This window comes from Schistocerca cancellata, chromosome 9 (genome assembly GCF_023864275.1).
Source record: "Schistocerca cancellata isolate TAMUIC-IGC-003103 chromosome 9, iqSchCanc2.1, whole genome shotgun sequence".
NCBI lineage: Eukaryota > Metazoa > Arthropoda > Insecta > Orthoptera > Acrididae > Schistocerca > Schistocerca cancellata.
In genome coordinates, this window is record NC_064634.1 from 366,309,589 (window position 1) to 366,381,677 (window position 72,089).

Below are 72,089 nucleotides of genomic sequence, written 5' to 3' on the forward strand. Positions count from 1 at the left end.
GCGCCAGACACTAGTTGTCTTATGTAGGCGTTGTCGACCGCAGCACCATATTTTGCCTGTTTACATATCTCTGTATTTGAATACGCCTGCCTATACTAGTTTCTTTGACGCCTCAGTGTGAGAAGGAAGGGAACAACTACATATTTCTTTGAAACAACAACTAAGTCATTCTTTAAAAAAAAATAAAACACAGGAGGGCCTCTCATACACTCCCCGTGAAGCCAACTCGTCAAGGGCAGACGCATATATCTCATTGTGGGCCAACTACGCTTGCTACGAGAACTGTTATGCAGTGATTAAGCGCGTTAATGAACCCACCCTACACTAGGGACAGATAAATGTCAGTGACTGCTGACACTTCAAACCCCAGTCCTGCAGTAAAGCATTACGAGATGCTTCCATATGTATTGTCACCATGAAATGATCAGAGAGCCATGCTGGCTCTGGCGAGGATATGTGGTCATGCTCTCCATACAATGAGTGATGTTCTGGCTTAAAATTAATCGTTTCTCAACACATCTAATGAACATTACATATCTAACAATTCTGTATTACAGAACACCATACCAATAAGTAATCAAGAGCTGCAGAGCATTGTACCTGCCACTGATTCTACGGCTTATAAAAGCAGTAATGGTTCAAATGGCTCTGAGCACTATGGGACTTAACATCTGAGGTCATCAGCCCCCTAGAACTTAGAACTACTTAAAACTAACTAATCTAAGGAAATCACACACTTCCATGCCCGAGGCAGGATTCGAACCTGCGACCGTAGCGGTCGCGCTGTTCCAGACTGTAGCGCCTAGAACCGCTCGGCCACACCGGCCGGCCGGAAAGCATAGATGTTGGAAAAGCTCCAGATGTCGATTTTACCATTTTAATCGAACCGGAGAATATATAGCACTGTAAAAATGTTCGGTTCAGTCTAATAGAGTGCACATGCTCTGTGGAAATCTGATATACATCAAAAGCCAACTCATCACCAAATTCAGCCCACAAGTGGCCAGCAACAAAGTTTACTACATCAGGAGTGACACCAACACCAACAGCTGTCATGTTACTGTCTAAACAGTAACAATGTTTTTAGGTACTGCTTGGAAACTATTGGACTGATGACGATGATGATGAGGTCCCATACTCCGAGGAACATAGGGAACGATGCGGGAGACCAGCACCAACAACTAGGCAAGGTGGTTTGCCGACCGTAATGTTGATATGATGAACACAACACATCACCCAGTCATCTCGAGGCAGGGAAAAATCCCTGACCCCGCCAGGAATCGAACCCAGGACCCCGTGCGCGGGAAGCGAGAACGCTACCGCAAAACCACGAGCTGCGGACATTAGACTGAGAGACTATGTATAGCATATAGTTAAAAAACAAAGTGTTACAAACATGCATAGTGTATACAAATCAGTGTATTTTGTCATAGAGAGAATATATCAGTTAACCAGTTGTGTTAAAAATGATTTCAATTACATTGTGGAATGTATAATGGGACATGAAGTTCATGTGGGCATCAAATTGGATGACTGCATAGCTGCATGTGAACATGAACACATACCTGTCGAATTTAACACGTTCAGTGGACAATATTTGGAAAATGTTTCCAATATGGCGAAAAGTTATGATGAATAAAGAAAAACCATATAATAATAAGCTTGTTTATATGATAGTAATAAAATAAATATTGTTTTTAAAAAGTTACACTTGGTTAATTTCCAATTATACATATTACTGCATTTCCCTGTACTAACTTTATATATATGAGATGTAACTCTACGTTATTATTACAGCATCAGAGGTGCATAAAAGTGTTCTGGCTTACAGCAAGACACACTGAGAAAAGCTGTACTCAGTATTATCAGTGATGTGTGGAATAAACTTCAAACTAAACTCACTGACCAGCACCACTTTAACGTGTAACTTATGCCTGTAATGCAAATATATGACCTACTATATAACAATTTAGTTACAGCAGTATACATCTGTATTTTATACTCAAATTGTTACGTATTTTGACAAATAACGAAAAAGTAAAATAACTCCAACGAACTGTCAACGCCGGAAGTTACCCTTACATGGAGGGTCGCTATGATGACACTCTGATTTAGGTTTTAGCAGAACTAAGACGTTTTTTTTTACCGAGATTAGAGGACAGCTCTGCAATGTTACATAGGAAAATCGGTGGTGAATTTAACGATTATCTACGTTATAAGTTCTCCAAGTTCATCTCTGTGAAACATGGTGTCAGGGCGAAACTACCATTTCCCCTGCACAGGAACGTTATTATTAAAGTGTCCCTATTTTTGTAGGTGTAAGATGACAAAAAAATATGATAAACTGTCTCTGAGAGAAGTAAATCTTCAACGGACGTAATATCACAAATCGGAAAAAACAGAGATGACACAGCCATACTCATCAGAAGATACGAGTATTTAATAGACTTTTCATTGGCTTTTTACTGTAGTGGCTGTAGTAATATGTCATTTAACAAAGAGCGAATTATCTCTGAAGTGGTTGACTAAGTCAAGTGCAGGAGGAAAATATTAATCTGGACTGTGGCTCCAAAAAACAGGGTGACAGAGAGAAAAAAGGAAAAAGAACATTGAATCATGTTGTTTTCTGTACATGAATGTCAACAATTTGTTCGCGAGCACTTGCTACCTGTAGGAGCTTGGTCCTTTGAAAAAGATTTTCTTAGCACATTATTCTGGCACCTTAACAGTTTGTCGCTATTAAAATCTGTCGAATATTTTTACAAAAGACAGAGGAGGACATTTTTAGTGTTTTATTTATTATAGTATAGATATGTGGTGTCACCTCTCTCCCACACTGTAGGATAATCTTATTTGACAGCATGTGTTTACATCATTTATTCGATGCGTGCACAATATAGTTCCACGTATAACTTATAATGTTTCGTCTTTTCCCTATTAAAGCACATATTTTTGACATCATCTTCCCCTTACACCTAGCGCTTACATTAAGCCCCAACAGTTTCTGTTGCAAATTACTTATATCGGCAAGTCAGTGCAATATTTCTATAGTTGGAGTCGTAAAAATGTCAGTGATATGAGTGTAGGTAACGAATAATAATTATTATGTTATGGAGGGTTCATGTGACAGCAGATAATTTCCACGGTTTTTATCCTATTGCCGCCTCGAGTCGTAATGAGGTAAGCAGAGTGTAAAAATTGCTTCTTATTGATACGCTTTATTGAATCCTGAATGTATTGAATCCTGAATCTATTGATTCCAGAATGTAGTATTTTCACATCGCAAAGCACTTGTAAAAGTGATGTTATGGAATTGTGTAGTAGTAACCTAAAAGTCTAACGATAGTGCTCTACAGGGAATAAAATGATGTTTTTTAACCTTAGGAAGAATGTCTACACCGACAAACGATGGTTTTGTGGAGGTTATTCTCTGACTAAAATCGTCTTCACTTTTTTCTAAGAAGGTGTTAATATCACGATAGCCACCATATTAAAAGTTGATCTGCCTAGGTATTTTGACTGGCTGGTTTGGGGTAGAGTCCAGCGGTGTTTCTACGAGCATTAGGTCTGGGATGTATTCAGAGGTGAATTAGGTTTGGAATAGTGTTCAGGGGTGGATCCACCACGCTATGTCACACACGTACACACACACAATTGGGCAACTGGGTTAGGGGTTTAGAATTGGATAAGTCAATTCCTGAAACATAATTTACATGTGTTACATAAGTCGTCGATCATTATAGTTTTTTAAGAAATTTTTTATTGCCACAGTTAATTGGTATTCTGTGTTAGTAGTAAGATATGAGAAAATAAAAATTGGTGTCACATTTGTTAGGTGGTCATGGGACGAGATTTTGTAAGAATTAGTACGCATAAAGTGGGAACTACAGGATGTCTGTGTATACTCTAAATACTAATGGAGATTGATTACATGTCGGTATACATAACAGAAAATAGTGGATTAGTGGATGTTTAGTAAATTAAGGGATGTACGAAAGATCTGTTTATAAATCTCCATTCCAGTTAGGATCTGCTTAAATAAAAGAGACACAACAGTACTTCACTTTTCTGCCTTATTTAATGAAATTCGTTTTTATTTTTAGAGCAGATAGAATAATATGACTGTTGAATATGTTATCTATAATAAGAAAAGGAATTATGAAAAAGTAAAAACAAAAAATGGTATTAGTTAAACTTCATGGGAATAAAGTGAGTGAGAGAACGATCCTAGTAAAATTAACATTCATCTTTTGTCTGACAGCCTTCACCTGTTACTTCCGTCTTCACCTTTCCTCCTCCTGGCCCTGTACTGTTAAGATATAGATATTAATGTAAGGTTCTTTAAGTGAGAATAGCCGAGCGGAGTGGCCTCGCGGTCTAGGACGCCATGTCACAGATTGCGCGGCCCCTCCTGCTGGAGGCTCGAGTCCTCCCTCGGGCATGAGTGTGTGTGTTGTTCTTAGCATAAGGTAGTTTAAGTAGTGTGTAAGTCTGGGGACCGATGACCACAGCAGTTTGGTCCCTTAGGAATTCACTCACATTTGAACCTTTTAAGTGAGAATCACCACTCACATTTTTGTCCAAACATTGTGCCGTGGCCCTGCATTTATAGTAGTATCACCCTTTATACGTTATTAACAGGTTTTGTATCGAAATGGGAGAATCTTGCTGTATGAACGGTAATAATCCGTTTGGACGACAGAGCGATAGTTCAGAGTCGTAGTAATTATTCAGAACAAGCTTGTTATTTAATTTACCAAGTCGAATTGGCTAGTCGGAACTGGCGCGCTTGATATCTTCAGAGCTGACACAATCGCGAAAAATAAGATAATAAACCAAGTATTCGCGTAACATATAATATTTCTGAGAGTTTAAGGATTTTCAGTTCATTGTCGATTTAACTCTCAGTAAAGTTCAACTGGCGATTGTTCAGGGGGCTATGAAAATAGATCATTATTATAATGTACATGAAATTTTATTTCTACAAACCTATATTTCACAACCGTTTGTTTCTTTTCCAGGTATTGCAACGAGATGTACATATTAATATTGAAAAGCTCATAAAAAGGAAACGAAGCTTAATGGAAAAGAGAAACTAAATTAATGAAGGAATATTAAATAAGGAAATAATACGTGTGCAATTAATAAATTTTTGCGAAGACGTCACTGTTAGCGGCTACAACACGAGGTAGGACAATATACGATTCATTCAGCTTAGTGCTCCATTCTGTAGCTGTAAAATTTCTTTATTTGAGACGCAGTGATTTTAAAATGTTGCAATAATTATATAATTATTGTACGTTTTGTAAACGAGCCACAAGATAGCGCAAATACGTAGGCGTGCAGCTTGACATAGTGGTCTGCTATTGTTTTAAATAGGAAGAAGGTTTGTTTACATGTGTGTGATGATGCGCTGCTCGCAGATACCATCTGTGAACTGTTTACACACATACTGCAGTACGATAAGTAACAGCGCCGATAAACTGTATCGTACATTAATATGGTGATAACCCGATAGCAATTCTGAATTATAAACACTGAATAAATTTTCAGCTGCCAAGATCACTAAAAACCGCTCATCTACATGAATAAATGACTTTAGCGATCTTAGCAGTTGAGAATGTATTCAGCATTGATAATGCTACTCACGTGACCACCGAGTCGCGACCTTTAGGTGGCTTGCGGAGTATGATGTAGATATAGATTTAGGAACCATAATTAACGAGATTTCTGACTTTGAAAACCACCATCAGAGGCATTCCTGAATCTGAAGAGAAACTAACTGAAAACATTAGCTCTGCAACTTGTGCAAGAAACATTGAAATGCACCCTTCAACAGGTAGTAATCCAAGCAGAGTATTGGATGAACTTTTAAAGGAAACGGACGAAGAAATAGCAGAAATATTAGAATTTCCCATTTCATCTTCATCTACATCCTCTTCCATTTCCATAATATTGTCCTCAAGTACATTGCCCTTGTATAGGCCCTCTATATACTCCCCCCACCTTTCTGCTTTTCCATCTTTGCTTAGAACTGGGTTTCCATCTGAGCTCTTGATATTCATACAAGTGGTTCTCTGTTCTCCAAAGGTCTCTTTAATTTTTCTGTAGGCGGTATCTATCTTACCCCTAGTGAGATAAGCCTCTACATCCTTACATTTGTCCTCTAGCCATCCCTGCTTAGCCATTATGCACTTCCTGTCGATCTCATTTTTGAGACGTTTGTATTCCTTTTTGTCTGCTTCATTTACTGCATTCTTACATTTTCTCCTTTCATCAATTAAATTCAGTATTTCTTCTGTTACCCAAGGATTTCTACTAGCCCTCGTATTTTTACCTACTAGGTCCTCTGCTGACTTCACTACTTCATCTCTCAAAGCTACCCATTCTTCTTCTACTGTATTTCTTTCCCCCATTCCTGTCAATTGTTCCCTTATGCTCTCCCTGAAACTCTGTACAACCTGTGATTTAGTCAGTTTATCCAGGTCCCATCTCCTTAAATTCCCATTTTTTTGCAGTTTCTTCAGTTTTAATCTACAGTTCATAACCAATAGATCGTGATCAGAGTCCACATCTGTCCCTGGAAATGTCTTACAATTTAAAACCTGGTTCCTAAATCTCTGTCTTACCATTATATAATGTATCTGAAACCTGTCAGTACCTCCAGGCTTCTTCCATGTATACAACCTTCTTTTATGATTCTCGAACCAAGTGTTAGCTATGATTAAGTTGTGCTCTGTGCATAATTCTATCAGGCGGCTTTCTCTTACATTTCTTAACCCCAATCCATAATCACCTACTACATTTCCTTCTCTCCCTTTTCCTACTACCAAATTTCAGTCACCCATGACTATTAAATTTTCGTCTCCCTTCACTATCTGAATAATTTCTTTTATTTCATCATACATTTCTTCAATTACTTCGTCATCTGCAGAGCTAGTTGGCATATAAACCTGTACTGCTGTAGTAGGCATGGGCTTCGTGTTTATCTTGGCCACAATAATGCGTTCACAATGCTGTTTGTAGTAACTTACCGGCATTCCTGTTTTCCTATTCATTATTAAACCTACTCCTACATTACTCCTATTTGATTTTGTATTTATAACCCTGTATTCACCTGACGAGAAGCCCTGTTCCTCCTGCCACCGAACTTCACTAATTCCCCCTATGTCTGACTTTAATCTATCCATTTCCCTTTTTAAATTTTCTAACCTACCTGTCCGATTAAGGGATCTGACACTCCACGCTCCGATCCGTAGAACGCTAGTTTTCTTTCTCCTGATAACGACGTTCTCTTGAGTAGTTCCTGGCCGGAGATCCGAAAGGGGGACTATTTACCTTCGGAATATTTTACCCAAGAGGACGCCATCAGCATTTAACAATACAGTAAAGCTGCATGCCCTCGGGAAAAATTACGGCTGTAGTTTCCCCTTGCTTTTAGCCGTTCGCAGTACCAGCACAGCAAGGCCGTTTTGGTTAGTGTTACAAGGCCAGATCAGTCAATCATCCAGACTGTTGCCCCTGCAACTACTGAAAAGGCTGCTGACCCCTTCAGGAATCACACGTTTGTCTGGCCTCTCAACAGATAGCCCTCCTTTGTGGTTGCACCTACGGTACGGCTATCTGTATCGCTGAGGCACGCAAGCTTCCCCACCAACGGCAAGGTCCATGGTTCATGGTGGGAGGGGGGGGGAGGGGGGAAGACTGTTTATAATGGATAAGAAGTGAAACAGTACAAGGTGCGGAACGAAATAACTGCGTCGTACTCTGAATAAACCATATGAATGTGGAAGTACATTACTCTTACCGATGGTGGGACGTTGCGGAAGGGAGCGGCAATTTCAGCCTCAAAAGGAATCTTCATTTCCTCCACTGAATAATACCAGATACTGTGAATTGCTTGTGATACGCACATCTTGAACGTTCACAAAAGCAACGGCATGTGTGTGCGCGCCAGTCAATGTGGTAGCATAGCGCAATTCAAACAGTCCGCTGGACGGTGTGGTGACGTACGACCCACTTGTCGGTATTCTGATACAGACGCCTGCATTCTCAACGTTCAACAGCCATATAAGGTGTGTTTTAAAATGACAAAACGATGACAAAAACAATGGATGCTACGCCTGTGTTTAGTTATCCCTAAGCTGAATATTCAGTAATGAAGATGATTCAAGAATTACCCACAGCTGTGCTAAAGTAACACTGTCATAGCCACGCAAATATACAGTGGGATCAAATTTATACTCACGAGAAGTCCTTAGAAAAATTTATGATTCAAATGATAATCAATAGCGGAAAACAAACTACACACAACGTAATATAATCTTTTCTTGCCCCGTGCACGAGAATGTTGGGCGTGAAACTAACCTAATTCACGCCTACGTGGCTTTTCGTGTAATCCACCGACCGTAGACGTCGTCAAATCTCAATGGTACCCTGCCCTGAACGGCCTGACTCCGAATGACATTCCTGAATGTTCCTTACTTTTATGACGGGTCCTGAGACATCATTCCACCACGTCTACAGTCCTACGCGCCTTGTCCTTCGCCTGCAACACCCACATCGGAAGACCTATCCAGCCGAAATTCCTAATTAAAATTTTAATGGCTAATATAAATCAGATCTTGTCCATACTTTTTAAAGAAAAGACTGTCTACGGAATCGAAACATTTCTGTTTTAGTATTATGCGTTTAATAATCAGAGGAACTAAGTGTAGTGTACAGCCATTTTTTGTGATAACTATCTTACTGCTGTGACTCTGTGAAACTGGAGACAATTAAACCCATTGAAGATTCAATATTTCCATAGTTTTTAGAGCCCAGAAGAAAGACATTCGAGGTTACCGATTTGCTTCGGATAAAGAGGTGTATTCAATACAATATGAATTCTTAGGCAATCTCGAACAATTGTTTTATGAAGTCATTGAATAGCTTGTATGAAAGTGCGATAAATATATTGACAGTTATTGTTGTTACTTTTGAAATAATATGCAGAGGATTTACTGTTTTTCCATTTGTCTCATTTTCATTCTACTCTCCCTTATACATTAGAGGATATACGAAAAAAAATATTTTAATAAACCTCCATTCCAGTTTGTATCTGTTTAAAAATACAACAGCTAAAAAGCAAAATTAAAATATGTGAATACTCTGTTACTGGCAGGCATAGCGTATGCAATCTCTTTCATAAATTTACTAAATCTTCTCACTGTTCCATTAATAAAACATGGTCCTGCTGTGCCATGGAGCAGTTGATACTAGTTCACATGGTACTTCGGACGTGAGTGATGTAAAAGATAGTAGATCGTCTGGATATTCTGCGGTGTGTGCGTTGAATTAGAGATACGTGGTCACAGTTCCCACAGCAGAGTTAGCGAACGCTGTGTAACTACACAGGTTGTTCGGAATTTCTCATTACAGGCTTATAGGACTTCTGGAGCAGAATGAGTACCTGATATTTTCCATCTCCAGAAATGTAAGGTTTCCGTTATACGACAGAGGAATATCTCTGGCACGGGTTCTGGCCACTGCACTGGAAATTTAAGAGACACCCGGTGGGATGGAGAGTCTGTAACACTGTTGGTGGTCATCATATCGAGCCGCTGTTGTAATGCATCAGTACTGATCTGTGTGTACAATTTGCTGCGTTCTTTTTTGTTTTGAAATACTACAAACAAGTAATATTTAAGTGTTAACACAAACAAATATGCTTATGTGATAAATGGATGTTTTGGTACGGTTCCTGTCGAATTCTTACCTAATAACTGTACTGCGTCACGCCTCCTCAAGCAGAAGTGAACGAATTAAACATCTGAACTGAAACCGTCGTAGCACGATAACACTACATTTCCGGACAATGAGTTCCTATTAAAATATTCTATACTCACTCCCCTCTACAAGCCCTAGACGTTTGTAACGAGGATTTTTGGACACCCTGTATACGCCCAATGAATGTAACTGTTTTGTGAAAGTAGGACACCACACATTAACATTCTATATTCAGACAGATAATACCTAGATTGGTCAACTCTTAGTATGATTAATACGATTAAATCATGATCCTAACTCTACCTTTGAAGAACCACGATTTTAGTGCCAAAATGTAGAATAGTCAGGCAAGAATTTCCACAGTACCACTGTTTCTCGATCTATACGATCATCTACAGGTTAAAAACATCGTTTTATTCCCTGCAGCGTACTACTATTAAGACATTTAGGCTATTACTACACAGTTCCACATCATCACTTAATAAATGCTTTACATTGTGAAAATACTATACCAACTGAAGCACATCGGAAAGAACAACTTTTACACTCTTGCTAACCTCCTTACGGCTCAAGGCAGCAGTGGGATGTACACCATAGAAAACATCTTTTATACTCGTTGTCTACACTCACATGACAATACTTTACAGCTCACACTTTAGTAAAATTACACTGATTTAGAGACACATTTATAAAAAACCTTATACAGAGGAAACAGTCGGAGTTCGGAATAGAAACTATTAGGATTTAATGTAAACACTAGATAGGAGCGTGTGCTGAAAACTAATGTCTCTGATTTCTTTTTATTCTGTTCTCAATAATCGGTTGAGGTATTACATGTCATGCACATTAGTCTGTCGATTTGCATGCTTTGCTGATGCTGGTTGCAAGCCTCTGCCACAAAAGGGCGCCGAATTCTAGTGTGTAACAAGGTGGTGTGTAATGTGACTATATCGGAGTGTCATAAACAGCGTGTTGTAAGCGAGCTACGAATTCAGAGAGTTCGTCCACACACAGCGCACGCTCTTCTTCAGTATGACAATGCTCGACCACACGGGAGTGCTGCGACTTCTGCAACACTCCGACTCCTTGTGTTCTCTGTCACTGATTACCCACAATTCAGTCCCGACTTGGCCACATCGGATTTTCATCTGCTACCAAAACTTGAAGAACGCATCTGAGGACTTCGCTTTGAAAGTGGTGAAGCGGTGCCAACAGAGATGACATTGTGGCTCCGTTGAACAATCTGCTGTGACATTATCAACAAGGTGGTCTCTCATTGGACGAAACGTGTTCATTGTCAGGGAGACTATGTTAAAAAATAAATATCTAGACATGAATAATAAAGATGCAGAATGTTAATAACGTATCTTTTATTTAAAAAGCTTTAAGAGTTATCAAATTAATTCGGATGCGTTATTTTTGGGCACACACTCGTATACGGGGGGATGACATCAGAAATGTGTACTTTAACAGGGGAATGACGAAACATCCATATTTTCTGATTTATCATACAATGTACACCAAAGATCTACTTCTCTCAGTGTCAGTTTCTCATCTATTTTGTTATTTTGCAACTACACATAACTAAGGTCGATACTGTAATAATATTGTTTCCATTTAGAAGAAATTGTAGATTCGTCTTGTCATTATGTCTCATTGAGACGAACTTGGAGTATATATCATGTAGATAAATGTTAAATACACCACAAATTTTATTTTTTAACGTTACAGAAAGGTCATTCTCTAATTTTTGTCGAAAAACTCGTTTTATGTTTGCTGTAACCAATATAGAAGTCAGCCATACGTTATGGTTACCCTTCATATGCGGATAATTTCCGATGTTAATAGCTGCTTGGCATTACCCTGAGTTTTACTTCGGTTGTTCTACACAGTTTCTTGGTGGGAGTACAGTTTACTTGGGAGTAAAATCTCACGTTAAAAACATACTAAGGTTGATACTTCAATGAATACATACTACTAAGTTTTCTCCTTAAGTAGGTGTTCTGTTGTATAAAGTAACAATATGTGTATAAAACACAAATGCACATTGCTTGTCGTAATACACAAGTATGATTATAAATCCTTGATTGCAAATGATAAGAATTCAACTCCGCACCAAAAAATAATTGTCTGTATTATTTATCAAAATACATAGGATTTAGATTAAAACACACACATCACTATTGTTGGAGCTTAATTGTTCTATAGTAATCAAAAATACATATGGATCGCATATTGATGTTACCGGTATAAGTTACAGGTTAAGAAGCGTTTCTCGATGAGGGTAGTGTGATGTTTGTGTCGCACAATGCTGGTAATACTGAATAGAGTTGTTGAGAACACATGCTTTAAGTCAGAACACTTTCACGTCTCTTTCATGCTGTAATAATAATGTAGATTTAGTTCTCATATATAAGAGTACTACTGAATGGCATTGAAACAAGCGTTCAGTTCATAGTGCTTTGGAATGTGGGGAAAAACCGCAAATTGGCATTCATAAGAAGAAAAAAAACACCAAAAATGCAACAGGAGCGTAATATGTAAGAAAGTGTCAACGCAACCTGCCACTGATGATGCCTTGCAGAAAATAAAGGCGAAACGCGTATGGCACTAAAATTGTGTTTTATTCAGTTGCTGTCAGACGGTCCATAAGTAAAAATTATCAATATGCCGTGATATTACACGCAACTGAGGGAGACAGGACTACAAAAGTTTAACATGAAAAAATGTTCTGTATTATTATTTTCGAGTACAAAACACATGCGGTACTACTTTCATATCTTATTTGTTCTACAGCAGTAAAATAAAAAAGGCACGTGGATCATATGGGTGTTAGGATTACTTCTGATAAAATCATGTTATGTGATTCATTAGTTGTGGCAGATCTAGCAGAAAGCCACCGGTAGAGCCAGCTTTACTTGCTCGTCAGTTCATCATAATAAACTGTTCAGAAACATCTCACAATACTTGGCTGCACGGCTGGACAATGCAAGAGTTGCAGTCGCTGGTTCAAAAAGATTACTTTATTTCCTCCTACTTTGGCATGGGCCAACTAATATGCTTATTCAGGTGTGCTGCCTGCAGCAAGCCTTGGCGTACCCTGAACAGCACTGAAGTCATGTGGCGGTGCATGTACTGATGTGAGGGTGGGCCGCAAAGAGAAATGGGTGTCTGCCCTCGGTCAGTGGTGTGGCGAGTCTGTCACACTTAAGAAAAGACAAACTGCGTCGGCAGCTGAATGAAGGCTTTGCACAGACTGTGGGAAAGGCTGTGCCGGGATCAGTTTGTCTGAAATAAAGATGTGACTGTCCTCTTTCTTTCTACTACCCCCGGTGGTACAGCACGACCACAAAAAAGAATGCCTGTGGAAATTTTTATACATGCAACCACAGGCCAACATTGCTCCTCCTGAGTGTAATTTAGCAATGTCTTTCGCAGCTTGCAGCGTATTTTGAACATCATAGTGGTGTAGATGCCTGGGCATGTAATATGCATTCTATCTCACTTGGATTTTTCTAATTTCCCACCACTTTTATACTGGACTATGTCCACTACAATGCCATGGTGTCATACTTAACTTGGTAAGACATGTTTGATAGTGGTATCATAGTTTGGTGACAATACTGGGTCATAAATCATACTAATTAAGTAAAGTTATTTTTAAACTCATCCAGCAGCCATATTGGGTCATAAATTGTAGTAATAAAAGACAGGTGACATAAGTATAGGGGCACTCAGTCTGGGTAATAAATTATAGCGATAAGGTAAGTGCAGGAAATGTGATAACCATATAGGCTGGCTTCATATGCCTTGGTCAGTTGGAGAACATCCCATCTCTGATCTTGAATCACCTGCAGTTTATATGTTAGGGAACTAGCCTAGAAGAGAGTGGGCTGGGGGAAATGGAAGGGCGAAGGGTGGAGGAGAGGTGAGATCTGGCAGTAATCCAGTTTGGCTGAAACTCACACACCTTCCCTCCCCGTGTGGCCTATCGGCGTGGTCTTCATGAGGCTGCAGTGTGTGAGAGATTTCATGAATACACATTATGTAACTTACAAGATATTGCTGAGGATGATCCATCCTAGCTCATCTTACGGTACATCTGCCTGCCTGGCACGTGTGGCCATACGGATCTCACTTGTATCTGCATAAAACAAGGTAAATTTTTTAAGTACTCGCTCATGTGGTGGCGAGTGACGGAATGACAGTTGGGTGGAGCTGATCTGCATGGAAAGCGAGTGGTGGGGGGCCACTCGCTCGGCATTGTTATGTGCATGAAGTCCTCTAGGCAGAACGGTACAGACAGAGAAAGTAGCCATGGACTTGTGATGCACCAACGGAGGAAACACTATGTTCTGGTAGGCACAGTTTGATGGGTCCACATTCTGAGCGAACTGACGGAAGTGCTGTTGCGGCCACATGTAGTAAGCGTTGCTTCACGCAGTGGAGAATTGCAAAACAGAGTCACGCCAGCGATCGAGGCGTTGCGAAGTAGGCAGGCACAGATAGCCTTGCTGACAGCAGCAGTCTACCAACTGGCTGACGCAAGGACGCAGGCAGACCGAGCGCCCAGTGAAACCTGGAGAGTGCTGAGTAAGGGGAAGTGAGGCCAGCACGCTAAGTTACGCTGCAATATACTGCGGGAGTAACAACAAAAAGCTGCCACCAAAGATAAAAACCGTCCTCCTGCCAGATACAAATAGTGGAGCGCAGTCAGCAACGGACAGAATCCATTAGGAAGCAGTTCAGATCTGAGGACGGACGTGGTCCGTGTCCGAATGTTCATTCTCCGTAGGTGACGATTCCGGATGTCTGTTCCAGCTCGAACGAGTCATCCGTTCGCCGCCAGATGTCAACTTGAGCTCTGGAGGTCGGCCCGAGGTCGGTCAGCACCATGGCTGACTAACTACAGGGAGAACTTCCAGCAGGACCAATCGCCGCGCGGTCTTGGTCACAGGCGCCGCCGGGGACTGACGCCCGGACCTCACGGCAACCCGGCCCCATGGCGCGTGGTCCGTCATTGGCGGGACCTCGCGCACATCGCGACTGACGACTTCCCAGCCGCAGGTGCAGCAGGCGCCGGCAGCTGACCTCACGGCGACGCGGCTCCGTGGGCGTGCCGTACTGGGCGCCGAGTGGCGACGAGTTCATCTCAACCACAGGGCATCCTGGCTTCAGTGGAGCACTGGTGGCCTGAGGACCCCGGTTGCGATCAGCGGAGGATCTACACAGCAGCAGCCAGGCAGAGGGATCCGCAGGGCTGGGCAGCGACGATGAGGGAGAAATTGTAAAGAAAGTTCAATAAATAATTTTAAAACTCCACGCCGTCTCAGTCTTTGGCGCAGCCACTGTGTCTGCTGCTAACAAGTGGTGCAGAGGCTGTAACAGTCCACTTGAATTGCGAAATCGTATTGAATACCGCTGCTGAACATGTAGAAATGGCAAATATTCAAGTAATAAAGTGTTTCCACACGAGAGTTCCTTTCCCCCCCTCCTCCTTCCCCTCCAAAAAAAGGTACAGGGTACGACAGCGTTCATAATAGGATAATAAAACACACCATCAGGCAGTAACTGTAATTTATTTATTACCTCTTATGTCAATTAATAGTTACAGGTGTGGCATTTACTAATGTGTAAGTCATTGCCCATTGCGTGGATTACTTTTTGAATATGACTCCTGTCAAATGATGCCCCCTCTGCACAACACATCTAGGAGGCGCTGGAAGCTTTCCATAACTCGGCGTAACGTATTCCCTGGGACATTGCAGACGGCAGTTCTGATGCGATCTTTCAACTCAGGAATGGTGGCACAACGTGTTCGGAACTCTTCTTGCTTCAGGTAGCCCCAGAGGAAAAAGTCTGCACAGGGAAGGTCAGGTCAGCGAGGCGGCCAGGAAATGTCACCAAAACGGGAAATTACTCTACCGGGAAATCTCTGTCGCAAGAAATCCATGCAAATTATGGTTGTATGCGGGGTCGCTCCGTCTTGTTGAAACAATAATTGTTCCACATCCACATCGACCATATCTTATTGGGGAAGAACGAAGTCTTGCATCATTTTTAGGTAGCGTTCACTGGTGACAGTTACAGCCACACCGCTGTCATCCTGAAAGAAGAAAGGGCCAATAATCCCAAAGGAAGCAACTCCACACCACTCTGTGATACGAGAACCGCCGTCGGCAGTGTCCCAGGGAATACGTTACGCCGTGTTATGGAAAGCTTCCAACGCCTCCTAGATGAATGTGTTGTGCAGAGGAGTCATATTCAAAAAGTAATCCACGCAATGGACAATGACTTACACATTAGTAAATGGCATACCTGTAACTATTAAATAGCATAAGAGGTAATAAATAAATTACAGTTACGGCCTGATGGTGTATTTTTAATATCCTACTATGAACGCTGCCGCACCCTGTATAAGACATAGACGGTTGTAATTTGTGGCAGCATGTGAAGCAACCCAAAAAAATTTCTGTAGATTTTTTATAAATAATTCTTTTTTATGTATTGCAGGTTCTACATGACTACCAGGCGTATGTGGTGTGTTTTGGGGAAACGATATCACCCATTCATCTCCAAAACGCGAATTTCAAAAGAAGTCGTCAAACATTATGTCGATTAAGGGTTGGTACGACAAGTTCCTCGCCACTGGGAGTGTAAACAGACATTAGAGCATCACAATAGCTAAATTTTCCTCGCTCTACAGTTTGAAAAGTGCTGCATAAACGACTTCGCCTGCACACTTACGACGATCGGTTTGTGCAGACATTGAAGTGAAACGATTTACACCTTAGCCATAAATGTGCTATTGAGATGCTGGACTGGTTAAGGCGAAATTCCGTCTACTGTGTCTAGGAAATGTCGTTTACTCTGATGAAACAGCCCACCACACACGTGGGAAGGTTAACTGGCACAACATTTGCTTCTGGGACTCGGGAAACTCCCACAGTTTTTGGGAATATGTCAGAGACAGCGAAAAGGTGAACTGATAGATGAACTGACTTGGAATGGATTCGTACGCCTATGACAGAAATGGGGCTATTGGGAAAGTAATAACTTTTTTTGGGTCGTATCGTATCTTAAGTCATTTTTCGGACGTCTCGTGTGAAGCCGAGGAATATGACCCTTCATCCAAAAGCCAAAATCACAGAGACGTCGTCCATCTCTTCCCTATGAAGCGCTAGTACAGTCCAAAAGCGCAGATCGACGATAGGACATGCAAGGAAACTGAAGACCCACTCGACGGTCGTGAAAATTCCACGGGAAGGGCTGCGTTCGATGCTCATCATAATGAAGAGAATGTAACAAGACGACCAGAAAAAGAGGATCTGCCAGTGGTATCATACAGAGGGCCATTGATGAACTATCGCACGGGATTAGCCGAGCGGTCTAGGGGCGCTGCAGTCATGGAATGTGCGGCTGGTCCCGGCGGAGGTTCGAGTCCTCCCTCGGGCATGGGTGTGTGTGTTTGTCCTTAGGATAATTTAGGTTAAGTAGTGTGTAAGCTTAGGGACTGATGACCTTAGCAGTTAAGTCCCTTAGATTTCACGCACACACTTTGATGAACTCTAGATCCAGCAAGCTGTAGTCGGCTCAAAAGAGAGCTCTGGAATAGCGGGATGCGATTATTTCAGGACAGGGGGCAATGCCCTGAACTGCAGCGCGTGGAGGGTTGATAGTGGAATGACATAGAGTGATAACAACAGCATACATAGTGTCATCGACGGAAGTGAAATACAAGACACCACAGAGAAAGTGCGTCTAAGGGAAAATAAATTTACTGTACAAAAAGACTAGCTGGACAGAACTGAGAGGGGTACTCCATTGTCCAGGAAGTCCACGACTGAGTAATGATGTAGACTTGAAAGTGCAGGAAGTCACAGTATCTACACATAGACTAGATTAACGACTGGGATGATTTCTGTCACGCGAGGTCCTTCTACAGAACCTACTGCAGAAATTAAGACATGAGACACGGGCACTCAGAAAGCACTAGCAGAACTGCGCATCCGTGAGGAAAAGTTATGGAAAATCAAAATCAGACGATTGAGACAATTCGTGGAAACTAACTTAAAAACTAATCCCTGAGGAATACCCTACCATGCGGCCGGTAAGAAAATACTATCATCAACAGGCTTGTCAACACTCGAAAGAAATTATGGATCGTTAACACATCTGTTATCAGTCTGTGCCTTACTAATGGAAACATTGTTTTCTGACGAAGATGATGAAGAGGACGAGACAGAAGATCAAGGCAGATAATGTTAAGATTAAAAAAGAAAAAGAAAATGAAAAATATCCATGACTGGATGGGAGCTCTGCTGAAGTTAGTTAGTTGCATGTTCCATGGCTAACTTGAAGGATTCTGTCATCGAAATGATATGGAACGAGTTAGTTTAAAGGATAAGTAAACATGATTAGTTTAACATTAAAGAAAGCATAATTTTTTTAGTTCTGGTGAAATAAAATAAACCTAGCTGTGTACACTCCTGTAAATGGAAAAAAGAACACATTGACACCGGTGTGTCAGACCCACCATACTTGCTCCGGACACTGCGAGAGGGCTGTACAAGCAATGATCACACGCACGGCACAGCGGACACACCAGGAACCGCGGTGTTGGCCGTCGAATGGCGCTAGCTGCGCAGCATTTGTGCACCGCCGCCGTCAGTGTCAGCCAGTTTGCCGTGGCATACGGAGCTCCATCGCAGTCTTTAACACTGGTAGCATGCCGCGACAGCGTGGACGTGAACCGTATGTGCAGTTGACGGACTTTGAGCGAGGGCGTATAGTGGGCATGCGGGAGGCCGGGTGGACGTACCGCCGAATTGCTCAACACGTGGGGCGTGAGGTCTTCACAGTACATCGATGTCGTCGCCAGTGGTCGGCGGAAGGTGCACGTGCCCGTCGACCTGGGACCGGACCGCAGCGACGCACGGATGCACGCCAAGACCGTAGGATCCTACGCAGTGCCGTAGGGGACCGCACAACCACTTCCCAGCAAATTAGGGACACTGTTGCTCCTAGGGTATCGGCGAGGACCATTCGCAACCGTCTCCATGAAGCTGGGCTACGGTCCCGCACACCGTTAGGCCGTCTTCCGCTCACGCCCCAACATCGTGCAGCCCGCCTCCAGTGGTGTCGCGACAGGCGTGAATGGAGGGACGAATGGAGACGTGTCGTCTTCAGCGATGAGAGTCGCTTCTGCCTTGGTGCCAATGATGGTCGTATGCGTGTTTGGCGCCGTGCAGGTGAGCGCCACAATCAGGACTGCATACGACCGAGGCACACAGGGCCAACACCCGGCATCATGGTGTGGGGAGCGATCTCCTACACTGGCCGTACACCACTGGTGATCGTCGAGGGGACACTGAATAGTGCACGGTACATCCAAACCGTCATCGAACCCATCGTTCTACCATTCCTAGACCGGCAAGGGAACTTGCTGTTCCAACAGGACAATGCACGTCTGCATGTATCCCGTGCCACCCAACGTGCTCTAGAAGGTGTAAGTCAACTACCCTGGCCAGCAAGATCTCCGGATCTGTCCCCCATTGAGCATGTTTGGGACTGGATGAAGCGTCGTCTCACGCGGTCTGCACGTCCAGCACGAACGCTGGTCCAACTGAGGCGCCAGGTGGAAATGGCATGGCTAGCCGTTCCACAGGACTACATCCAGCATCTCTACGATCGTCTCCATGGGAGAATAGCAGCCTGCATTGCTGCGAAAGGTGGATATACACTGTACTAGTGCCGACATTGTGCATGCTCTGTTGCCTGTGTCTATGTGCCTGTGGTTCTGTCAGTGTGATCATGTGATGTATCTGACCCCAGGAATGTGTCAATAAAGTTTCCTCTTCCTGGGACAATGAATTCACGGTGTTCTTATTTCAATTTCCAGGAGTGTATTATGCCAAAGTATTACAAGATCATAGACTGCTACATGCGATAAGCCTCATCAGTACTGATTCAAAAGAGGCAGATCAACTGATCTCATTCTATGTAAGTTGTAGGGGTGATAATAATAGTGTAGCTTCGGTTAAGCCATTTTGGCCTACTTCTTCTCGTCGCCTTAGGAAACTGCAGTGTTCAGAGGCGCAGTAACACTGCCTGAGAACTACTGATATGGGAAACATGCATCTTTACCCACGAAAGGAAATCACGTAGGCCATATCGAACGACTGTACACAGGGATCAGTGTTTGTTCCAGTGCAGCATTGAATCCCATGCTACAGAAGTTAAATGACAGCGGTAACATAAGCAGAATGGTCGTATTTTCAGATGACGTGCTGTTCGCTGTGATGACTCGAAAAGGTTATAAAAGTCAGATGTAATTCTGCGCTTGATGAACCTGAAGGATGATGTCGAAGTGTCATTAGCACCTCAGAAAACTGCGTGCCTCATCCTGCAAACGAATATAGCAAGAAATGTAAAACAGATTAATTGATGTAACGATCAGAAGAAGCATGGTAACGGGATACCTAGGGCTATTCCTGGATGAAACTTGTAATTTCACATGTCATACAGAAGAGACAAGCAGAAAAGGAACAAACGGACGCACAAAATTGTAACTTCCGCAGATAGGCTGTTTAGACTGTCCTCGAAAACAATCACAGCATACCACCAATCTACGTTTACCATCGGTCGTAGGATCTGGTCACCTGATGAAGCTTCATTAATTAGAAAATTTCAACAAAGCGTGCTACAGGGATAAACGGTCGGCTGCTGTAAAATCTAAAGGCGATTAGATGCTGCGAGATATCGTACCTTGCGGCAACTTTTCAGTGTGACAGTATGTGTAATGACATAACTGTCACGCGCTGCACTAAAGAATTAGATTCGCCGAGGCAACAGCAACACAGTGATCGATGTAACTGAGCTACATGTAACTGAAATGCTCGCGAATTTACGTAACAGGCACAAAATGTTAATACTAATTCACACACAAGGGTGAGTGCAGATATCACTCTTGTAGAGAGCCAGCACATTTTTGCCCCTACTTGACTCACCTCTTGGTTACGGAGAAGCTCCGGGTATGCCAGCAGTTGCATCTGCTGTGTGAGTTTGGAACTCTCCTTGTACAGCACGTCACGCCTCCTCTTCGTCTTGAGCACTTCCTGTCTGGCCTGTTGACAAAGATGCAGATCGTAACTGCTGTATCCAATTGTACATTCATGCCCATAGTTAGGAACTATTGTAGCTGCCGATACCAACCGGCCGCTTCGTCTCGTGACGTTATCATAATGGCGGGCATAAGCCACTATACGAAATTCCATGTGTTTAAAATACATTCACACAGAGAACTATAATTCTTTTCATGACATCACACAACTTTACCTAGATCCCGATTCACGTTAAGGATCAGTATGTCACAACTTACATTTCGCATTCACATTCATTGTCTTTATCAAGTCACAAATGAACTGTATGCTTTCAGCATAATCTCGATGGCGGACTACGCTACATGTCACAGATCAGTTTCGCATCACTACTTGCACTCAAAAGATGCAACATGAAGGAATTATCTGAATGGAACGTAAATTGGTGCCATTTCTTTTCATAGCAAGACCCCTTTAATTTTCATCCGCTGAAGTGTTACAACACAGCGGTACGTTGACGATATTCTATTTCCTGTTTTGTTGCCCTTAATGGCAAGTCATCCTCGGCTTACATTTCAGATAATGCCCCTTCACACTCGGCACGCGTTTCTACTACTTGTCATCATACTTGGTAAAACCTACCTTAGTCGGCAAGGATATCCTCAGGACGTCCGACAACTCTACCAATCAAAGCCAAGTCGAATAACTGCTGCCATAGGGGCCAGAGGTGAACAAACACATTACTGACTTGCTGAATTTGTAAAGCTCTTTCTGCTGAATAAATCATCCATTTTTAAAAAAAAATTGTAATCATTTGTTTGTCTGTACGTGTACATCACATCTACTAATTTTCGTACCATTTGGATAATTCCTACGAGGTGCATCTTTGCTTTTTTTATTTGTTTTAGAGTGTATATTCCGAAAAGTAACACACTCATAGAAGCAAAATAAATGTGATCGGTGTACTGATCTCAGTCCATTGAGTCACAGATCAAAGCTAGCTCCACTATCAGCAGTTTCAACCCACTTGTAAGTTACTGTATCTTTGATACTCAAATTTGGCACACATACAGGAACTTCATGAGTATCAGCACTGTGTGCTTTATAGCCACCTAGCTCCAACAGGAGCCGAGAAACGAAAAACAAACGTGTTGTTTCAGTCCCTGCCATATAAGCTACCCTGCACTCCAGGCGTATTGTTTAAGGAATGTATCAGTCTTCTTTATCGACCTTCTTTACATGGCAGCCTACACGTCAAGGACAAGGAAGTTCTTCCAGCTCTTGCTCTGTGACCTGCCCTGCCCAGCACGCATTTGCTGTTGGAGTAGAATCGGCCTGATTTGTCTACCCGTTTGGTAAGTGTTACATGTATGAATGGGCTCAACTGAGCAGAGTGATGGAGGAGGAGAATGATAGTGAGAGAGGGGGAGAATAAGGTGGACAGAGAAAGGAGAGAGAGAAGTAGACAAAAACAGGGGAGGAGGTGATAGTCAAAAAGAGAGGTGAGAAGGGCATGGCGGTTAGAGAGAGAAAGAGGGTGAGATGGAGAGAGAAATCGAGAAGGAGGAGATGGATAGAGAAAGAGGGAAGGAAGATTGTTATGCAGAAATCATTGACATATCTAGCAGAGGTACATGTGTGGGTGGGAACAGCTGAACAGCTAGAGGAAGGTGGTAAAATATGGATAGTGAGGCAGGAGGAGGTCAGGTGGAAAGAGAGAACCTGGGGGACAGGATGGACATAGCGAGGAGGTAGAGAAGATGGAGAAAGGGAAGAGGAGAAGGAGATGGAGAAAGAAAATGGGAAGAATGAGATTGAAAGGGGAAGTGGAGATGGACAAAGAGAGTTTGGAGAAGGATGAGATAAACGCAGAGAAGAAGCAGAGGAGATGGACGGAGACAAGAGCGAGAAGAGGTGGATATATATGTATATATGTCCATCCCCTACTCGACCTCGACATATGTATATATATATATATATATATATATATGTGTGTGTGTGTGTGTGTGTGTGTGTGTTTTCTCTGTATCTATACTTGCTAACCATATAAGGATTTTTTGTGTAAAAACGACAATTTATTTCTGTTCAAGAATTCATCTGTGGCAGAGGAGGAGCGGTTTACGAGAACTATTTCTAACCTGCATTTCAAAACAATTCTGCTATCTCTCATACATTTTTTTCTCGTGGGTAGACTGCCAGACAGTTTTGTGGCTGCATATTTCACCCCTATCTGTGTCAAAGTTAGATTCATTAAATGATAATTCCTACTAATGTTGTATTTGAGTGTACTGCTGTTATTCCCAGATTCAGACAAATTGTTGATATCAAATTTCACAAGCAACAACTGTAACGCAAGGCACTGGATAATATTCCCATCTAAGAACGAAGTCTTTCGCGAAGGTACTGACTTGTGAAACATTCCGATTTTCCTGTTGTGTCAATCCGGGATAAAATCTAGAGCTTCTGATGATAGCCTTCATCGTCATCGTCAAGATCAACTGACTGTCTTCACTGTTATTGTGGTGGACTTATATAGCCTGTGGACGGCTTCTGACTGGTCGGCGATTACGAACTGCCTTTGCAGACGGTGTCAATGTCTGCGCTGGTGGCTCCTTCGCTTCCAGGGGAACGAAAACACTGAAGAATGTCTCTGCTGCTTCTCTGCATCGAGCACTCGTTTACATGCACCGCTCAGATAATATCCGCTATCACGGATAAAGTTCTTCTCCCTCATTCTTATTTGAACAGTCTCCTTAATAACAGAATCCCAGTGTGTATCGGCATGGGACAAAATTTTTGTTTCATCAAACAGCATTTTATGATTTTTACGAGGCTGTCCTCCGCAATTGCCGATTTCTCTAGCTCTCTATATTTAATATGCCGTTGGTGTTCTGCACAACGGTCGGAAACTGTCCGAATGGTCTGACGTATATAATTGCTTCCACATCCACATCGGATATTATAAGTTCCAGGGATCCTGAGGCATAGACTGTCCTTAACAGGGCACATCATCTCCTTAATTTTCTTAAGAGGACGAAAACTTGGACTTATACCCCGTCTACCCGGGACTCTTCCTACTTTAGAATGAGATTTTCACTCTGTAGCGGAGTGTGCGCTGATATGAAACTTCCAGGCAGATTAAAACTGTGTGCCGGACCGAGACTCGAACTCGGGACCTTTGCCTTTCGCGGACAAGTGCTCTACCAACTGAGCTACCCAAGCACGATTCACGGCCCGTCCTCACAGCTTCACTTCTGCCAGTATCTCGTCTCTTACCTTCCAAACTTTACGGAAGCTCTCCTGCGAACCTATGTCTCCGCAATATCCTTTCTTTCAGGAGTGCTAGTTCTGCAGGGTTCGCAGGAGAGCTTCTGTAAAGTTTGGAAGATAGAAGACGAGGTACTGGCAGAAGTAAAGCTGTGAGGACGGGGCGGAAGTCGTGCTTGGGTAGCTCAGTTGGTAGAGCACTTGCCCGCGAAAGGCAAAAGCCCCGAGTTCGAGTCTCGGTACGGCGCACAGTTTTAATCTGCCAGGAAGTTTCTTCCTGTTTTACCGGATATAGCACCACAGAAAGGAAGAACAGCAATCGAAGGTTCAACCTGTGAGCGTGCAGCATTTGCATGTTTCCTTCTCTTGGAGAACAGTGCCTTTATCATCGCTGCGCCATAGCCATTTTTTCGGAACACGTACTTCAGATGGTTAATTTCGGACTTCAAGTTGTTATCATCAGAAACAGTTTTTGCTCTATACAGCGACGTGTCCAAAACGGCTTTCTTCTGAACAGGATGATGAAAACTCTGTACATCAAGATATAAATCGGTATGAGTCGGCTTGCGGTACACAGAATGGCCGAGACGCCCCTCTGCCTGTCGTTGTATTAAAACGCCTAAGAAAGGCAGCCCTTCTTCCTTCAGCATCTCGACAGTGAATCGGACGTTCGCATGTATCCTATTCATGTGTTCCAGGAATTGTTCGGAAGCTTCTGCGCCGTGTGGTCAGACCATAAATGTATCGTCAACATAACGATAAAATAAGGAGAGACGGAAGGGAAGCCGAATTTAACGCACGTTCCTCAAAAATGGTTCAAACGCTCTGAGCACTATGGGACTTAACTGCTGTGGTCATAAGTCCCCTAGAACTTAGAACTACTTAAACCTAACTAACCTAAGGACATCACACACATCCATGCCCGAGGCAGGATTCGAACCTGCGACCGTAGCGGTCGTTCGGTTCCAGACTGTAGCGCCCTTAACCGCTCGGCCACTCCGGCCGGCTCGTTCCTCAAAATTCTCCATAAAAAAGTTAGCCAATGACGGAGACAAAGTAAAGCCCATCGCCATAACATCCGCCATTTCACAAAATTTACTAGCATACAAGAAGTAGGTGGTCGTCGTCACGTGCCGGAACAACTTTATACACTCCTGGAAATTGAAATAAGAACACCGTGAATTCATTGTCCCAGGAAGAGGAAACTTTATTGACACATTCCTGGGGTCAGATACATCACATGATCACACTGACAGAACCACAGGCACATAGACACAGGCAACAGAGCATGCACAATGTCGGCACTAGTACAGTGTATATCCACCTTTCGCAGCAATGCAGGCTGCTATTCTCCCATGGAGACGATCGTAGAGATGCTGGATGTAGTCCTGTGGAACGGCTTGCCATGCCATTTCCACCTGGCGCCTCAGTTGGACCAGCGTTCGTGCTGGACGTGCAGACCGCGTGAGACGACGCTTCATCCAGTCCCAAACATGCTCAATGGGGGACATATCCGGAGATCTTGCTGGCCAGGGTAGTTGACTTACACCTTCTAGAGCACGTTGGGTGGCACGGGATACATGCGGACGTGCATTGTCCTGTTGGAACAGCAAGTTCCCTTGCCGGTCTAGGAATGGTAGAACGATGGGTTCGATGACGGTTTGGATGTACCGTGCACTATTCAGTGTCCCCTCGACGATCACCAGTGGTGTACGGCCAGTGTAGGAGATCGCTCCCCACACCATGATGCCGGGTGTTGGCCCTGTGTGCCTCGGTCGTATGCAGTCCTGATTGTGGCGCTCACCTGCACGGCGCCAAACACGCATACGACCATCATTGGCACCAAGGCAGAAGCGACTCTCATCGCTGAAGACGACACGTCTCCATTCGTCCCTCCATTCACGCCTGTCGCGACACCACTGGAGGCGGGCTGCACGATGTTGGGGCGTGAGCGGAAGACGGCCTAACGGTGTGCGGGACCGTAGCCCAGCTTCATGGAGACGGTTGCGAATGGTCCTCGCCGATACCCCAGGAGCAACAGTGTCCCTAATTTGCTGGGAAGTGGCGGTGCGGTCCCCTACGGCACTGCGTAGGATTCTACGGTCTTGGCGTGCATCCGTGCGTCGCTGCGGTCCGGTCCCAGGTCGACGGGCACGTGCACCTTCCGCCGACCACTGGCGACAACATCGATGTACTGTGGAGACCTCACGCCCCACGTGTTGAGCAATTCGGCGGTACGTCCACCCGGCCTCCCGCATGCCCACTATACGCCCTCGCTCAAAGTCCGTCAACTGCACATACGGTTCACGTCCACGCTGTCGCGGCATGCTACCAGTGTTAAAGACTGCGATGGAGTTCCGTATGCCACGGCAAACTGGCTGACACTGACGGCGGCGGTGCACAAATGCTGCGCAGCTAGCGCCATTCGACGGCCAACACCGCGGTTCCTGGTGTGTCCGCTGTGCCGTGCGTGTGATCATTGCTTGTACAGCCCTCTCGCAGTGTCCGGAGCAAGTATGGTGGGTCTGACACACCGGTGTCAATGTGTTCTTTTTTCCATTTCCAGGAGTGTAGTTTCTGGAGGAAAAAGATCCGGCAGCATTTTCAAAGTATCCTCCACAGAAACTTTTGTGAACAGCGATACCACATCCAGACTGACTAAAATGTCATTTTGACCAACTCTACTCTGTCTGACTTTCTCAATGAACACCTAGGAATTTTTGATATGATGTTCACAACGGCCGACCAATCAGAAGCCGTCCACGGGCTATATAAGGCCGCCACAACAGCAGTGAAGACAGTCAGTTGCTCCTGACGATGACGGTGGAGGCTATTGTCGAAAGTGCGAGATCTTACCCCGACTTGACGCGGCAGGAAAAACGGAGAATGATTAACATAATATTACCATCTGCTCAAAAAGATGCCAGGAAAGTACGCCAGTTAACTCCACAAACAATTCCAACAACTTTTTTGGGCAATGAACGCTTTTGCCTAAGTGAGCAGTTATCCCAGAATATTATCCTATAAAGCATCGGTGAACGAAAATATGTAACATACGTTACCTGAATGAATTCTGTACCCCAAAGTTTCAAATTATTCCTATGACGATAACAGCCTAACGTAAACATTTCAGCAATTACATAAAGACAGAAAACTCTTAACTATGATTAGGGACATAATCAAATGCCCTTGACAAATCACAAAAGATCGCAAAGGGGGTACTACATTATTTAAAGCTTTTATCACATGTTCAGTAAATGTTTAAATAGGTGATTCAGTGGAATGGCCATTTTCAACTTCAAGCTGTGGTTGGCTGTCTTTAATTTATGCATCGTTTTCGTTCATAGCACCTCGTATGGTTGATTATTTTGAATTTCCTTTAAGAAGGGGAATTGTGCGAACAGTTTCCTGTCGTTTCATAGAACGACAACTAGGCAGGGGCTTTGATTGCCTGGTGGCAGCTTAGACTTGCTCTTTTTCTCTGGTCCATCAGAAGAGAGGAAGATTGGAAATGGCAATTTCCTTTCATCCTCATTTCTAGGATCGTCGCTATAACGTTTTATTTTGCTTAACACCTTCTCCGTGAGTTTCTCATTTACTTACTTCATTTCTTTTCGCGATTCCTTAATTGGTTCTTGCTAAGTTTATTTTGGACTCCCACATTTTGCTCATTACCGTGAAAAGTGCTTATATTAATTCTTTTGCACGTGTGTTTGCCAGTCCCCTTTACGCTATGGACACAGCGATTATTTCTGTCACACTGGTGAAAGCAGATTCGAGCACGGTCCCTGAAGATTGTTTTCATTCTACTTTCCACAATACCTTGCAGCCCACTCATGGATGTATAAAGTGTGACTCAAGTAACTTAATGCTTTCGTATGTGTACTGATAGATTTTGAGTGTAGATTTTTCTATGTACGATTTCCCCATGTGTGTATTTATCATTGTGAAATAAACAGTGCAGTGACAGGACTTCCTTGTGCTGTTATATCTGTAGCTGCGTAATCTCTGGCATTACTGATTTCTGATTTTGTGAGGAGCAACAGTCATTATTCGTATATGGTGGACCACTTTTTCTTTAATTCCGTTGTGCATATCTTTATTTACGTATAAGAACAATGGAGGAAGTCGTGCCTGCCAGAAAGTGCGGCTGACTTCGAACAGTAAACTGTCAAGTCATGTCAAGTCAACAGGACGGGACCATGTATTGAGAACTCCTTGCAACAAACCTTCAGGTTATGTATCAGTAGTAAGCTTGCATTTAGCTCCCTTCCCTATGATCATAAAATTATCAGAGAGCACTGTACGTGCATTTGCCTGCTTCACAGGATCGTATAGTTTTCAAAAACTGTAGGCTCTTAGTTCCTCTTAATCAGAATCAGACAGTAGGCCGTTTATATGTAGCTTACCTTTCCCAGATCAGATAGTTATGTACAGTGCTCTCGGTTGACTCAGCCAAGATACTTTTTCTGCATAAATTACAAACTATTAGACAACTTCCATCACGTGTAAGTTAAAATTTACTCCAAATATGAACTCTTGTGCAACAGATTGAATATTTTTAAAATCGTCCTATACATTGAAAAATTACTTCACTGAAATATCTTAACAACGCTGGTATTGCTCAAAGTTTAATTAACAAATGTGTACGACCTAAAAATTCAGATTAGTATGATTTAAGCGTGGTTCCCACATAGATCAACGGAAATATTAAGGAAAGGAGGACAGGTGTTAAAAATCAGCTGTCTGCTTTCCGATATTTCTTTTCTATAACCATGAATTTTTAAAGGACTTTGTAAACTGCCCTCTAACTTCCCTCAATACCAATCATGACACTACTCACCCGAAATCGATGAAACTGGCGTTACTTCTCGACGTAATCGTCCTGCAGACGTACACATTTTTCACAACGCTGACGCCATTATTCCATGGCAGCGGCGAAGGCTTCTTTAGGAGTCTGTTTTGACCACTGGAAAATCGCTGAGGCAATAGCAGCACGGCTGGTGAATGCGCGGCCACGGAGAGTGTCTTTCATTGTTGGAAAAAGCCAAAAGTCACTAGGAGCTAGGTCAGGTGAGTAGGGAGCATGAGGAATCACTTCAAAGTTGTTATCACGAAGAAACTGTTGCGTAACGTTAGCTCGATGTGCGGGTGCGTTGTCTTGGTGAAACAGCACACGCGCAGCCCTTACCGGACGTTTTTGTTGCAGTGCTGGAAGGAATTTGTTCTTCAAAACATTTTCGTTGGATGCACCTGTTACCGTAGTGCCCTTTGGAACGCAATGGGTAAGGATTATGCCCTCGCTGTCCCAGAACATGGACACCATCATTTTTTCAGCACTGGCGGTTACCCGAAATTTTTTTGTTGGCGGTGAATCTGTGTGCTTCCATTGAGCTGACTGGCGCTTTGTTTCTGGATTGAAAAATGGCATCCACTTCTCATCCATTGTCACAACCGACGAAAAGAAAGTCCCATTCGTGCTGTCGTTGCGCGTCAGTATTGCTCGGCAACATGCCACACGGGCAGCCGTGTGGTCATCCGTCAGCATTCGTGGCACCCACCTGGATGACACTTTTCGCATTTTCAGGTCGTCATGCAGGATTGTGTGCACAGAACCCACAGAAATGCCAACTCTGGAGGCGATCTGTTCAATAGTCATTCGGCGATCCCCCAAAACAATTCTCTCCACTTTCTCGATCATGTCGTCAGACCGGCTTGTGCGAGCCCGAGGTTGTTTCGGTTTGTTGTCACATGATGTTCTGCCTTCATTAAACTGTCGTACCCACGAACGCACTTTCGACACATCCGTAACTCCATCACCACATGTCTCCTTCAACTGTCGATAAATTTCAATTGGTTTCACACCACGCAAATTCAGAAAACGAATGATTGCACGCTGTTCAAGTAAGGAAAACGTCGCCATTTTAAGTATTTAAAACAGTTCTCATTCTCGCCGCTGGTGGTAAAATTCCACCTGCCGTACGGTGCTGCCATCTCTGGGACGTATTGACAATGAACGCGGCCTCATTTTAAAACAATGCGCATGTTTCTATCTCTTTCCAGTCCGGAGGGAAAAAATCGGAGGCCGTAGAACTTGAATGCACCTCGTAATGCTGGGCCTTTATAGAGAGTGTAATCATCATGATCTACGAAAAGGATGTGTATAGTATGATCACAACTGTTCTCGTCTGAGTAAGACTTGGCCACGTTTCCTACTACCCTCGTGTCTAATTCGTTCTGTATTACAAGTTTACCGAGGACCAAACAACATTTAATAGAACAACACAGTGTTATGTGACAAAATTAATAGAGAAAAGTGAGAGCAAAAAGTTTTCTAAGTTCTAACACCTGGCTTTACTCAGTCACACGGATGTGTCGCCAACCACCAGCTGGTAAGCTTAAACACTTGAACTCCGTTACTAGGTCAGGAAGGCACCCATCTCGACACTCCGAAGATACACTGCCGGCAACTTAGTTGGAAATGATTATAATAGTGCAGACCGAACTGCCTTCGTTACTCTCATAACATCACATAAGAGACATTTGCTAAGACACAACAACGGCTGGCATGAGTTTGAGTATGCAGTAAAGACCATATAATAAATTCGCTCACGACTCAGGAATACCGCTGACGACTCAAGAAGACTAGAATCAATTCATCACTATTAATGGCGTCGTAGAGCGGAGCCTATCCTCAGCGACATAAATACTCCTCCACCCCGCCCCCCTCTCTCCCACCAACAAGCTTTTGGTACTCGATTAGTACGATCGATGCTGTTCATGTCATTTGCACTCGATTTTAAGCTTATGGCGTAGTGACATCTCGCGTTTGAGATTGTTCTAGTGTTGGTCTTGCAGTCGCTGTACTACGAGACGATCAGCGATCCGAAGCCATGGCAGATGCAGTCCAGCATCCAGTACTGACGTCAGCACAGCAACCAGCGCTGATGTATAGTCCGAGGGTCTACCAACGAGACTCAGATCCAGGGCACAAGTAAGTTGGCCTAAACTCCAGCGTCACACGGGTCTGAAGGCCTACCGTACCGACGGGTCAGATCAGCTTTCAGCACGACTAACTACATCCGACATCGCGGTCAGCCTAAGAGGAAAACGCGGGCACTGATCTGGCAGGTATTGAGTATTCCCTAAAACCACGTGTGACTCAAAACACACGTGCTGTGATCACCTCTATCTCCAAGCAGAGATGCCATCGGGGTGTGCCTACCTCGTTAGCGGGCAACAAAATAATCACCGCATCAGGGTGTCATCCAACTCTACTCCGAGATGGATACGGCGTCCTCGGAAACCACGAGTCTGCTATTGAATTCGGCCGATACTTCTACGGATTACGTCGCCACCATTTGGCGGAGAAAAAGCAGCAACGACTTGCATTTTCAGTAATAAATGGAACAGTTTTGAATATTGTTTTATTGCGTCTAACGTCGCCGCACGGGTCCCTGGTCTGCATCCTGACAAAGTAGTATGGGTTTCCAGTCCGAAAGAAGGCGGCCTCTAGAAATTGCTGTACGGAAGTGCTCCAGACCAGCGCCTGCAAGAGTTGGTTACCCTACAACGATCCAGCATTCTAACATCAGCAACAGTGACAGAGAGTGAATCAAACAGAAACTTTGATATTGGTTCTCAAAAGAAAAATTGTTTACTTTGCTGTGTTCAGGTTAGTACTTAGTCTTTGAAGTGACCTTGTATAAACTGAGTGAACCTGCAGATTTATCGCAGTTTGAGGGTAGTCGTCGGCAAAGTATACGGTTCTGATACTTAGCGAAATTTAACGAGAGAAGCAGCAGCATGTACTGCTTGTACAAAATACGCTGACATTGTTGTTTAATGGTTAGACGTAGGTATGAAATATAATTGTTTTATTTTTGCAACTGTTTGTTGTCAGAAGTAATACTAGTTGATTTGTATTAAAGAGGAAAGGTAAAATTGCACAAACACTGGCATCTTGTACTAGCTAGGCTACAGGCGCTCTTACGGAGCTGGTTTCTAAATTTTTGGAGGATCAATGAACAGCAGAAAACACTTAACTAAAAGCTAACGCATCAAGTACAATCATTATTGACAGAACAACACCCTCAATCGGGTTTGTGTGAAACTGAAACAGTAATAAGTGCCCCTTCGTCATTCACTGTTCCTTCAACCGCATATCTAGTTACTCCTTTGTCCGGGAAAACAACAGAGGACCTAACTGCATTTATAGACGATGTATTATCAACAGCCGCTTTAAATAGCTGGTCAGACAAAACATGCTTGCGGATGGCCAAGTTACGCATCACAGGCGAGGCAAAGAGCTACCTCCCGTGTTACGAAGTGCTGAATAAAGTACCCACACATGTAAGTTAGCAGAAGGTTTGCATCAGAGGTACATAAAACAGAACACTACAAGGTTTTTTATGCAGGAACTCAACAGATTAACACAGAAGGTGAATGAAACACAGAAATCGTTTTCTGACGTAATAGTCAAAATTAATACACAGACTTACGAGTTGACGCGCAAGCCAGATGGGGACGGCGTCTCGCTCAAAGAAGCGGTAAAAAGAGCGTTTCATGTATTATTCAGCGAGCTCCAACCAGATTTTTCACGAAGGATGCGAATGGAACATTCTGAGGATTTAGTATGATATTCCACATTGCTACACATTTACAAGAAGTGGATAGTGCAACTATGCGTACTGGACGGGAAATATTCAGATATAGTAGAGGATGTTGCCGTCGTGGTCAGCAGGGGCACTGAAAGAAACAACGTCACGAATGACAATGTTACACACATCAAAAAAGGTTTTGCATCACCTCTGTTCCGAGAGTTCCGGAACCTGTGCAGAAAATTGGAATAGAGATCAACTTAACACTTCCGCCCTTTTTATTGCTCATGAAAACCACACATTTCAATGTTGTACCACCGTACAGCGAGGCCTTCAGAGGTGGTGGTCCAGTTTACTGTACACACCGGTACCTCTAATACCCAGTAGCACGTCCCCTTGCATTGCTGCATGCCTGTATTCATCGTGGCATACTATCCAAAAGTTCATCAAGGCACTGTTGGTCCAGATTGTCCCACTCTTTAACGGCGATTCGGCGTAGATCCCTCAGAGTGGTTGGTGGGTCACGTCGTCCATAAACAACCCTTTTCAATCTATCCCAGGCATGTTAGATAGGGTTCATGTCTAGAGAACATGCTGGCCACTCTAGTCAAGCGATGTCGTTATCCTGAAGGAAGTCATTCACAAGATGAGCACGATGGGGGCGCGAATTGTCGTCCATGAACACGAATGCCTCGCCAATATGCTGCCGATATGGTTGCACTATCGGTCGGAGGATGGCATTCACGTATCGTACAGCCGTTACGGCGCCTTCCATTACCACCAGCAGCGTTGGTCGGCCGCACATAATGCCACCCCAAAACAGCAGGGAACCTCCACCTTGCTACACTCGCTGGACAGTGCGTCTAATGCGTTCAGCCTGACCGGGTTGCCTCCAAACACGTCTCCGACGATTGTCTGATTGAAGGCATATGCGGCACTCATCGGTGGAGAGAACGTGATGCCAGTCCTGAGCGGTCCATTCGGCATGCTGTTGGCACCGTCTTTACCGTGCTGCATGGTGTCGTGGACTTCGCCATGGACTTCTTCTTCTTCATGTGCCGTCTCCTCTAAGAAGGTTGGCTGTCATCATGGGAATTTCTGATCTTGATTTGGCTGATCTAAGGAGTTCTGACGTTGAGCAGTTGTACCAATTTTTTAAATTGTCAATCCAGGATGTCCGTCTTCTACCCCTCGTTCTCTTCCCACAAATTTTCCCTTCTAGTATTATTTGCAATATTTTGTAATTTACTCCCCTAATAACATGGCCTAAATATTGTAGCTTCCTTACTTTAATAGTTTTAATTAATTCTTTTTCCTTTCCCATTCTTCTTAGGACATCTTGATTAGTAATCCTCGACACCCAACTAATTCTAAGTATTCTTCTATATGCCCACATTTCAAAAGCTTCTAAACTGTTCATGTCCTTTTTCAATGTCCACGCTTCCATTCCGTATAGTAATTTTGAGAATACATAGCATCTTAGCAACCTCATTTTTGTGTTTAAACAAATGTCTCTCGAACAGAATGCATTTTTCATCTTATTAAAGATACTTCTGGCCTGTCCTATTCTCGATTTAATTTCTTCTGAGCTTTCAATCTCCTCATTTACAATTGTTCCGAGATATTTAAATTTACGTACTTGATCGACTCTTTCCCTATTGATTGTAAGATTTTCTTGTTGGTGTGTTTTAGATATCACCATGAACTTAGTCTTGCTTACGTTAAGAGTCAAGCCAAATTCTTCACTTTTTTCTGCGACTTTGTCAAGAAGTAATTGTAGATCTTTGAGGTTTCCAGCTAGTAGTGCAGTGTCATCAGCAAACCTAACATTGTTAATGTTTAGCCCATTCACTTTAATGCCAGCTATGGACGGCGGGAGTGAAGTTGCATATCATGCAGCCTGTAACGCACAGTTCGAGTCGTAACATGACGTCCTGTTGATGCCCTAAAAAACATTGCTGAACATGGTGGCGTTTTTGTCATGGTTCCTCCGAGCCATAATCTGCCTGAGCGAGACATGTCATCGACAGTTCCTGTCGCTCTGTATATCCTCCATGTCCGAACAACATCGCTCTGGTCCATTCCCAGACGCTTAGACACTTCCCTTGTTGAGAGCCCTTCTTGGCACAAAGCAACAATTCGTACGCGAACAGATCGCGGTACTGACCGTCTACGCATGGTTGAACTACAGACAGCACTAACTGTGTACCCCCTCCCTGGTGGAATGGCTGGAACTGATGGGCTGTCTGACCCCCTCCATCTAATAGGCGCTGCTTATGCGTGGTTGTTTACATCTTTGGGCGGGTTTAGTAATATGTCTGAACAGTCAAAGGGACTGTGTCTGTGATGCAATATCCACAGTCAACGTCTATCTTCAAACGGTCTGGTGACCAGGGTGATGCAAAACATTTTTAATGTGTGTATAATGTCAACAGTACAGACCCGGGATTGTATATCTAGGAAATAAGACAGGTACTGTGCGAAAAGGAAACAGTTCAACGCCAACGGCAATTTCCCTCCCGTCGGGATGCGTCCCCAATAAATCGCAGTAGTGTAAAAACGTACGCACAGACGGGTTGTTGCTTGACAGCTTGGACAAATAAGAAGAAGTATAAGTCTTTAGTAGATATTGGGGCACACGTGTCGATTGTGAGTCTGGACCTCGTGGACAATAGTAGAATTAAAACGCCAAGATACAGACTACGCGTAATAGGACATAACAGAATAGTTTCGGAGGGGAAAAACAGCTCAAGTTCAGAGCAGGAGACACATGGTTTCAGGAGAAAATGGAGGTGTTGCCGACTATGGGACAGGGATTTTCTGCAATACTCGGATTAGTCTTTCTGGTTAGGCATCATGCTAAAATCGACGTTTGGCAACAAACAGTTGAACTCAACGGGGATTCGTTCGCGATGACTGTAACAGTTGCAAATGCTTCTGCTTCACCAGGTACACCAGTTGCTAAGTGCCACCAAATAAACTGTCTACAAGTACACTAAATGTCGTTTCGCAGGACAAAGGTACCAGCAGGTACAGGAAAGCTAATTTGGGTTACGATAGATATCGATGTTTTACAACAAGTGTTTAATAGAATCTCTTTCCACATGTTGGATGAACAGAGGAAGTACAAAATTTATAAAATGTTAAATAAAAAGGACAAGCTCCCAAAACCCATAAACCATGGTACTACATTTGTTAATCGTATACGCTACTATCGCAGTAGATGACTTACTATTAGACCCTAATCTTGCCCACTGGGACAAATCAGAGTTAAGGAAGATATATTCTTCAGGGAAGTCCCTGCTGAGAAATTCTACGTTCATGACCTACGCCACTACCCCAATGCGAGTGAATCCCTAGTTACTGTGGACAGTTAACTAAATTGCTAGAACTGGCGTTCGAAGAAAGCCATGCCACCACTAATCAACCCCAAATGAGGAACAGGACCCTTGGGATACGAGGAGATATAATAATAATAATAATAATAATAATAAACCCCGTGGAGGCCCGGGAAAAGAATAGGCCTTCGGTATGTTCTGCCAGTTGTAAAAGGCGACGAAAAGAACAAATCACTAATATGGCTAACCCCCCTTTTAGTGTGATTAGTTGGTTCAGGACAGAACTAATGAAGCCTCGGACAAGTGCTGTCATGGTCACATTCAATACAAACCAAAAGAAATTTTATCAGACAATAGATAACACACACATTAAAATAGACAACCCACCAAACATAACAGACATGGAACACTTCTGGAGCAACATATGGTCAAACCCAGTACAGGTAACAGGCATGCACAGTGGATACAAGCAGAAACAGACGCATACAAGATGATTCCACAAATGCCTGAAGTGATAATTTTGCAACATGAAGTCACCCGAGCACTTAATTCTACTCACAATTGGAAAGCCCCTGGAAAAGATAAAATAGCAAATTTCTGGCTAAACAAGTTCACCTCAACACATTCACATCTAACTAAATTATTTAACAGTTACATTGCAGACCCATACACATTCCCTGATACACTTACACATGGAATAACTTATCTGAAACCTAAAGATCAAGCAGACACAGCAAACCCAGCAAAATATCGCCTCATAACATGCCTACCAACAATATACAAAATATTAACTTCAGTCATTACACAGAAATTAATGACACATACAACACAGAACAAAATTATAAATGAAGAACAAAAAGGCTGTTGCAAAGGAGCGCTAGGATGTAATGAGCAACTGATAATAGATGCAGAGGTGACATATCAAGCTAACACTAAACAAAGGTCGCTACACTATGCATACATTGATTACCAAAAAGCTTTCGATAGTGTACCCCACTCATGGTTACTACAAATATTGGAAATATACAAAGTAGATCCTAAATTGATACAATTCCTAAACATAGTAACGAAAAATTGGAAAACCACACGTAATATCCAAACAAATTCAAATAATATCACATCACAGCCAATACAGATTAAGCGTGGCATATACCAAGGAGACTCATTAAGTCCTTTCTGGTTCTGCCTTGCTCTGAACCCACTATCCAACATGCTAAAAAATACAAATTATGGATACAATATTACTGGAACATACCAACACAAAATCACACATTTGTTATACATGGATGATCTAAAACTACTGGCAGAAACAAATCAACAACTCAACCAATTACTAAAGATAACAGAAGTAATCAGTAATGATATAAATATGGCTTTTGGAACAGACAAATGTAAGAAAAATAGCATAGTCAAGGGAAAACACACTAAACAAGAAGATTACATATTGGATAACCACAGCGACTGCATAGAAGCGATGAAAAAAACAGATGCCTATAAATATCTAGGATACAGACAAAAAATAGGAATAGATAATACAAATATTAAAGAACAACTAAAAGAAAAATATAGACAAAGACTAACAAAAATACTGAAAACAGAATTGACAGCAAGAAACAAGACAAAAGCTATAAATACTTATGCTATACCAGTATTGACCTACTCATTTGGAGTAGTGAAATGGAGTGACACAGACCTAGAAGCACTCAATACACTTACACGATCACAATGCCACAAATATAGAATACATTACATACATTCAGCAACAGAAAGATTCACATTAAGCAGAAAGGAAGGTGGAAGGGGATTTATAGATATAAAAAACCTACATTATGGACAGGTAGACAATTTAAGAAAATTCTTTCTAGAACGAGCAGAAACTAGCAAAATACACAAAGCAATCACTCATATAAATACATCGGCTACACCATTGCAATTTCATAACCACTTTTACAACCCTTTAGATCATATAACATCAACAGATACGAAGAACGTAAATTGTAAAAAGAAAACACTACATGGCAAGTACCCATATCATCTAACACAGCCACACATCGATCAAGACGCGTCCAACACATGGATAAGAAAAGGCAATATATACAGTGAGACGGAAGGATTCATGATTGCGATACAGGATCAAACAATAAACACCAGATATTACAGCAAGCATATTATTAAAGAGCCCAATACCACAACAGATAAATGCAGACTTTGCAAACAACAAATAGAAACAGTAGATCACAACACAAGCGGATGTACAATATTAGCAAATACAGAATACCCCAGAAGACATGACAATGTAGCAAAAATAATACATCTACAACCTGCCATACAACATAAACTAATAAAACAACACGTTCCCACATACAAGTATGCACCACAAAATGTTCTGAAGAATGATGAATACAAATTATACTGGAACAGAACCATTATAACAGATAAAACAACACCACATAACAAACCTGACGTCATACTCACCAATAAAAAGAAGAAATTAACACAACTAATCGAAATATCCATAACCAATACAACAAATATACAGAAGAAAACAGGAGAAAAAATTGAAAAATACATCCAACTGGCTGAGGAAGTTAAAGACATGTGGCATCAGGATAAAGTTGACATCATACCAATTATACTATCAACTACATGAGTCATACCACACAATATCCACCAGTACATCAACGTAATACAGCTGCATCCAAACGTATATATACAACGACGGAAATCTGTAATTAATGATACATGTTCAATTACCCGAAAGTTCCTAAATGCTATGTAACATAAACCGTACAGTTAAAAGGAAGTCACGCTTGATCAAGGTCCGCGTCACTTTTCATTTTTAACCAGACATAACGTCTGAGAAAGGAAAGAAACAATAATAATAATAACCACAGTGATCATGGGAATATATTCAGCTCAAGTCATCATAGTCAGGGAAGATTTGTCCCACAGGGAAGAGCAGATACAATACTAGGTCTGTGGTCCTGCAAAATAATCTGAGTGCAAACAGTTCATCGAACAAGTGACGTACAGCTCTGGTGGTATATGTGGAGTTTCGTAAAATCAAGGGGGTTGCAACTAGCGTTTTTGAAGTGGTACAGCTAGAGGACATAAGGAACGTATTATTTGAAGACAACAAGGCTATTTAAAATTCTGTTGTTCTTTCTGTTATTACTGTTTGGATTGGTAATGTTAGTCTTATGTTCTAGATCCGGGAAGCCTTGTTTCTGTCGTCAGCGAATAGCTTCTGGTCTGTGTGAGGATGTTTCAGACTGGGCAATGCTCCCACTACAGTGGATGAAGGTTATGGGAGTAGTTCTGGAGAAGAGTGTGGAAGCAAGCTCAAAGACAATCACTGTTGGACTTTCTGTGCCAGTGGCACAAGTAGTGGCGAATTTCTGATAGCGCCAGTGTTTACAAAATATGCAGCTCTAAGGGCAGGTTTTTTACATGAGTGCCAAGCTGTGTCGAATTCCAGTGGTGAAAATGTATAAGTGAAGATGAATGGTGTATACATATATTTTGAGTATTGGATTTTGAAGCAAGAGTCCGAAACCAGTTGTCTGAGATTTCTCGCTCCATCCAGGTCGTGTACTGAGCTGGTGTTTTTCGATTGTGGCACAGGTGCCGTCAGAAGGCGACACCGTGAGTACAAACAATCTGCTGCCGCGCTGAAAACGATAGAGAACAAATTTAATAAGGTTCAAGATTCCCCCCCCCCCCTCTCCAATGCAAACGCGCAGGAAATTATCGAGATTGTCCAGTATAAATCTAGAAATGTCGCTGACATGCCAGGGACAATCACAAATTTCCGATATGAGTGCACTGTGATCGAACACAAAAATGTTTTTAGCCAACATTACCTTATTTCGTTAGTACACAACGAAAAAGTGGAAATATTCTGGCAATTTTGGAACAAGGAATGATTGAACCAGCAGTGAGTTCTTATTACAGGACCTTGCTAGTACTTCTGCAGCACTATGAATCATTAAGACTGATGCTTGATTCAAGACAAATTAACACAATTACTATGTCACTGATGGCTAGGCCTCAGAGTTTAGATGAGTTACAACAAAAGCTTCATAGTGTGAAAGTCCTTTATTCAGAAGATTTACGAGCTAGCTACCGGCTAATGTTGCTCCTCCCTGCACGTCGACAGTATACACTTTTGTTTGCTTCAGAATATGTTAACCAGTTCTGCAAACTCCCGTTTCGATTGAATGTTTTGTCTGCCACTATGCTTCATGGACTTAACACAATTTTTCCTGATAGTTTGAAGAAAAGAGTCACATTCTTTGTTAACGATATCTTAATTGCTGAAGAGTCTTGGTCTGCCCAAAATGATGTTCTGAGCATTCCGTTGCAATTATATTTTGATTCTCATGTTACTGTAGACTTGGAAAAGTCAGAGTTTGGAGAGTCAGATATTAAATTTCATGGATATAGTCTACTATTTCCAGTGAAGCTATTCGTCCTGATATGGAAAAGCTGAAGGCATCAAAGAGTTTGTTATTCTTATGACGAAACGCCAATTGAGAGCCTTCTTGATCTTTATTAATTCCTACAGGCGTACCTCCATGATATGTCCATTCCTATTCTATGTGAGTTGACAGAAGAGAATGTGGTATGGATAACAGAGCACAACAATATTTCAAAATGTTAAGGATGCTATTCTTTCTGCTTCACTACTATCACTTCCCAAGTTGTCTAATGATAGCTGTATCTCTAATAGCATCTCAAAAACAGGTTTTGACATTGATCTATTCCAAGACGTCCCGTACATATTTGTAGCATCTTTTCGTTGTTGTAGTTGTTGTGGTCTTCAGTCCTGAGACTGGTTTTATGCAGCTCTCCATGCTACCCTATATTGTGCAAGCTTCTTCATCTCCCAGTACCTACTGCAACCTACATCCTTCTGAATCTGTTTAGTGTATTCATCTCTTGGTCTCCCTCTACGATTTTTACCCTCCACGCTTCCCTCCAATTCTAAATTAGTGATCCCTTGATGCCTCAGAACATGTCCTACCAACCGATCCCTTATTCTAGTCAAGTTGTGCCACAAACTTCTCTTCTCCCCAATCCTATTCAATACCTCCTCATTAGTTATATGATCTGCCCATCTAATCTTCAGCATTTTTCTGTAGCACCGCATTTCGAAAGCTTCAATTCTCTTCTTGTCCAAAATAGTTATCGTCCATGTTTCAATTCCATATATGGCTACGCTCCATACAAATACTTTCAGAAACGACTTCCTGACACTTAAATCTATACTCAATGTTAACAAATTCCTCTTCTTTAGAAACGCTTTCCTTGCCATTGCCAGTCAACATTTTATATCCTCTCTACTTCGCTCCCCAAATAGCAAAACTCCGTTACTACTTTAAGTGTCTCATTTCCTAATCTAATTCCCTCAGCATTACCCGACTTAATTCGACTACATTCCATTATCCTCGTTTTGCTTTTGTTGATGTTCATCTTATATCCTCCCTTCAAGACACCATCCATTCCGTTCAACTGCTCTTCCAAGTCCTTTGCTGTCTCTGACAGAATTACAATGTCATCGGCGAACCTCAAAGTTTTTATTTCTTTTCCATGGATTTTAATACCTTCTCCGAATTTTTCTTTGTTTCCTTTACTGCTTGCTCAATATACAGTTTGAATAACATCGGGGAGAGGCTACAACCCTGTGTCAATCCATTTCCAACCACTGCTTCCCTTTCATGTCCCTCCACTCTTATAACTGCCATCTGGTTTCTGTACAAATTGTAAATAGCATTTCGCTCTCTGTATTTTACCCCTGCCACCTTCAGAGTTTGAAAGACAGTATTCCAGTCAACATTATCAAAGGCTTTATCTAAGTTTACAAATGCTAGAAAAGTAGGTTTGCCTTTCCTTAATCTAGCTTCTAAGATAAGTCGTAGGGTCAGTATTGCCTCACGTATTCCAATATTTCTACGGAATCCAAACCGATCTTCCCCGAGGTCGGCTTCTACCAGTTTTTCGATTCGTCTGTACAGAATTCGCGTTAGTATTTTGCAGCCGTGACTTATTAAACAGACAGTTCGGTAATTTTCACATCTGTCAACGCCTGCTTTCCTTGGGATTGGAATTATTATATTCTTCTTGAAGTCTGAGGGTATTTCGCCAGTCTCATACATCTTGCTCACCAGATGGTAGAGTTTTGTCAGGACTGGCTCTCCCAAGACTGTCAGTTGTTCTAATGGAATGTTGTCTACTCCCGGGGCCTTGTTTCGACTCGGGTCTTTCAGTGCTCTGTCAAACTCTTCACGCAGTATCGTATCTCCCATTTCATCTTCATCTACATCCTCTTCCATTTCCATAATATTGTCCTCAAGTACGTCGCCCTTGTATAGACCCTCTATATACTCCTTCCACGTTTCTGCTTTCCCTTCTTTGCTGAGAGCTGAGTTTCCATTTCAGCTCTTGATATTCAGACAAGTGATTCTCTCTTCTCCAAAGGTCTCTTTAATTTTCCTGTAGGCAGTATCTGGTAGATAAGCCTCTACATCCTTACATTTGTCCTCTAGCCATCCCTGCTTGGCCATTTCGCACTTCCGGTTGACCTCATTTTTGAGACGTTTGTATTCCTTTTTGCCTGCTTCATTTACTACATTCTTATATTTTCTCCTTTCATCAATTAAATTCAATATTTCTTCTGTTATCGAAGGATTTCTACTAGCCTTCGTCTTTTTACGTACTTGATTATCTGCTGCCTTCACTAATTCATCACTCAAAGCTACCCATTCTTCCTCTACTGTATTTCTTTCCCCCATTCCTGTGAATTGTTCCCTTATGCTCTCCCTGAAACTCTGTACAACCTGTGATTTAGTCAGTTTATCCAGGTCCCATCTCCTTAAATTCCCACTTTTTTGCAGTTTCATCAGTATTAATCTATAGTTCATAACCAATAGATTGTGGTCAGAGTCCACATCTGCCCCTGGAAATGTCTTACAATTTTTAAAAAAAATGGTTCAAATGGCTCTGAGCACTATGGGACTTAACAAAAAAATGGTTCAAATGGCTCTGAGCACTATGGGACTCAACATCTTAGGTCATAAGTCCCCTAGAACTTAGAACTACTTAAACCTAACTAACCTAAGGACATCACACACACCCATGCCCGAGGCAGGATTCGAACCTGCGACCGTAGCAGTCGCGCGGTTCCGGACTGAAGCGCCTAGAACCGCTCGGCTACCGCGGCCGGCTCTTACAATTTAAAACCTGGTTCCCAAATCTCTGTCTTACCATTATATAATCTATCTGAAACCTGTCACTATCTCCAGGCTCTACCAAGCGGCTTCCTCTTCCATTTCTTAGCCCCAATCCATATTCACCTACTACGTTTCCTTCTCTCCCTTTTCCTACTGCCGAATTCCAGTCACCCATGACTATTAAATTTTTGTCTCCCTTCACTATCTGAATAATATCTTTTATTTCCTCATACGTTTCTTCAATTTGTTCGTCATCTGCAGAGCTAGTTGGCATATAAACTTGTACTACTGCAGTAGGCGTGGGCTTCGTGTCTATCTTGGCCACAATAATGCGTTCACTATGCTGTTTGTAGTAGCTTACCCGCACTCCTATTTTGTTATTCATTATTAAACCGACTCCTGCATTGCCCCTATTGGATTTTGTATTTATAGCCCTGTATTCGCCTGAACAAAAGTCTTGCTCCTCCTGCCAGCGAACTTCACTAATTCCTACTATATCTAACTTTAACCTATCCATTTCCCTTTTTAAATTTTCTAACCTACCCGCTCGATTAAGTGATCTGACATTCCACGCTACGATCCGTAGAACGCCAGTTTTCTTTCTCCTGATAACGACATCCTCCTGAGTAGTCCCCGCCCGGAGATCCGAATGGGGGATTATTTTACCTCCGGAATATTTTACCCAAGAGGACGCCATCATCATTTAACTATACAGTAAAGCTGCATGCCCTCGGGAAAAATTACGGCTGTAGTTTCCCCTTGCTTTCAGCCGTTCGCAGTACCAGCACAGCAAGGCCGTTTTGGTTAATGTTACAAGGCCAGATCAGTCAATCATCCAGACTGTTGCCCCTGCAACTATTGAAAAGGCTGCTGCCCCTCTTAAGGAACCACACGTTTGTCTGGCCTCTCAACAGATAGCCCTCCGTTGTGGTTGCACCTACGGTACGGCTATCTGTATCGCTGGGGCACGCAAGCCTCCCCACCAACGGCAAGGTCCATGGTTCTTAGAGGTAGTGTTATAGCATGGTGTATTTACTTATACAATGAATGAGGAACATTTGATGTTATCAAACATGGATCAGGAACTTATTTATGTGTTTACGTCAACAACAAAGCACGTCTGCAGTGCATACAAACATCGCACGTTTTGGCCTCCGTAATCGCGTCTGCAGAGTATTTGCTTATTTTATCGTTGAGCACTTGGTTTCGGTTTGCACAATGAACAGGTTAGTGTCGTTCCTGATAGCAAAATTTCATTTTCCAAGTAAATCGTCAAGAATATTACCCTCTGCTTCCTAGACTCGCTGCGATTTATGCATGCACCACTCCAGAAACTTGCTGAAACCATGTATGAGGAGGAAATACACCTCACGTGAGCTGGACTTCCTACTGATGCTAAGTTTCAGCCTGTGACGAATAAAGGGACTCTCCCTACAGGATTATCTTGGTTCGATGTAGAAACTCAATGAAACCACATTGTATTCCCACTATTCTTACAGGCAGTGCCTTAACGGATGTGGAGTGCGATCATGCAACCAGTTTTTGGCAGATGTTCAACACCTCTGATTCAGGGGGCGAAGCTAGACTGTTTTGTACATGGACATGCATTTATTTGGTGATATTGTCAAGAAATTTGAGACTGCATACATGGAAACATGGATGCTCCAACCTGCTTTCTGTAAGTATTACACCATGTCAAGGCTTTCGTAGTATACCATGCTCAAAAACATAGAAGTCAACATCAAACTGTTAACCATTAACCATGATGCTATTTTCCGAGTGTGTGATTCACGTTGGGCTTTGCCAATACGTTCATAGGAAGCCAAGGCAAGTAATATACGAATGAGTGAAAAGTTCAACAAAATATCCGACGATCTGAGTTACATCCTGTACGTGGATGTAAGCAATTTATAAGGGATGCCATGCAGTAATCTCTGCCAATTAGAGTGTCTGAATGTCAGTCTGATAAAGAAGTCATAATGTTAGGTAATTTCACAGATGTGGCACTGAATTTTAGTGTTGGATATGTTAATGAGGTGTGACGTGACATATCCTAATGCATTGTATGATGTGCACAGCAATTTACCACTGTGTCTGCAGCACTGTGCTATGTGCGCGGACCTAACAAAACCACGCGCGCCCTGTCGTCGCTCAGCCCGGCCGCACATGCGCCGTGGTCGGCCTTAGCTTCACGTCGCGGCCGCCGGAGGTTCATGGCGTCATCTCTTGCTGAAGACGTCGCCCCATTCAATAGTTCTTGCGTGCGGCTCCCTCTATGGCCACAAGATATAACGGGAGCACATACCTGACGCCACGGCCACTCGCTCTTGCTCGCTCGCAGTGTTAATATTGAAATGTTATCGTATAGATCTTACACTACTGGCCATTAAAATTGCTACACCACGAAGATGACGTCCTACAGACGCGAAATTTGACCGACAGGAACAAGATGCTGTGATATGCAAATGATTAGCTTTCCAGAGCATTCACACAAGGTTGGCGCCGGTGGCGACACCTACAACGTGCTGACATAAGGAAATCTCCCAACCGATTTCTCATACACAAACAGCAGTTGACCGACGCTGTCTGGTGAAACGTTGTTGTGATGTCTCGTGTAAGGAGGAGAAATGCGTACCATCACGTTTCCGACTTTGATAAAGGTCGGATTGTAGCCCATCGCGATTGCGGTTTATCGTATCACGACATTGCTGCTCGCGTTGGTCGAGACCCAATGACTGTTAGCAGAATATGGAATCGATGGATTCAGGAGGGTAATACGGAACGACGTGCTGGATCCCGACGGCCTCGTATCACTAGCAGTCGAGATGACAGGCATCTTACCCGCATGGCTGTAACTGATCGTGCAGCCACGTCTCGATCCCTGAGCCAACAGATGCGGACGTTTGCAAGACAACAACCATTGCACGAACAGTTCGACGACGTTTGCAGCAGCATGGACTATCAGCTCGGAAACCATGGCTGCGGTTACCCTTGACGTTGCATCACAGACAGGAGCGCCTGCGATGGTGTACTCAACGACGAACCTGGGTGCGCGAATGGCAAAACGTCATTTTTTCGGATGAATCCAGGTTCTGTTTACAGCATCATGATGGCCGCATCCGTGTTTGGCGACATTGCGGTGAACGCACACTGGAAGCGCGTATTCGTCATCGCCATACTGGCGTATCACGCGGCGTAATGGTATGGGGTGCCATCGGTTACACGTCTCTCTCACCTCTTGTTCGCATTGATGGCACTTTGAACAGTGGACGTTACATTTCAGATGTGTTACAACCCGTGGCTCTACTGTTCATTCGATCCCTACGAAACCCTACATTTCAGCAGGATAATGCACGACCGCATGTTGCAGGTCCTGTACGGGCTTTTCTGGATACAGAAAATGTTCGACTACTGCCCTGGCCAGCACATTCTCCAGATCTCTCACCAATTGCAAACGTCTGGTCAATGGTGGCCGAGCAACTGGCTCGCCACTATACGCCAGTCATACTCTTGATGAACTGTGGTATGGTGTTGAAGCTGCATGGGCAGCTGTACCTGTACACGCCATCCACGCTGTGTTTGACTCAATGCCCAGGCGTATCAAGGCCGTTATTACGGCCAGAGGTGGTTGTTCTTGGTACTGATTTCTCAGGATTTGTGCACCCAAATTGCGTGAAAATGTAATCACATGTCAGTTCTAGTATAATATATTTGTCCAATAAATACCCGTATATCATCTCCATTTCTTCTTGATGTAGCAATTTTAATGGCCAGTAGTGTATATGGCAACCTTGGGCTTAGAACTAAGTTACGATTTGGATTGCACTGTGGATTTGTGAATTGTATTGTGAACTTAATTACGTAGCGACTTGCTATGAGAGCAATGGACGGTGCCTGCTTCAGTGTGGAGAATAAAGGTAAGTAATCTTCCTGATCGCTGGCGCCTTACTTTGAGACTAATCTTTTCTCAGCCATCAGATCTTGCTTCACACCCCGGTCACGTCCTGATACCAATTCCAACTTACGTTAACCACTCCAGGCAGAAATGAAACACTCAGTAACAAATAGCAATGTTCACACTGTAATAATTCAGATGCCGTTACTGTCTTTTAATGTATATGTCAGTTTTTAAATCGATAAGTAGCTTGTGTTAATGGGCACTACAGTTAGCATTTAGTCTTCACACCAGAAATACTATGGTGCTGCGTTCTTAAGTCATGGCTTGTGATCGTGTTCGTAAGATAAATGACTTCTATGATGGCCACCCAGTCACTGAGAAGGCCATCTTGGATCACAGCTGGTCAGGGGCGGATCCAGCATCTCGGTCAGGGGGGGGGGGCAAATTTTTTGGTGCCTGCCTTCCAAAAAATTAATTCCAAATAAAAGCATTAATACTCTATATACGCACGCACACACACACACACACACACACACACACACACACACACACACACACACATACATATATATATATATATATATATATATATATATATATATATATATATTCTGATTTTAGTTTAATTGTGTATCGCTATGCGTTAAGTGTGTTTAATGAAATAACTTACTGCATTACCTAAAAAATATTCTTCAAATACGAGACGTGCACTTGAAAAACTCCGTGTTTGTCTGCTAATGTAAAATAATCTATAAAATGCTAATGTTCGTTTCCGTTCTTAAATATTCGAAATTAGTTCACCAATTGCTTTCATATGACAGAATGTGGCCATCGAATTCGCGGATGTGTTTATACGCAGCAATGACGAAACGACTGCGAAAAGTTATAATAGGGTATTTGACTGAGTTCAGGAAATCATCTTATATTGTTAATTACGTCAGTATCTGTTTGAATCTGCTGACCGTAACATTTATATTCTTACTGTATGAGAGAATGGATTGTGAATGAATCCACAGACGTTATTTTCGTGTACATTATTACATTTGCCTCATTAATGTTTGTTCACATTCGGTACCAAAAGTGAGAAGAAAGCCAAAATGGGGGAGAAGCGTTCATCCACATCGAAAACGTGCAATTGCAGAATAATAGGGACTGTCGTAAGGTTCTCACTATTTGCAACTAATGAGAATATTTTCAAGTATTCCTTCGGTGTTCATCGCTTAATTATCATCACCATCTCTTTGCAAATTGCCACTAGAAACAAAATCTTACATACGCACTGCAGGGAAAGTGCTAAAAAAGGGACACAGATCGCTCATGCCTCAGCGAATATTATCATCTTATTCGTAAGTATAGTTGTTTCTTCTGTAGTTTATTCACTAAATGGAAGAGGCTTCAAGGTCTCTTTTTGAATTTTTACATCAAACTGCATGCCATTGTTTACATCTTCGACTTCAAGTAAAACATACTAGATAGGCCGACGTAATCAGCCCCTAAAGCAGTCGGAAAAAAAAGATCGGTCACGCACCGGGGGGGGGGGGGGGGGGGGGGGGGGCAATTGCCCCCATTGCTCCCCCCCCCCTCCTGGGTCCGCCCCTGCAGCTGGTACTGGGAGTTCTAATGCCCCAAGAAGAAGGCCAGCTACCCCTCGGCATGTGTGGGAAGGTAGCAGTTCAGGCATCAGAAGTGTCATCCTTGGTTTACCAGGGGGCTCTACCCAAAAAGGTACCTTACGACCCAAACATATCAGATTTGCTACAGCATTGGCTCTAAAGCACATACTGGAGCTTACGTAATTATTTTGCGCCGTGTATCCTTAATGCTGTAAACTGTAGACATTCCTTAAGGCGGTACAAATGCAGAAGACAGTGTGAAAAGAATTTAAAACAGACCAAAATTTATTTTGGCCAAAAAACTGATGTAAAGAAATGGATGAAGGGGACATCGAAGACTGCCATGCTACTGCGGTGAGAGTACGTACCTTCTGCAGGAACATAGAGGCGCGCACATCATTTCGCCGTGCTTCGAGCACGGAATAGTGAGCGCCCTGGAGTGTCTCGCGCAGGTGCGCCGCTTGCTGCAGGTCCCGGTCGGCGGCGTTGCGCAGCGCTGTCAGTTGTTCCGCGCGCTCCTGTACATGCTCCGCCAGCTTGACGCCGTCGGCCGCCAGCTGTTCGTAGGCTGCCACAGAGCGATTAAGCCCGAACGCCTCCAGCTCGGCGACCTGTCGCTTGGCGCTCTCCATCTCGTTCTCGGCGCGCATGTGCAGCAGACGCTCCTGTCGTAGTCGCGTCAGCTGTGGCCACACGCGCTTCAACATTCGCTCCGCGTCCTGTCACATGACGTGTCGAGAAAAATCGCAGCCGTGTCAGTGACACTGTGTGAGTGTATATTACACTTACTCATGCACTTACTTATTTAAACTGCTGCTCATAATATTGAAAAATAAGGAAGCTTAAAAACAAAAACATTCAGCTTATTGTGAATGTGCAGTATTGTAAAATGAATGCTTGATTACATTTTGAGGGGTGCAAACTTTAGTACACAGATCAGCTACTTCTGGCAACAACAATCACTCCATCCTATTTGAGCATGAAGTTAAACTGAGTTCGGCTGCCGTGCGGGTTCAGCCGAGCGGTCTAAGGCGCTGCAGTCGTGGACTGTGCAGCTGATCCCGGTGGAGGTTCGAGTCCTCCCTCGGGCATGGGTGTGTGTATTTGTCCTTAGGACAATTTAGGTTAAGTAGTGGGTAAGCTTAGGAATTGATGACCTTAGCAGTTAAGTCCCATAAGATTTCACACACATTTGATTTTTGAGTTTGGCTGACAGATAAGATTACGTCTTTCCATGCAACTTCAGCACTGAGCCACAGTTCACGTCTTGGCGGGCAAGTGGTGGCGTACCAATCTCCTGTTACTCCGTGACCACATAATTTCTGTGCATGATTGATCTGGAGAATATGTTAGCCAGTGCAACAGTCGGACACCCTCTCTGACAGGATGGGGCCAGATAGAATAGGGAGCAGCCATCTTGTGTTGAAAGATGGAAACTTCGAAGATACGGTGCAATCGATAGCTATAACGCGTCTAAATGTAATAACTACATATTCATCTACAGCTACGTTGCAGAAATGATGAAAAACGCCTGCCAAATTTAAATGAACGCAAAGCCCCAAGATCGGCTATCTTTTATAGAAGCTCGAAATTTAGCGCTGACTTCAGTGCGAGATGCTTATAATAGGTTCCACAACGAAACTTTGTCTCGAAACCGAGCAGAAAATCCAAAGAGAGTCAGGTCGTATGTAAAGTATGTTAGTGGTAAGACACAGTTAGTGCCTTCTCTGCGCCATAGCAATGGAAATACTGTCGATATCGACGTTGCTAAAGCAGAGTTACTTAACACAGCCTTTAAACATTCCTTCACCAAAGAAGACATAGTAAATATTCGAATTAAGTACAATTGCCAATGTGAGTAACTTAAAAGTAGATACCCCCAATGTAGTGGATCAACTTACGTCACTTAATAAAAGTTAGTCTTCTGGTCCAGACTTTATATCAGTTAGATTTCTTTCAGAGTATGCTGATGCAATAGCTCCATACTTAACAATCATATACAACCGCTCGCTCAACGAACGATCCGAACCGAAAGTCTGAAAAGTTGCAGAGATAACACCAATATTCAAGAAAGGCAATAGGAGTAATCCACCAAATTATAGGCTCATATCACTAACGTCGATACGCAGCAAGATTTTGGAACATATATTGTGTTCGAACATTATGGATTACCTTGAGAAAACGGTCTATTGACATATAGTGAACACGGATTTAGGAAACATCGTTCTTGTGAAACACAACTAGATTTTTACTCACATAAAGTGTTGAGTGCTATAATCAAAAGTATTGAGTGCTATAATCAAAAGATTTAAAACTAATTCCGTATTTCTAGATTTCCAGAAAGCTTTTGTGCGCCGTACCTCACAAGCGGCTTGTAATCAAATTGCGTGCTTATGGGATACCGTCTCAGTTATGCGACTGGATTCTTGATTTCTGTCAGAGAGGTCACAGATCGTAGTAACTGATGGAAAGCCATCGAGTAAAACAGAAATAATTTCTGCGTTCCCCAAGGCAATGTTATAGACCCTCTGCTGTTCCTTATCTACACTCCTGGAAATTGAAATAAGAACACCGTGAATTCATTGTCCCAGGAAGGGGAAACTTTATTGACACATTCCTGGGGTCAGATACATCACATGATCACACTGACAGAACCACAGGCACATAGACACAGGCAACAGAGCATGCACAATGGCGGCATTAGTACAGTGTATATCCACCTTTCGCAGCAATGCAGGCTGCTATTCTCCCATGGAGACGATCGTAGAGATGCTGGATGCAGTCCTGTGGAACGGCTTGCCATGCCATTTCCACCTGGCGCCTCAGTTGGACCAGCGTTTGTGCTGTACGTGCAGACCACGTGAGACGACGCTTCATCCAGTCCCAAACATGCTCAATGGGGGACAGATCCGGAGATCTTGCTGGCCAGGGTAGTTGACTTACACCTTCTAGAGCACGTTGGGTGGCACGGGATACATGCGGACGTGCATTGTCCTGTTGGAACAGCAAGTTCCCTTGCCGGTCTAGGAATGGTAGAACGATGGGTTCGATGACGGTTTGGATGTACCGTGCACTATTCAGTGTCCCCTCGACGATCACCGGTGGTGTACGGCCAGTGTAGGAGATCGCTCCCCACACCATGATGCCGGGTGTTGGCCCTGTGTGCCTCGGTCGTATGCAGTCCTGATTGTGGCGCTCACCTGCACGGCGCCAAACACGCATACGACCATCATTGGCACCAAGGCAGAAGCGACTCTCATCGCTGAAGACGACACGTCTCCATTCGTCCCTCCATTCACGCCTGTCGCGACACCACTGGAGGCGGGCTGCACGATGTTGGGGCGTGAGCGGAAGACGGCCTAACGGTGTGCGGGACCGTAGCCCAGCTTCATGGAGACGGTTGCGAATGGTCCTCGCCGATACCCCAGGAGCAACAGTGTCCCTAATTTGCTGGGAAGTGGCGGTGCGGTCCCCTACGGCACTGCGTAGGATCCTACGGTCTTGGCGTGCATCCGTGCGTCGCTACGGTCCGGTCCCAGGTCGAAGGGCACGTGCACCTTCCGCCGACCACTGGCGACAACATCGATGTACTGTGGAGACCTCACGCCCCACGTGTTGAGCAATTCGGCGGTACGTCCACCCGGCCTCCCGAATGCCCACTATACGCCCTCGCTCAAAGTCCGTCAGCTGCACATACGGTTCACGTCCACGCTGTCGCGGCGTGCTACCAGTGTTAAAGACTGCGATGGAGCTCCGTATGCCACGGCAAACTGGCTGACACTGACGGCGGCGGTGCACAAATGCTGCGCAGCTAGCGCCATTCGACGGCCAACACCGCGGTTCCTGGTGTGTCCGCTGTGCCGTGCGTGTGATCATTACTTGTACAGCCCTCTCGCAGTGTCCGGAGCAAGTATGGTGGGTCTGACACACCGGTGTCAATGTGTTCTTTTTTCCATTTCCAGGAGTGTATATAAACGATTTAGGAGACAATCTGAGCAGCCGGGGGTATTAGGTTGTTAGCAGGTGCTGCTGTCTTTTATTGCCTAGTGAAGTCATCAGAAGATGAAAACATGTTCCAAAAATTTAAGGAAAGAATATCTGAATGGTACGAAGATTCGTAGTTGACACTAAATAAAGAAAAGTGTGAAGTCATACCATGAGTGCTAAAACAAATACGTTAAACATTGGTTACACGTAAATCAATCAAATCTAAAGGCAGTATATTCAGCTATATACTTAGGAATTATAATGCCGAAAAATTTAAACTGGGAAAAACATATATGAGTAGAGAGTACAGCGGGAAAGGCGAACTAAATATTTTGTTTTCTTGGCAGAACACACTTAAAAATGCAATGTGACAAAAAAACTGCCTACACTACGCTTGTCCGTCCTCTTTCGGAGTACTGCTGCTTGGTGTGCGATCCTTACCAGATAAGATTAACGGAGTACACCGAAAAAGTGCTGAACAGGGCAGAACGTTTTGTACTATAGAGAAATAGGGGACAGAGTGTCATTGACATGATACAGAATTTGGGGTGGACATCATTAAAACAAAGGGGTTTCTCGTTGCGACGGTATCTTCTCACGAAATTTCATTGACCAACTTTCTTCTCTGAATGCGAAAATATTTTGTTGATGCCGACCTACATAGCGAGAAACGATCATCATGTTAAAATAAGGGAAATTGGAGCTCGCACGGGAAGATATAGGTGTTCGTTTTTTCCTCGTACTGTTCGAGAGTGGAATAATAAACAGTTACTGTGAAGGTACCTCGATGAACCCTCTGCCAGGCAGTGAAGTGTGATTTGCAGAGTATCTATGTACATGTAGATGTGTATGTAGATCTACATACATTCTCCAAGAGCCATCAGATGGTGCACAGTAGAGAACATCTTGTACCAGTGCTAGTCATTCCCTTCCTTGTTCCACTCTCAAATAGAGCATAGAAAAAAAAGACTCTCTAAATGCCTCTGTACGAGCCCTAATATATCTTTTCTTGCCTTCGCGGTCCTTAAGCGAAATGTTTGTTGCCAGGCATAGAACAGTTCTTCAATCAGCCACAAACGACAGTTCCCTAAATTTTCCCAATAATGTTTAGCGAAAAGAACGTCGTCTTCTCTCCAGCGATTACCAATTGAGTTGATGATCACCGTAACACTCACATGTTGACTGAACTTACCGGTTATAAATCCATCAACAAGCCTCTTAATTGATACAATGCTTTCCTCTAATCCGACCTGTTGGGGATCCCAGACACTCAAATAGTGGGTTGCCTAATGTTACAGAATTCTTCCAAAAAACTGCAGTCGACCACTCTATCTTCCCCACTACCGACCTTATGTGCTCATTCAATTTTATATCGCTTTGTCAGTTCCGAGAATAGTGAAGTAACCCTTAGTGGTGAACTTTCCATATTATTCAGAATCTATTTTGACTTTTAAAGTGATAATATCCCAGTATTACAAGTGTCTACTCTTGGTGTAGTGCGGCTGGTCCCAGCGGAGGTTCGAGTCCTCCCTCGGGCATGGGTGTGTTTGTTTGACATTAGGGTAATTTAGATTAAGTAGTGTGTAAGCTTAGGGACTGATGATCTTAGCAGTTAAGTCCCATAAGATATCACACACATTTGAACTTTTTTTTTTTGGTGTAGTTTAAATGAACTGCAACATGGAAGTAGAGAATCATTTCTTCGAGTGAATCAAGTGCAGGTCCCCGTCACACTTACGTTCAGCTCCGATGAAATTTTTTATTAGGGCAAACATGGGAAAATATTGGATCCATAGCATCGAAATTGGCTCTCTATACTGAATTTCCCTCAGCACCTTCGCGAACTTATCTTCCACAGCACGCAACTCTGGATCCTCAGAATATATTGTGGATTGTTAAGAACTGGATAACTGTATCTACTGCGAACAACTCTTCTTCTCTCAACTGCTGCAGTTCAATCATCAGTCTACCCAAAGCAGCCTAAGCAAGAACAGCTCTAGCGTAAACATGTCCAGACAGTATCTTGTCAACACTTTTGGCTGCAGAAATCTCGCGTAACAGCTATTTCAAAACACTTCCAGCCGTAATCGTCCCTATGGCTTCCGTGAATGACATTACGAAGTGGAAACATCCTAGCCTCACAACGACACTGCTCAACTCTGACGTGGAGACAATCACATCACGTACCTTCTAAAACAATGGCTTGTCAAAAGTGACAACACTTGTTTCTTCGTTGATTCGCTTGCATTCTTCAATTACAATGAGGTTATATGTGTATACTGTAATCACACACATGTGTATTGGTAAATGGGAGGCACAAAATCTTGGAGAATTCCTATTAGGTTCAAATTGTTCAAATGGCTCTGAGCACTATGGGACTTAACATCTGAGGTCATCAGTCCAGTAGAACTTAGAACTACTTAAACCTAACTAACCTAAGGACATCACACACATCCGTGCCCGAGGCAGGATTCAAACCTGCTACCGTAGCGGTCGCGCTGTTCGAGACTGCAGCGCCGAGAATGATTTGGGTCCTACAGATAATATAATGGCATGTTCTAAAGCAAGACATTTCTTCTTCCACGATTCCAATCAATACCGTTTATGTGTCGAAATATCGTATCAAGGAGAAGCAGTGTCTATGGGAACTGCGAAAAAATTATCAATGGGAAGGAAAGCAGTGCTGCAGTGGATATCCACTAAAATAATTTTGCCTGCAGGTTTCATAGTTCGAGCCATTACTATCTTGAGGGACTCGTTTCGTGCCGGTCACGTACCAGCTGTCAGGTAAAATTTTGTGCCCAGCGTTCTTAAAAGATACCATACTCCTTCTGTTGGGTGATCCAAAGGTGATTGTCATCTTTGTATCTCTCCTCCAGATACATTTTTTTAACAGTTTTAACATGTCAACGAGAATCTTCAGATACCTCATCAAGTGACTGTCCACAGAAAACTGGCACTCATCTCTATTCCCCTCGAAAAAAGTGCATGCACGTTATTTTCGCCAGCCGACGCTCCGCACGTGGCGCACTTGAAGTTGGCGCCCTACGCCGACGACACCGCGCTGCTTACGCGCAGCGTGGATGCGACTCTCTCGACGCGCGGTCAACGAAATGGAGGTTGAAGTGCCGACCGGAGCGGCCGAGCGGTTCTAGGCGGTACAGTCTGGAACCGCGCGACCGCTACGGTCGCAGGTTCGAATCCTGCCTCGGGCATGGATGTTTGTGCTGTCCTTAGGTTAGCTAGGTTTAATTAGTTCTAAGTTCTAGGCGACTGATGACCTCAGCAGTTAAGTCACATAGTGCTCAGAGCCATTTGAACCATTGGTTTCTCTCGGTTTAAGAGGGTTAATCTCTCGTTTTTGTAACAGTAAATTCATTCAGTCTGTAGCACATTAGTTGCTCATTTGTTTTGTTTTGAAAGTAACTATCCTTTCGTTTAGTAAGCCAGCCAAGCAGTCTCCAGCTCTAGGCTGTTACTCGAGTGCGTCTACTGAGACCTTTTCTGTGTTTTCCACGTAGTATATAATAAATGTTTCTCTGTATAAGAGAGTTACTCTCGAGTTTTTGTCAGTGTGTATTTATTCAGTCTCTAGCGCAATAATTGCTGACTGAACAGCCAGCTACGTAGCTCTTTAACGCATCAGCGTCCACCGGCGACACCTCAGGAGGGTAGCAACTCGGATATCTACGAGTAGGATTGTCTGCTTTTATAGCCGACGAGGCGGCTATTTTCGCCATCTGCAACATTCAGACGGCTGCCGCTCTACCGCGCACGAGGCAGCAGGTGTCGGGTGCGCCACCGAGAGCCCCGCCGGTCGCATCGCACGTGCTTGCGGTCCCGGCGGTGGCGGCCTCGGCGGGAGTTGCGCCGCCGGCCTCGACCACACAAGAGGTCGATGTGCCGCCCTGGCCCCAGAGACACGAGAAGAGCCAGTGGCTGCGCTAGCTGCGGCCACCGAGATGTAGGACATCGATCTGCCCGACGCAAATCTGGCTGAGGCAATTGCCGAGTCAGAGCGCCGTGACACCGACCCTGACGCTGCCCGCGCGCCCAGAAAGCGCCGGGCTGCGACGCATGACGATTCCAACACTCCCTCTCAGACATCAGACGCAGCGAGGCCGCGGAAGAAGGCCCCTAGGGCCTCCCGCACCTCCACCACAGAGTCTGGGATGACTATCGCGGGCTCCTCCCGGAGCACCGCAGCGCAGAGATCGTCGAAGACAACGCGGCGGTCCACTCGTTCACCTGCCGCCTCCCGGCAGCCGAACGAGGACGGCTTTGTTGCCCCACCCCGGCGGCACACTACCAGGACTGCTGCGCTGCAGCAACCGACCCCGCTGCCGACCGCCAACACGTTTGCGGGCGTCAGCGTCGATGCAATGGACGGTGGCGCCGCGCCCCCGGCGCCTGCCCAAAAGAAGCCGCCGCCTATCGTCATCCAATGGGCCGGCGAGTACAAGGAGTTCCAGCACAAACTGGACAGGGTGGTCCCGTCCGCCGCTGTCAAGAACGCTGGCCGTGACCTCTACAAGGTCACGGTGTCGTCCAACGAGGAGTACTGCGCGGTGATAGACGCCATCTGCAAAGATGGCCTCCCGTGCTACACGCACCCCTCCGAGCCGCTCAAACTTCTGAAGGTGGTATTCCGCCACCTTCCCCTCAAGTTTGGTGCGGACTACCTTCGCGAGGAGCTCGAGGACATGGGCTTCGGCGTCCGGTCCACCGGACTGATGAAGTCTCCGCGCACGCACCGTGACATGCGGCTGTATCAGGTTGTCCTCGTTGACAACCTGGAAAATCGGAAGATTTTCCAGGTGCAGCGGGTCGGCCGGGTCAAGGTAGCGGTGGAACCTCTCCGGACCAAAGGCAAGAGGGCCCAGTGCTTTTCCTGCCAGCGGCTCGACCACGGCTCCCGCTGCTGCTCCATGTTGCCCCGCTGCGTGAAGTGCGCGGGCCAGCACGAGAGCAAGTCCTGTGGGCTTGCCAGGGAAGACAAGCCGACGTGCTGCAACTGCGGCGGCACGCACGTCGCCAGCTACAGAGGCTGTTCGGCCTTTAAAAGGGGCCGTAATCAACAGAGGGGAGGGGCTGCGCCTTCTCGTAAGGTGCATCCGTCCACCAGCTTTGCTGCCGCCACCAAGGGCGGCCCGTCAGCCTCCACCGCCCGACCTTCGGCGCAGGCGGTGGGCGAGACGCAGCAACCTACCGCGCCGTCCACGGCTTCGCCCGTGGGGGTGGCAAACCCCGCGCCCACGCAGAGCGCGCGGGTTCCCGCCTCGCGCAGGCGTCGCCGGCGCCGGGCCGGGCCACCCATGCCGCTGCGCAAAGGACTGCCGACAACACTCTGCCGCAGCAGAGGACGGCACCTCGTGCTGTGCCGCAACCGCGACCGACTGCCGATGCTCCACAGCAGTCGTCTACTTCGGAGCGTCCGCAACTGGCCGCCCCAGTGGCGGAGGCCGCCCCAGCGGCCCCCACCGCCCCCTCGGCCGCCGACGCAGCCGAGCTCCGATCGCTCTTGCGGTCGTTGAGTCAGCTGCTCGAGCAACTCCCGGTGCTCGTCACCGCGGTCACGTCGGCCCTTCAGGTCGGCGTCGCAACTCCACCGCGCCATGGATAATCGCCATATCCATGGCCTCACCGTTTGCGCATTCAATGCAAACAGTTTGGTCCCCCAATAAGGGGAATTCAGGGAGTTCTTGCGCGACTAGGCAATTGACATCTGCCTCGAGTGCGAGACCTTCCTGAAGCCTGGAATACATGTGAAGGTGGCCAACTATGGGTGCTACCGCACCGACAGGTTGACCCATGGCGTCCCTGAAACATCATGACGTTCAGCTACCACCCCTCGCTGCAATGGAGGCCACTGGGGTGGCTGTTACCACGACGGCGGGGGTCATCACCTTCGTTGCGGCCTACAGGCCGCCGAGGGGACTGCTTCAGGAGGCTGACGTCGACGCCCTGCTGGCACTGCGCGGGAAAGTCTTCATTGCGGGTGACTTGAATGCCAAGCATCCGCAGTGGAACTCCCGCATCACCAACGCCAGCGGCCGCCGCCTCCTTCGCGCCACACAACGGCATGGCGCGATCGTACTGGGGCCTTATGACCACACCGTCTTCCCCCACCGCGGCCAGTCAGATGTGCTCGACATCGCCGTGCTCAAACGTGTTGGGCACTTCTCCCGGTGGTCTTCGACATGGACGTCATCGGTGCATTTCTGCCGTCCGACCGCCGCAACTTCCGTGGCATCGACGAGGCACGGTTTCGTGTCGAGGTCATCGACCGCCTCAAGGGCGCGCCTGATCCCCCTGTGCAAGGGGCTGACGAAGCGTTGGCCTTCTTCACGCGGCACACACTGGCTGCCGCGGAGGCGGCCACCCCCAGGCGGCCGGGACGGCCGCGAGAGATGTCGCGTCAACTCCCGCCGCACATCCTCGAGGCGATCACGAACAAGAATCGCCTCTTCCGGGAGTGGCAGCTCACACGGCTGCCCGAGACGAAGCGCCGCCTCAACAGGGCGCGGTGCGAGATTCGGGCCGCCATCGACGACCATCGACATCGGGACTGGACGGGCCTTGAGGCCACCCTCACAACGACGGATGGTAGTGCTTCGCGGACCGCCAAGCGTTTCCTTCGTCGTCGCCAGCGAGTCCCGCCTCTCCAGACGGGTGCGAACGTTGTCTGCGAGCCAGATGCGAAAGCCAGCATCCTCGCGGACACGTTCGCGGCAAATTTTCAACCCGCGGATGGTGTGGTCGATCCCGACCACGTCCGTCTGGTGGAGGACCGCCTGCCGGTTTTCCTCGCCGCACGGGAGGACGACGGCTCGATCGAGCAAATCACAGCTGAGGAAGTGGACCTGCAGCTCCGTCGACTCAACCCGAAGAAGGCGGGCGGCACGGATGGTGTCAACAACTGCTTGTTGAGGATGCTACCGCCGGAGGTACACCAATCTCTGGCGGACATCTTTAACAGCATCCTCCGCTCTGGGACCTTCCCTTCCGCGTGGAAACACGCGGAAGTGGTTGCCATCCCCAAGAGCGGCAAGGATCCACGCCAGGCCGCGAACTACCGGCCGATCAGTCTGCTCCCGTTCCTCTCAAAAGTGTTTGAGAGGTTGTACGCGGAGCGACTGCTGCGCCATGTGACAGAACAGCAACTCATTCCCGAGGAGCAGTTTGGTTTCCGGTGCGGCCACTCTACCACGCAGCAGCTGTTGCGCCTCGTGGAACAGGCGATGCGAGCGCTGGAGACGCGGGAGTACCTAGGGGCGGTGCTTCTCGACGTCTCCAAGGCCTTCGACTGCGTGTGGCACGACGGCCTCGTGTACAAACTTTTTGTGCACGGGGTACCGACGTCGCACGTGGTCATGCTGCGCTCGTATCTCTCGGGACGCACATTCCACGTCCGAGCAGATGGAGGCACTTCCACCGACCGGCAGATTCGAGCGGGAGTGCCGCAGGGGTCGGTCCTCGGCCCCCTGCTGTACTCCCTGTACACCGCCGACGCCCCGCGGGTGGCACGCGTGGAGTTGGCACTTTATGCCGACGACACGGCGTTGTTCACCCGCAGCATGAAAGCGGCCGAGATGCACCGTCGCCTCCAGCTCGGATGTGACGTCCTGGGCGCATGGTCCACGAAATGGCGCGTAAAGTTCAACGCTGCTAAGAGTCAGGCTGTCATCTTCAGCAGAAAGAGGCTGCCACCGGACCTACCGCCGGTCACGATCATGGGGGGCCCCATCACATGGTTGCGGACCGGCAAATACCTCGGGGTGACGTTGGACAGGCACCTGACGTGGCTGCCGCACGTCCGAGACGTCAGAGGGCATGCAATGGGGCGCCTGCGTGCGCTTTACCCACTGCTCAACCCTTCATCGACACATCCTCCACGCCACGGCCTCACCATGTATCTGTCTCTTGTCCGGCCGGTACTGGAATACGCGGCCGTGGTATGGGGTAACGCGGCAGCCATCCAAAGAACACACCTCTTTTATGTGCGACTGTACTGAGTGTGATGAAAGAGTACAAAAGCCCCACAGATGTATGTGGCAAACAATGCAGCATTTTTTATCTCTTCTATGATGAGTACTTGAGTAACAATAATTTATGAAAACATATAGGCACGTTCGTCGAAATGAATCATGTTGTTCCTGTTGTGGTCTTCAGTCCAATGACTGGTTTGATGCATGTCTCCATGCTGCTCTATCCTTTGCAAGCCTCTTCATCTGAAAGTAATTACTGCAATCTACATCCCTCTCAGTCTACTTCCTGTATTCACCTCTTGGTATCCTTCTACCATTTTTACCCCTGCCCCCCCCCCACACACACTTTGCTCCAATACTAAATTGGTAATCCCTTGATGCCTCAGAATCTGTCCTACCAACCGATCCTTTCTTTTAGTCAGGCTGTACAACAAATTTCTCTTCTCCCCATTTCTATTCAGTACCCCCACATTAGTTACGTGATCTGCCCATCTAATCTTGAGCATTCTTCTATAGCACTGTATTTCAAAAACTTCTATTTTCTTCTTGTCTAAACTGTTTATGGTCCTTGTTTCACTTCCATACATGGCTACATTCCACACAAATACTTTCAGAAAGGACTTTCTGACATTAAATCTATACTCGATATTAACAAATTTCTCGTCTTCAGATACGCTTTTCTTGTCATTACTAGTCTAAATTTTATATCCTACCTACTTCGACCATCATCAGTTATTTTGCTAACACATCCATTGAAACCGAGGGCTGTGGTAAGAAGTAATGACTCTATATTTTTATTGTGTTCTCAGTATCGGTTGAAGAATTATGTGGCACGCACATTACTCCGTCGGCTTTTATGCTTCGCTGACTCAAGTTGCCAGCCTCTACCGTTAGAGGACTCCAAATTGCAGTTTCTAACATGGCGGCAGGTAACGTAACAATCCGACGCTTGGGTTCTCTGTCATGAATCATCCTTCATAGACTCCCGACTTGGCCACATCTTATTTTCATTTGTTTCCAGAAGTTAAAGAAGACCTTCAAGGACTCTCCTTTGATAGTGATGAAGCGGTGCAAGAAGAGGTGAGCTTCTGGTTTCGTCAACAAAGTCAAACATTCTCCATTGACGGTATCAACAAATGGTCTTTCGTTGGGAGAAATGTATTCGTTGTCAGGGTCACTACGTTGAGAAATAAATATAGACATGAAGAATAAAATGTAGAATGTTAACAAAATTTGTTTTTTTTTCAAAAACCTTTGAGAGTGTTCACGTAAAAATTTCGGAGGCATAACTTTTCAGCTCACACGTATAATTTAAGAGTAACTGAAAATGGATAGTTAAGATTTGAGGTCTGATACTCCATTACGAGAGGTATTTTTTCCCTTGACTTGGTGGGAACTCCAGACACTCTAACAATACCCAAGAATAGGTCGCACTACTGTTCTATATGTGATCTTCCTTACGGATGAACCACACTTTACTAAAACTCTCCAATTAAGCTGATGTCGACCATTCGATTTCCATTTACTATTGTTAAATGATCGTTCTGTTTCAAATCGCTTTGTGACATTACGCCAAGGTATTTAATCTATGTGACTGTGTCAAGCAGCACCATACTAATGTTGTATTCGAACAGTATTGGATAATATTTACTACTCATTCGCATTAACATACACTTTTCTACATGTAGAGAAAGCTACCATTCATCATAGCAACTAAAAATTTTGTGTAAGTCATTCTCCTACAGACACCCAGTGCGATACCTTGTCGTGCACCACAGCGTCATCAGCAAACAAGGACAGATCCTGCTCATCCTGATCATTTATGTACGTAGATAATAAGAGCGGTCCTATCATACTTCCCAGGAGCGCTAGCGACTGTAGCCTTGTCCCTGGTGAACACTAGCCGTCGAGAGGAAGATACTGGGTTCAACTACTTATGAGCCAGTCACATATCTTGAAATCTATTCCATATGCTTGTAACCTTGTTAACAGTCTGCATTGGGGCAGATTATCAAATGCGCGTTAGAAATCTAAAAATATGGAATCTGTCAGTTGCCCTTCATCCATTGCTCGCAGGATATCAAGTGAGAAAAAGACAAACTGAGTTTCATAAGAGCGGTGCCTTTTAAAATTGTGCTGATTCGCTGACAGAAGACTTTTCGTTTCAAGGAAATTTATTATATTCGAACTCACAATACTTGAAAGAATTCTGCAGCAATCCGATGTTAAGGATGTGGGTATGTAGCTTTACGGATCCGTTCTTTTACCCTTCTCATACATGGGATTCACCTGCTCTTTTTCCTAGTCTCTTGGGACTTTGTGTTGGATGAGAGACTCGCGATAATTGCCAGCTAAGTAACCACCACTGCCGTAGAATATTCCCTGTACAACTGAAATTGGGTTTCATCCGGACTTGGCGACTTATTTGTTTACGGCGCCTTTAGTTCCTTCTATACGCCAGGGACGCCTATCACTAAGTCCTCCATGTGGGAGCCTGTGCGCCGGCCGCGGTGGTCTCGCGGTTCTAGGCGCGCAGTCCGGAACCGCGCGACTGCTACGGTCGCAGGTTCGAATCCTGCCTCGGGCATGGATGTGTGTGATGTCCCTAGGTTAGTTAGGTTTAAGTAGTTCTAAGTTCTAGGGGACTGATGACCACAGCTGTTAAGTCCCATAGTGCTCAGAGCCTTTTGAACCATTTGGGAGCCTGTGCGCCTGTTAACAATGGTATATTTGTACGATCCTCCAGCGCGAATGATTTCTTAAACACGTAATTTAAAGCTTCACCTTCCCTATTGCTGTCGTCTATCGCCATATCAGATGTTCATCGATCGACCGGAGAGACACCTTCGATCCGCTTAGCGATTTTACGTATGACCAGAATTATCTTAGTTCCTCAGCCTGATCTTTAGCTAAGGTATGGCACTGTATGTATTCTTTGCGCACCGTTCTTTTTTGAATCGAGAGTGCAACGGGCTTTGTTTCCTCAGTATTCTCTCAATTTTGGTATTAAAGCACCGTGAATCTTTCCCCTCCTTAATTCACTTACTAGGCACATACTTGTCCAGATTGCGGGTAAGCTACTACCAACAGCATAGTGAAAGCATTATTGTAGCCAAGATAGACACGAAGCCCATGCCTGCTACAGTAGTACAAGTTTATATGCCAACTAGCTCTGCAGATGATGAAGAAATTGATGAAATGTATGATGAGATAAAAGAAATTATTCAGGTAGTCAAGGGAGACGAAAATTTAATAGTCATGGGTGACTGGAATTCGAGAGTAGGAAAAGGGAGAGAAGGAAACATAGTAGGTGATATGGATTGGGGCTAAGAAATGAAAGAGGAAGCCGCCTGGTAGAATTTTGCGCAGAGCATAACTTAATCATAGCTAACACTTGGTTCAAGAATCATGAAAGAAGGTTGTATACATGGAATAACCCCGGAGATGCTAGAAGATATCAGATAGATTATATAATGGTAAGACAGAGATTTAGGAACCAGGTTTTAAATTGTAAGACATTTCCAGGGGCAGATGTGGACTCTGACCACAATCTATTGGTTATGAACTGTAGATTAAAACTGAAGAAACTGCAAAAAGGTGGGAATTTGAGGAGATGGGGCCTGGATAAACTGAAGGTTGTAGAGAGTTTCAGGAAGAGCATAAAGGAACAATTGACAAGAATGGGGGAAAGAAGTACAGTAGAACAAGAATGGATAGTTTTGAGGGATGAAGTGGTGAAGGCAGCAGAGGATCAAATAGGTAAAACGACGAGGGCTAGTAGAAACCCTTGGGTGACAGAAGAAATACTGAATTTAATTGATGAAAGGAGAAAATATAAAAATGCAGTAAATGAAGCAGGCAAAAAGGAATACAAACGTCTCAAAAATGAGATCGACAGGAAGCGCAAAATGGCTAAGCAGAGATGGCTAGAGGACAAATGTAAGGATGTAGAGGCTTACCTCACTAGGGGTAAGATAGATACTGCCTACAGGAAAATTAAAGAGACCTTTGGAGAAAAGAGAACCACTTGTATGAATATCAAGGGCTCAGATGGAAACCCAGTTCTAATCAAAGAAGGGAAATTAGAAAGGTGGAAGGAGTATATAGAGGGACTATACAAGGGCGATGGACTTGAGGATAATATTATGGAAATGGAAGAGGATGTAGATGAAGATGAAATGGGAGATATGATACTGCGTGAAGAATTTGATAGAATACTGAAAGACCTAAGTCGAAACAAGGCCCCGGGAGTAGACAACATTCCATTAGAACTACTGACAGCCTTGCGAGAGCCAGTCCTGACAAAACTCTACCATCTGGTAAGCAAAATGTATGAGACAGGCGAAATACCCTCAGACTTCAAGAAGAATATAATAATTCCAATCCCAAAGAAAGCAGGTGTTGACAGATGTGGAAATTACCGAACTGTCAGTTTAATAAGTCACGGCTGCAAAATACTAACGCGAATTCTGTACAGACGAATGGAAAAACTGGTAGAAGCCGACCTCGGGGAAGATCAGTTTGGATTCCGTAGAAATATGGGAACACGTGATGCAATACTGACCCTACGACTTATCTTAGAAGCTAGATTAAGAAAAGGCAAACCTACGTTTCTAGCATTTGTAGACTTGGAGAAAGCTTTTGACAATGTTGACTGGAATAATCTCTTTCAAATTCTGAAGGTGGCAGGGGTAAAATACAGGGTGCGAAAGGCTATTTACAATTTGTACAGAAACCAGATGGCAGTTAGAAGAGTCGAGGGACATGAAAGGGAAGCAGTGGTTGGAAAGGGAGTGAGACAGGGTTGTAGCCTCTCCCCGATGTTATTCAACCTGTATATTGAGCAAACAGTAAAGGAAACAAAGAAAAATTCGGAGTAGGCATTAAAATCCATGGAGAAGAAATAAAAACTTTAAGGTTGGCCGATGACATTGTAATTCTGTCAGAGACAGCAAAGGACTTGGAAGAGCAGTTGAATGGAATGGACAGTGTCTTGAATGGAGGATATAAGATGAACATCAACAAAAGCAAAACCAGAATAATGGAATGTAGTCGAATTAAGTCGGGCGATGCTGAGGGAATTAGATGAGGAAATGAGACACTTAAAGTAGTAAATGAGTTTTGCTATTTGGGGAGCAAAGTAACTGATGATGGTCGAAGTAGAGAGGATATAAAATGTAGATTGGCAATGGCAAGGAAAGCGTTTCTGAAGAAGAAAAATTTGTTAACATCGAGTATAGATTTAAATGTCAGAAAGTCGTTTCTGAAAGTATTTGTATGGAGTGTAGCCATGTATGGAAGTGAAACATGGACGATAAATAGTTTGGACAAGAAGAGAATAGAAACCTTTGAAATGTGGTGCTACAGAAGAATGCTGAAGATTAGATGGGTAGATCGCATAACTAATGAGGAAGTATTGAATAGGATTGGGTAGAAGAGAAGTTTGTGGCACAACTTGACTAGAAGAAGGGATCGGTTGGTAGGACATGTTCTGAGGCATCAGGGGATCACCAATGTAGTATTGGAGGGCAGCGTGGAGGGTAAAAATCGTAGAGGGGGACCAAGAGATGAATACACTAAACAGATTCAGAAGGATGTAGGTTGCAGTAGGTACAGGGAGATGAAGAAGCTTGCTCAGGATAGGGTAGCATGGAGAGCTGCATTAAACCAGTCTCAGGACTGAAGACTACTACTACTACAACATAAGTCGCTCATATCGGCCCACTCTCACTTGCCTATTCTCGCTCACTCAGTCAGCCCAAGTCATTGTCAATACATATTTGTGCCACCACGTCGCTTTCTCATGCCTCACAGCCACCATCTCCTTCGTTCTGTCCTACTACTACTGTCTGCTCTCCCTGTCACTGTATCCCTCTTGCTTCTACCTCATTCATTCCTTCCCACCGCTGCTGTCTCTTCTCACTGATACTACCTCTCTTTTCCTCGTTACAATTGTCATAGGCGCTGTCTCTCATTATCACTGGATCTCACCCACTTCCAGTTTCTCCTTCCTTTTATCCCCTTCCCACTGGCACTGACTCCTTCACAATTCTACTGTCACGGTCGACTGCCATTGTTTCCCTCTCTTTCTCTCCCACTGTCATTGTCTCCTTCGTTTCATCTATAACTGTCTGCTATCTTTAAGTTTTTATTACTTTTATATCTCTTTCCCGCTGCCACAATTTCTCTCTCTCTCAGCATAAAAAAGCGTGAATATGCTCACATGCCAAAATTTTGGGGAAAACTTTGAAAGGTACTGAGGAAGATTACACGAAGCAGCTGGTACACCACTTTTAAGTAAGTTTTTTAAACAAGCAGGATCATATCCGCCTTTTTTGTGCTCCAATAAGTGAATTTTTCCGCTAGTTCCCTTCTTTTCCCTGTTACTCATACGAAAAGAGCTTTATGGCTGAGCAAACTTTTGATAGATAACTTATGTGCAATTGAAGTAACGCAGAACTAATTTTACACCTCAGCCTCTATCTTAGGTGCACAAAAAATTTTCATGTGTTTAATACTACACCACTGTGTACCAGGAACCGTTCTGATGGTAACGGAGACACTTTACAGCATATTTCTCCGCGCTATGTCACTTTATAAACTATGTTTTCGTCTCATACCATATTTTACAGGCGAAATTTGAACCACTGTATCTCCGAAACGGATAAGGATATAAAGAACATTTCCAAGGTCGTACAAGATCGGAATCTTAGAAATATATCATACAAATTACAGCCATTTTCTGTGTGTAGCCGCCTTGGAATCCGCGTCTCAGTTTAGGTACCCAAAAGCCATGTTTTTGGGTTATCTATCAATAAAGAATAAGGATTTGTGGCCGGCCTGAGTGGCCGAGCGGTTCTAGGCGCTACAGTGTGGAACCGCGCGATCACTACGGTCGCTGGTTCGAATCCTGCCTTGGGCATGGAAGTGTGTGATGTCCTTAGGTTAATTAGGTTTAAGTAGTTCTAAGTTCTAGGGGACTGATGACCAAAGAAGTTAAGTCCCATAGTGCTCAGAGCCATTTGAACCATATTTGAAGGATTTGTGCAAACGGGAAATTGCATCAGCAGAGTATTTCCACGCTACTGAGCGTAGACTTTCTTTGAACGATTCTTAATCTGCCACGACAGTATCGGGTGGCCGGTTGAAAAATCCGATAATTAACTTTAGTTTAACTAGATCTGTTACACACTTCCAGATAACTTCACAGACAGACTCAACTTCATTCCCGACAGACAGAGTATTTTTGTTCACTGTAATGATACTCCTGCCTCATCCTGTGGAACCTAATCTTCCTTTTCGATACATATTCAATGCTTCGCTAAGTATCTCAGAGCCTTCTGCTTAGGTCAGCTCTTGGTTCCGAAAATAATTCGAGAGCGACAGCTTTCCAGTAAATTCAGGAACTTCTTTACAAATACCTCTATAGTTTACTGTTAAAATTTTGACCGTCGAAGTGCCTTCACTTCATACATAGACTGCTTTCGCTCTCTGCGTAATGAGTGTCGAGCGTCTATCAGAGGATCTCATATTACTGTCCACTCCAAGAAACCCACATATGCACTCCACAAGTACTATGCTACCCAAGTGGTTGCTTCCTTTGTGTAGTGCACCCGTTAACTATCGAGAAAAGTCCTACAAATCTCCACCGCATAATGCAGGTCCAGAAATCTGCTGCCCCAACATTGTCAATGAATCTAAAGTGTTGGTTAAGACCCTGCACTTGGCCCCAAACCAAGAGACTCTTGTTAGTTCTGGGGACGATGCTGCAGACTGTGTGTGTGATCTGCTTGTACCCAGCGCGCGAAGCCAGCAGTCTTCATCACTTCGGCCAGCAGCCTGTACAAACTAAGGATGGCGTCAGATCCCCAGCGGCAGGTGTCACTGGTGTCGGCGTGAAACACAACTCACGGACAACTGAGCCCTGCCCGCTCAACATCCAGAGGCCGGACTTCCCCCCCCAAATCTCGGATGAGGCCCCCAGTAAAACATATTGAGTGCACATTGGATTTCTATTTCCCCAAGGAACTCCATAATGCGCCTAATGTTGGAGCTTCCCATAACTAGTAAACCCCTCCCCAGTGAGCCTGCTCGGACGCTGCTGAACAATCGGCTACCTGTCCACTCGCAGATCTAATGGGCCAGGCCAGATGGGCAGCCTCAACATTGAGTCTCCGCCTTAGCGACGCGGGCGCGTTACTGCCCACCCATTTATCCTGGCCTGAAAGAAACGATCAGCGACCGTTCCAAACAAACAAAACAGATGACAACTCGCTAGAGACTGCGCAAATCTACATTTTACAGTTATAAAAACGCGAAATTACACCTCTTAAACACAAAACCAAACAAGGAATGTGACACTTGATCGACGCACAAACAATGGAAACGCTAGATATATAAATTGCTGGTCTTCTAGTCTGTCACAGGTGGCAGCTGGAAAACCAAGTATAGTCGCGTAAAACAGTGATTTCGATTGGAACTGATAAACTATATTTTGATTGTGTCAAGCTACACAGATTTAGACGATAATAGATAACGAGCAAAACTTATCTCACGCAATTTACCATCACCGAACGCACATCGGTAAGTGAAACAATGTGGCCTATCCAGTTGTTGTTGCTGATGATCTCATGGTCGTGACGGCAGGTATAGATCATTTTGTATCTTGGAGAATATAGTGTTACTTATTGTGAGCAGATCCAAAACAATCCTGGTGTTGTAGTGCTTAGTCCCACGTGGCACAGAGCATAAATAATATGTCACAGGTATAGCACTGTTGTGGAAATTTAGCACTGCAAATTCATGAGCGAGTAACTCTTTTGTTCAAGGCAGTGGAGCTGTGTTGATCGGAAGTAGTTGCGGACGCTTGAGTTCCATGAACTCAGATAAACACCCTTGCAACTTGGCAAAATTTGTATAACGAATGTACGCCTACCAGATTGGACACCACCAAGCCCCAAAAATGTATTAAGATTTTACTAGGTTTGTTTGCTCCTCATTTGCTGTTTTATAAACTTCACTCAGAGCATACTTTTATTTGAGTAAATTGTCACTGTAGATCACATGTTGGAGCACAGTGTATGAAAAATTGCACTGCAGTTAAGGACAGATATGGTTAACACCGAAGACGCAATACGCAGTGCCTTACGTGGGTCTGTGATGCAACTGAGTCACATACCCCTGTCAGACTTCCACTTCCTGGAACAGGCACTTATTTCATAGTAAGTTGTGGATAGGGTTTGCCAGCTATTTTCTTTCAGTACAATCCGATCTGTTTTGTTTCCGTTAGCACCAAAAAGGATAAACAAAGTTAATTTTTAAAAAAGAGAGTTTCAAATGTCCACCTTGTATAGTGTAACGTTCTTAAACTAGTTATGCCTAAATTTGTCAATACTTTTCTTGAAGGGTTATAGCAGAAATATTAAATTAATAGTGAATGACTATTAACAGTGACAGTGTGTACTGTAATTTTTGTTCTGTTTAGAGTGTTAACATATATTAGAAACTCTGCTGATTACAATGGCACATTAATGTATTCCAATTAAGCCCCTAAAATTGTTCCATTAGCAATTTTTAACAAATGAGATAACATATGCACGTAATACGCCGCGGAAGACGTTTTAGGCTGTATGTTACAGTGCTGAACGTGAAGCTATTCTTGCTGCTTCTCAGTTATCAGCTATTTATTCTTTAGTGTGCCATAACCAGTTTCAAGATAAGAAGTCTCATCTCAGATGCTACTCATCCAGTGTTCCAAAACGCAGTAGTTGTGAAAATCTGCCATAATGATCAATTTATAGTGATCGCTTTGTCCTAGAACTATAGCGCATTTTACTAGCTTGTGTTTCCAGCCTTAGCTATAAATATACACGATTTGCTTTCAAAATTACACACATCAAAAAAAGTTTCGCATCACCCCAGTTCCCAGATCTACTAAAGACAGACGTTGACCGTGGATACTGTATCACAGACACAGTCCCATTGACTGTTCAGAGATGTCACTAAACCCGCCCAAAGATGTAAACAACCATGCGTGAGCAGTGCCTGTTAGATGGAGGGGGGTTCGACAGCCGATCAGTTCCAGCCATTCCACCAGGAAGGAGGAACACGGCTCGTGTTGTCTGTAGTTAAACCATGCCTAGACGGTCAATACTGCGGTTCGATCGCGTCCGCACTGTTACTTTGTGCCAGGAAGGGCTCTCAACAGGGGAAGTGTCCAGGCGTCCCAGAGTGAACCAAAGCGACGTCCATGGCGAGGTCCTTCTTTGCAATCACGACACCATGTAGCGTGGTACGGCTGGGCCCAACAACATGCCGAATCGACTGCTTGGGATTGGCATCACGTTCACTTCACCGATGATTGTCGCATATGCCTTGAACCAGACAATCGCCGAAAACGTGTTTGGAGGCAATCTGGTCAGGCTGTAGTACGCCTTAGACACACTGTCCAGCGAATGCAGTAAGGTAGAGGTTCCCTGCTTTTTTGGGCTGGCCTTATGCTGGGACGACGTACGCCGCTAGTGATCATGAAAGGTGCCGTAACGGCTCTACGATACGTGAATGCCATCCTCTGCATCCTGATCCTAGTGCAACAATATCGGCAGCATATTGGCTAGGCATTCGTCTTGATAGACGACAATTCGCGCCCCCATAGTACACAACTTGTGAATTACTTCCTTCAGGATAACGACATCCCTCGACTAGAGTGGCCAGCATGTTCCCCAGAAATTAACCCTATCGAACATGCCTGGGACAGATTGAAAAGGGGTGTTTATGAACGATGTGACCCACCAACCACTATCAGGGATCTACGCCGAATCGCCATTGAGGAGTGGGACAATCTAGACAAACAGTGCCTTGATGAACTTGTGGATATTGTACCACGACGAATACAGACATGCATCAATGCAAGGAGATGTGCTACTAGGTATTAGAGGTACCGGTGTGTACAGCAATCTGGACCACCACCTCTGAATGTCTCGCTGTTTGGTGGAACAACATGGAAAGTGTGGTTTTCATGAGCAATAAAAAGGGCGGAAATGATGTTTATGTTGATCTCTATTCCAATTTTCTGTACAGGTTCCGGAACTCTCGGAACCGATGTGATGCAAAATTTTTTTTTGATGTGTGTATTTATGATTGTGTGGCTTCCAGACAGGGTTGCTATAATTTGAACGCTTTCACTTAGTAGTGGGCTATGTCATAAATTTTTTGGGCATTGCAGGTAAGGTCAAAGTATTTATTCGTCAGAACTGTGCAATAACAACATCTTGGAGTAGCCTCTTTGCAACCCTGAGGA